Genomic DNA, 72,089 nt, shown 5'->3' with positions numbered 1-72,089 from the left:
AACTTGAACAGACTGACAACCAACTAAGAAATTGGATCCGTAATAGAAAATCTCCCATCAAACAAAAGCCCAGAGCCAGATAGCTTCACAGGGAAATTCTACCAAGCATTTAAAGAAGAGTTAATATGCCTGGGTGGCTCAGTTTAAGTGTCCAACTTCATCTCAGGTCATAATCTCATGGTTTGTGGGTTTGAGCCCTGAATTGGGCTCTGTGCTGACAGCTCAGAGTCTTAAGCCTGCTTCAGGTTCTTTGTCTCCCTCTTTCACTGTCCTCCCCCGCTCACACTCTGTCTCTCTCTGTCTCTCAAAAAACAAATAAAAATAAAATGCTAAAAAAAAAAATTAAAGAGTTAATACCTATTCTTCTCAAACTATTCCAAAAAATAGAAATGGATGGAAAACTTCCAAATTCATTCTATGAGGCCATCATTACTTTGATTCGAAAACCAGACAGACTCCACTGAAAAAGAGAATTACAGGCCAATATCCCTGATGAACATGAATGCAAAAATTCTCAGTAAAATACTAGCAAATTGTATCCAACAGTGTATTAATGGAGTTATTCACTATGATCAAGTGGGATTCATTCCTGGGCTGCAAGGGTGGTTCCATATTCACCAATCAATCAACATGATACACCACATTAATAAAAGAAAGGATAAGAACCATATGACCCTTTCAATAGATGCAGAAAGAGCATTTGACAAAATACAACATCCATTCATAATAAAAAACCCTCAACAAAGTAGGATTAGAGAGAACAAAACTCAACATAATAAAGACCATATATTAAAAACCCACAGCTAATATCCTCCTCAATGGGGAAAAACTGAGAGCTTTTCCCCTATGGTCAGGAACAAGATAGGGTTGTCCACTCTGACCATTGTTATTTAACACAGTACTGGAAGCAATCACACAGTAATCAGTCAACAGAAAAAAATAAAAAAGTATCCAAATTTGCAAGGAAGAAATCAAACTTCCACTATTTTCAGGTGACATGATACTGTATATAGTAAATCCAAGAGACTCCACCAAAAAAATTGCTAGAAGTGATACATGAATTCAGTAAAGTCGCAAGATACACAATCAATGTACAGAAATCTGTTACATTTCTATACACCAATAATAAATCAGCAGGAAGAGAAATTAAGGAATCAATCTCATTTATAACTACACCAAAAACCATAAGATTACTAGGAATAAACCTAACTAAAGAAGCAAAAGAACTGTACTCTGAAAACCATAAAACACTGATGAAAGAAATTGAAGATAACACAAGCAAATGGAAGAATGCTCCATGATCATGCACTGGGAAAAACAATGTTGTTAAAATGTCCATATTACCCAAAACAATCTACACATTTAATGCAATACCTATCAAAATATCAACAGCATTTTTCCAGAGGAAGAACAAACAATCCTAAAATTTGTATGGAGTCACAAAAGACCCTGAATAGTCAAAGTAGTCTTGAAAAAAAGAAGCAAAGCTGTAAGCATCACAATTCCAGACTTCAAGTTATAATACAAAGCTATGGTGATGAAGGCAGTATGGTACTGGCAGAAAAAACAGACACATAGATCAATGGAACAGAATAGAAAACCCAGAAATGGACCCACAAATATATGGTCAACTCATCTTTGACAAAGCAGCCATAATAATGTCTTACTAGATATATCTCCTGGGGCTAGGGAAACAAAAGCCAAAGTAAACCATTGGGACTTCACCAAAATAAAAGGCAAAGGAAACAATCAATAAAACTAAAAGACAAACTACTGAATGGGAGAAGATATTTGAAAATGGCATATCTGATAAGGGGTAATTATCCAAAATATATAATGAAGTTATAAATCTCAACACCCTAAAAACAAATAATCCAGTTCAAAAATTGCCAGAAGACATGAACAGACATTTTTCCAAAGAATACATACAGATGGCTAACAGATACATGAAAGATGCTCAACATCACTCATCATCAGGGAAATACAAATCAAAACTACAATATGATATCATCTCACACTAGTCAGATGGCTAGAAACAGCAACACAGGGATAAAAAGGTGTTGCCAAGGATTAAAAAAAAATGGTAATCTTTCTTACACTATTGGTTGCAATGGAAACTGGATAGCCACAATGGAAAAAGTATCAAGGTTCCTCAATATGTTAAATATAGAACAGCCTTATGATCCAGCAATTGCACTGCTATGTATTTACCCAAAGAATACAAAAATACTAATTTGAAGGGATACATGCACCCTGATGTTTATAGCAGCATTATCAACAATAGCCAAATTATGGAAAGACCCCAAATGTCCACCAACTGACGAATGGATAGAGAGTATGTGGTGTAACAGCTCTAGAAGTGGAAGGGGTGGCAGCAGCCAGGCAGCTCAGCTTTAGGAAGGCTCTAAGCATGCTGAGGTCTGCAGGCCCCTGGCACAAGCCTGCCCCACCACCACTATGCCCAAGAGGAAGGTTAGCTCTGCAATAGGGGCATTGAAAGAAAAGCCCAAGAGGAATTCAGCAAAAGTGCTCCTGCAAAAGTGTAAAGGAAGCCAAAAAGGACAGCAGAAAATGATAAAGGGAAGCAAAAGGAAAGGGAAGCAAAGGGAAAACAGGCTGCAGTGGCTAACCAAGAAAGATTTACTTGCAGAAAATGGAGACCCTAAAAATGAGGAGCCTCAGTCTCTGATGAAGCAGGAGAGAAAGAAGCCAAGTCTGATTAATATCATATGCCATTTCTTATCAGTGGTCTTTTGCCCCCTTCTTCTATAATCCAAAGGAGTATTTTTATCAACTATTTTGTAAATTCAAGTTTTTTAGTAGCTCTAGAACACTTTTAAGAAGGAAGGAATCCCATAACATCTCATTTTTAAAGTGTAAATGCTTTAAGAGGTGAAATCAGAGGAGTTAATATGGTGGAGAAGTAGGGGGACCCTGGGCTTTTCTCGCCCCTCAAACACAGCTTTATTGAGGTCAGATCACTTGGAACACCCAAGAAATCAAGCTGAAGACTGGTAGAAGGATATCTACAGTTGGAGGAAGACAGCGTGGCAGGTGCAAGGTGCACTGAAGTGAATTGGGGGAGAGAAAAACTGCGCTGCAGCAGAAGGGAGGGAACCATTTCCAAAGAGAGACAAGGGAGAGAAAGAGAGAGGTGTTGCGAGAGTGCAGCATCAGGTTAGCACAAGAGGAAAACCTCTCTGGATCAAGGACTGGGGAGTGAGAAATACTGAATGTCACAGGTTTTTTTTGCAAACAGCATTTGGAGATCAAACTCAGGTTTTGAAAGTGCGCTCCTGGCAAGAAAGAGGGAGCTGGCACTGGAGTGCATAGCGTGGTGTAGGAATCTCCAGGGAACACTGGGAAAGAACATTCCTTTTCCTGGAGTACTTTTGGAAAAGGGTATATTGCGTCTCCAAGGACAAGAGACCCTGTAGGTGCCAGCGAAAAGCCTTTCATCATCAGGGGACAGAGGTGCATACAGCCAGAGAGCATATAAACTTTTTGCTGCTTTTAGAGGTGCTACATCATAGATGCCCTGCATGGCACAGGCATAGGACTATTTACTGGGGACAAAGGATATCAGAAATAGTGTGGAGAAGCTCTACCTTGGAGGAGGGGGGTGGGTCCATGTAGTGCCAAGTCCTTTAAGACTTTGAGTTTTGAATTCCAGCCATGCACCAAAGAAAAACCAAAAGAGAGCTGTGGCACAGGATGAGCTGACTGCCCTTGCTATTTTATGAGAGCTGCCTGGACAGCAGGGGTGTGAGATCCCCTTTCCAGGGACTAGAAAGAGGGGTGGCACCATTTTACCCCAAACACCAACACAGAGGGACTTAGAGAGCAACACAGCAGCCCCCAGTGGAGGTGGGAACGGCTTACACCAAAATCTACCCCCCTGTTCCTGCAACTGTTTATATACTGGAGCAAGACTGACTCTAAGCCAACGCAACAGGACTATCCACCAGAAGACCAGCAGAGGAAGCACCCCACATGCTATACTGAAAATCGAGTGTTTCAAAACAACATCTGCAGTTCTGGTGGAAATACAAGCAAGTTTCCTTTTTTCTTTTTTGTTTCTTCTTTTTCCTTCTTTTCTTCTTTTGGAATCGGGCTCATAGTTTTTTCTTCGTTTGTTTCCTTTTCTCTCTCTTTTTTTAAAAAATCAGTCTTCTTTTTTTTCTTTTATTTTTCTTTCTTTTTTCCCATTTTTTGTGTGTGTCTTTTTCTTTAGAATCAACCTGATAGTATTTTGATTCTTTGTTTTGTTTCTTTCCCTTTCTTTTTTTCTCTTTGGGGATCAAGATTTTTTGTTTGTCCTTTTTTCCAGAGTTATTTTACAAGCAAACCAAACCACACCTAGTTAAAGGTCCAGACACTCCCAACCTCAAGCAAAGAGGAGTTCTGCAGAGGATTAACCAATGGGGAAGAGCAGCCAAAATGCAACAACAGAGTGCACAGAGCATTCCCCGGAAACACTTCCTGAATTGCCAGGCCTTGGACAGTATATGACCCCTTTTTAATATAGCATTACTCTCAGGTGCAGGAAAGATAATAAACTTTTAAAACACCCAAAAGATAGAAACATAGACAAAATGACAAGACATAGGAATTCTCCCCAAAAGAAAGGTCAAGAATAAATCACAGCCAGGGACTTTCTCAAAACAGATATAAGCAATATATCTGAGCAGGAATTTAGACCAACAGTCATAAGACTAATACCTTTGTTTGAAAAAAAATATAAGCCTTTGCTGCAGAGATCAAACACAAAAACTAGGCAAGCTGAAATAAAAAATGCTATAACTGAAATGCAAAACAGACTGGATTCAGTGACAATGAGGATTGAAGAAGCATAGTAGAGAATAGGTGATGTAGAAGACAAAACTATAGAAAATAATGAAGGTGAAAAGAAGAGGGGAAAATAAACTACTATATCATGAGAAGAGACTTAGGGAACTTGGTGATTCCATAAAACAAACAATACCCATATCATAGGAGTCCTAGAAGAAGAAGAGCAGGAAAAGGGTGCAGAAGGTTTATATAGCTGAGAACTTCCCTAATCTAGGGAAGGAAACAGGCATTTGAGCCAAGAAGCAAAGAAAACTCCCCTCAAAATCAACAAAAACAGGTCAATAGCACAACATATCATAGTGAAACTTGCAAAACAAAGATAAAGAGAGAATTCCGAAAACAGCTAGGGACAAAAGGTCCTTAATCTACAAGGGTAGACAGATAAGATTATCAGCCGGCCTCCACTGAAACTTGGCTGGCTAGAAGGGAGTGGCAGAAAATATTCAACGTGATGAATGGGGAAAATATGCAACCAAGTATTATTTATCTAGCAAGACTGTCATTCAGAATAGAAGAGATAGACTTTCCCAGACAAACAAAAACTAAAGGAGTTCATGACCAATAAACCAGCCCTGAAAGAAACTTTAAGGGGGACACTGAGTGTAGAAAAAAAGACCAAAGCAACAAAGACTACAAAAGATCATACAACATCACCAGAAACAACTCTAAAGGTAACACAATGGCACTAAATTCATATCTTTCAATAATCACTCTGAATGTAGATGGACTAAATGCTCCAATCAAAAGACATAGGGTATCAGAATGGATAAAAAAAAAAACAAGATCTATCGGTATGCTTCCTACAAGAGACTCATTTTAGACTGGAAGACACCTGCAGACCGAAAGTGAGGGGATAGAGAACCATCTATCCTGCTAATGGAGGTCAAAAAGAAAGCCAGAGTAGCCACATTTATATGTCAAACTAGATTTTAAAACAAAGACTGTAACAAGAGATGAAGAGGGTATTATATCTTAATTAAAATGTCTATCCATCAAGAAGGCCTAACAATTGTAAATATTTATGATCCCAACTTGAGAGAACCCAAGTATATAAAACAATAATAACAAACATAAAGAAACTCTTTGATAATAATACAATAATAGTAGGGGATTTACTACCCACTTATAGTAATGGACAGATAATCTAAGCAAAAGCCACAAGGAAATAATGGCTTTGAATGACACACTGGACCAATAACTGAACAGATATATTCAGAACATTTAATCCTAAAGCAGAAGAATATACATTCTTTTCAAGTGCACATAGAACATTCTCCAGAATAGATCACATAACTGGGTCACAAATCAGCCCTCAACAGATACAAAAAGATCGAGATCGTACCATGCATATTTTCAGATCACAACACTATAAAACTTGAAGTCAACCACAAGAAAAAATTTAGAAAGCTTTCAAATACATGGAGGTTAAATACCATCCTACTAAAGAATGACTGGATTAACCAGGAAATTAAAGAAGAAATAAAAAAAACATGGAAGTCAATGAAAATAAAAACACTACAGTCCAGAGCCTTTGGGATGCAGCAAAGGCAGTCCTAAGAGGAAAGTATGTTGCAATTCAGGCCTATTTCAAGAAGCAAGAAATGTCCCAAATACACAATCCAACCTTATACCTAAGGAGCTAGAAAAGGAACATCAAATAAAGCCTAAATCCAGCAGAATGAGGGAAATAATAAAGATTAGAGCAGAAATAATCAATATAGAAACACCACCACCACCACCACCAACAACAACAACAAGAAAACAATAGATCGACAAAACTAGGAATTGGTTCTTTGAAAGAATTAACAAAATTGATAAACCTCTGGCCAGAATGCTGAAAAAGAAAAGAGAGAGAGCACAAGTAGATAAACACACACACATACACACACACACACACACACACAGAGAGAGAGAGAGAGAGAGAGAGAGAGAGAGAGATTATAATGAACACCACAGAAACACAAACACTTAGAATACTATGAAAAATTATATGCCAACAAAATAGGAAATGTGGAAGAAATGGACAATTTCCAGGGTTCCTGGGTGGCTCAGGTGGTTAAGCCTCCAACTCTAGATTTCAGCTCAGGTCATGGTCTCATGGTTCTTGAGTTCAAGCCCCACATCAGGTTCCTCCATGACACTTGGAGCCTGCTGAGGATTCTCTCTCTATGCCCCTCCCTGACTCATGCTTTCTCTCTCAAAAATAAACTTCAAAAAATGAACAAATTCCGAGAAATTCACAAAATTCTACCAGACATTTAAAAAGAGTTAATACATAGTCTTCTCAAACTGTTCCAGAAAATAGAAATGGAAGGAAAGCTTTCAAACTTATTCTGTGAATCCAGCGTTACCTTGATTCCAAAAGCAGACAAAGACTAAAAAGGAGAATTACAGGTCAATATCTCTGATGAAACTGGATGAAAAAATCCTCAATTAGATACTAGCAAATTGAATTCAACAGTACGTTAAAATAATTATTCATCAGGGGCACCTGGCTCAGTCAGTTGAGTATCATACTCTTGGTTTTGGCACAGGTCATGATCCCAGGGTGGTGGGGTCAAGTCCCATGTCAGGCTCTGCACCAAGAATTGAGCCAGCTTAAGATTCTCTCTCTCTCTCTCTCTCTCTCTCTCTCTCTGTCTGTCTCTGTCTCTCTGTCTATGAAAGAAAAGAAAAGAAAAAAGAGGGAAAAAAAAACAATTATTCACCACAATCAAGTGGGATTTATTACTGGGCTGCAGGGCTGGCTCAATATTTGCAAATCAATCAGTGTGATATACCACATTAATAAAAGAAAGGATAAGAACCACATAATCCTGTCAATGGACACAAAAATCATTTTACAAAATAAAGCATCCATTTTTCATAAAAACTCTCAACAAAGTAGGGATAGAAGGAACATACCTCAACATCATAAAGCCCATACACAAAAGACCCACAGATAATAGAATCCTCAATGGGGAAAAACTGAAAGTCTTTCCCCTGTGTCAAGAAGAAGACAAGGATGTCCACTATTATTTAACATAGTACTAGAAAACTTAGCCTCAGCAGTCAGACAACAAAAAATAATAATAATAAAGCGCATACAAATCAGCAAGAAGCAAGTCAAATTTTCACTATTTGCAGATGACATAATACTCTATGTAGAAAACACAAAGGACTCCACCAAAAAATTACTAGAACTAAAACATGAATTCAGTACAGTTGCAGGATGTAAAATCAACATGGAGAAATCTGTTGCATTTCTATACACCAATAATGAAGCAGCAGAAAAAGAAATCAAAGAACCAGTCCTATTTGCAATTGGAACAATAACAGTAAGATACATAGGAATAAACCAAACTAAAGAGGTAAAAGATCTATACTCTGAAAACTGTGAAACACTGATGAAAGAAATTGAAGAGGACACATAAATAAAAAAGAATTCCATGCTCATGGATTGGGAGAACAAACATGATTAAAATGTCTATACTACCCAAAGCTATCTACACATTTAATGCAATCCCTAACAAAATACCACCAGCATTCTTCACAGGGCTAGATCAAACAATCCCAAAATTTGTATGGAACCAAAACACCCCAAATAGCCAAAGCAATCCTGAGAAAGAAAAACAAAACTGGAGGCATCACAATTCTAGATTTCAAGCTATATTACAAAGCTGTAGTCATCAAGACGGCATGGTACTGGCACAAAAACAGACACATAGATCAATGGAACACAATAGAAAACCCAGATAGACCCACAACTATATGATCAACTCGTCTTTGGCAAAACAGGAAAAAATGTCCAATGAAAAAAGACAGTATCTTCAACAAATGGTGTTGGGAAAACTGGATTGTAATGTGCAGAAGACGAAACTAGGCCACTTTCTTTCACCATACACAAAAATAAGTTCAAAATGGATGAAAGACCTAAATATGATACAGGAAACCATCAAGATCCTAGAGGAGAACATAAGCAGCAACCTCTTTGACCTTGGCCAGAACAACATTGTACTAGACACATCACTGAAGACAAGGGAGACAAAAGTGAACAGACTTATTGGTACTTCACAAAAATAAAAAGCTTCTGCAGAGTGAAGGAAACAATCAACAAAACTAAATAACAGCCTACCCAATGGGAGAAGATATTTGTAAATGACATATCTGATAAAGGGTTAGTATCCAAAATCTACAAAGAACTTATCAAACTCAATACCAAAAAACAAACAACCCAGTTAAGAAATAGGTAGAAGACATGAATAAACACTTAAAGAAAACATCCAGATGGCTAACAAACACATGAAAAGAAGGGTGCCTGGGTGGCTCATCTGGTTTAATGTATGACTTTGGCTTGGGTCATAAAAGGAAAATAACTTTTTTATGTACAGAAGAACCCCCACAAGGCTATGAGTGGATTTTTTAGGAGAAACACGGCAGGCCAGAAGGGAATAGCAAGATATATTTAAAACGCTGAAAGAAAAAAAAAATTCCAACCAATAATACTTTACTTCTCCAAGTTATCATTCAGAATTGAAAGATAGAGTTTTCCAGACAAGAAAAAGCTGAAGGAGTTCATCACTATTAAACAAGCTTTACAAGAAATGTTAAAAGGATTTATTTATTTTGTAATGTTTATTTATTTTTGAGAGAGAGAGACATAGTGTGAGCAGGGGAGGGGCAGAGAGAAAGAGAGACACAGAATCCAAGGCAGGCTATTGTTGATAATGCTGCTATAAACATTGGGGTGCATATACCCTTCCAAATCTGTATTTTTGTGTTTTTTGGGTAAATACATAATAGTGCAATTGCTGGATTGTATGGTAGTTTTACTTTTAGTTTCTTCAGGAACCTACATACTCTTCTCCAGAGTGGCTGCACCAGTTTGCATTCCCACCAACAATGCAGGAAGGTTCCCCTTTCTCCACATCCTCGCCAACACATGCTTTTTCTTGTGTTGTTAATTTTAGCCATTCTGACAGGTGTGAGGTGGTATCTCATTGTGGTTTTTATTTGTATTTCTCTAATAAAGAGTAATGTTGAACATCTTTTCAGGTGTTTTTTAAATTTGTTTAACGTTTATTTTTGAAAGAGAGAGAGAGAGAGACAGAGCCTGAGTGGGGGAGGGGCAGAGAGAGAGGGAGACACCGAATCCAAAGCAGGCTCCAGGCTCTGAGCCATCAGCACAGAGCCCGATGCGAGGCTCGAACCCATGAACTGTGAAATCATGACCTGGTCTGAAGTCAGACGCTTAACTGACTGAGCCACCCAGGCGCCCCTGAAATTTTTTGTAATGTTTATTTATTTTTGAGAGAGAGAGAGAGAGCGAGCACGCACAAGCAGGGGAGGAGCAGTGAGAGACGGAGACAGAGGATCCAAAGCAGGGTCTGTGCTGACAGCAAAGAGTCTGATGAGGGGCTCAAACTCATGAACCATGATAGTCTTGTGGGAGTTCTGTACATAAAAAGTTATTTTTCTTTTATTGCTTTTAAATTTCTCTCCTTGTCTTTAATTTTTGACATTTTAATTATAATGTGTTTTGATGAGGAACTCTATAAGTTTCCCTCATTTGGATTCTCTGAGCTTCCTGTATGTGGATGTCTGTTTTCTAGTCCCAGATTAGGGACGTTTTCAGCCATTATTTCCTCAAATATATTTTTCAATTCAGTTACTGTATTCTTCAGCTTCATGACTTTTGTTTGATATGTTCTTATGTTTTCTTTCTCTTTGTTTATATTCTCGACTGTGTTCATTGTTTCTTCTCCCAAGTTGGTGAGCATCTTTGTGACCATTACTATGAGCTTTTTATCAAGTAAATTACCTATTTTCACTTTATTAAGGGTTTTTCTGTCACTTTATCTTGTTCTTTCATTTGGAACATTTTCCTCTGTTTCCTCATTTTTCTTGACTCCCTGTTTCCATGCATTAGATGAAATAGCCACTTCTCCCCCTCTTGAAAAAGTGGTCTCATGTAGGATATGAACCTTATCATTCAATCTTGCCCTAGCTTATGGTCGTCTTGCAAACTTTTGTGATAGTTCTGGGAGCCTATTTAATTTTTAATAGCTCCCAGTAGCTGAGGGTGTTATCTAAAAGGGGAAGTTCTCAGTCAGCACTCAGAATCAGACTGATTGGAAGCCATACTCTTAGGCAGCAGCATTTTTAAAATGCAAATATATACAGTCCTGTGATCTGCAAGTGTAAGCCCTGATGGCCACCATAGACCATGTTAAAGTTTCCTCTGAGTGTCACCAGAAAAAAAAAAATGGACTGTAGATTACTGTATATGTTCTTTTCTTGGATATACTAGCAAGCTGTAGCAAGACAGAGGGAGATTACAAATGTGGTATTTCCCAGCCTATGTACCCTGAAAGGATCATAGATTTCTTGTGTGCCAAACCTGAAGCCTGCCCCTCAGACTAAAGCTCGAGGACAAGAAAATAGGCCTTTTTCACAGAACAACTTGGGGTATGCTTCAGTCTGCTGTCTGTGAAGTGCCCTAAGAGTAGTTGCCTACTAAAATCTGTCTCTTCAACTGTTACAGTCCTATGGGTCCCAGAAACATGAGTTCTTCCCACAAGAGCCAGGTGATCAAGGGGCATCCCTTGGGTAGCAGCCACAAAACCCAGGACATCAGATGTAAAAGCCAGGTAATCAGTCATAAGAAAGAGCTCCCTTTCTAGAGATAGTGGCACTCTGGTGTGTGGCAGAGGAAGAATGCAAGGATAGTGCCTGTCTTTCAAGGCCTCTGGAAAGATTTACTGTCAGCCCTTATATGTGTACCCAATTAGAAACCTACTCCTCAGTCTACAGCTATGATGATAAGCTTATAGACCTCTTTCACAGAAATTCTGAGCTTGTAGGTCTGTTTCCTCTTGCTGTGCCTGAGGTTTGTAGCTATTTAAGAACACTTTTTTCCATTAGTTACAGTCTTGTGGGATCCACAAGTGAAAGCCCCACTGGCCTCCAGGGTCAAGAAATATAATAGTGCCCCCTGGAACCAGCTTCAAAAATCAGGGCACCAGAAAAGGGTATAAGCTCCTTTCTGTTCAGCTGCAGTGAAACAAAGGGAGAGTGCAAAAATAGTGTCCACCAACTTCTGTTTTCCCAGAGTACCTTCATAGACATATAGAAGAGTGACAGACCAGAAGCCTGCCTCTTAGTCCAAAGCTTCTAAACAAGCATAAGACCTCTTCCTCAGGAAGACTAGAAGTGTGTTTTAGTCTTCCTTTGGGAAGTCTGCCATGAACTGTATCTCTAGTTGTTATAGTCCCATGGGACCCAAGAACACAAGATACCCTAACCTCAAGAGGTAAGTGGTAAAGTGGTGTTCCCTGGGCAGCAACCTCAAAAACAGTGACACCAGACATAAAGTCAGGGGCACAAGATGTGTGTAAAATCTCCCTTCAGGAAGATACTGGTGCTCTGAAGCACAGCAGAAGAAGAGAATGAAGATGGTGGCTGCTGATTAAAAAAGAAGAAGGTCCAGAGTAAAAAAAAAAAAAAAAAAAAAAGAGAGAGAGAGAGAGAGAAAGAGAGAGAGAGAGATGGTGGCCACAGGTTTCAGAAAGGTAGAGGGAGAGTGTGAAAATGACACCCTCCATACTCCATCCCTGGAGAGTATCCAAGTAGGCTCCTGCCCTTTCAGCCAATACTTTAGCAAATAAATCTCTTTCACATAAAGTCTGGGCACTTTTCAAACTGCTGCTTATGCACCAGGCCCTGGGGTGAGTGTGTCTGCTCACAAGCCTTTTAAGAGCCAGCTCTCAAATTGCTACAGAACTTTGGGTATTATGGTCACAAGCCTGTCGGTTTTCAAAGGCAGATGATTGGGAGGCTTATCTCTTAGGAGCAAACGTTAAAAGTTGGGATGGCTGATGTAAGCTATAAACCTTATGTTCCTCACAAAGAAGCTCCAGGTTTATGAGTTTCCTTTCTTTTTTTTTTTAATTTTTAAATGTTTATTTTTATTTTTTGAGAGAGAGAGAGACAGAGTATGAGCGGGGGAGGGGCAGAAAGAGAGAGGGAGACACAGAATCCAATGCAGACTCCAGGCTCTGAGCTGTCCGCACAGAGCCTGACGTGGCTTGACCCCACAAGCTGTGAGATCATGACCTAAGCTGAAGTCAGATGCTCAACTGACTGAGCCACCCAGGCACCCCTGTGAGTTTCCTTTCTAATAAAGGGTCACCACACCAAGAGTGGGGTTTATGGTGAGATGGGGTCTCAGCCTCTTCTACCCACTTTGATGTGATATTTTTCTCATTTGCCTACTATGAAAGAAAGAGTTGTTAAGCTAGTTTTCAGGTATTTTAAAAAGTAAACCATTTTATATGTAGCTGTAGATTTGCTGTGTCCATGGGAGCAGGCGAATTCAGGATCTTCTTACATCACCAACTTAAACCACTTCTAATTTTAGTTATTTGTATTTTCTTTGTTTTGTTCTTTGTCAGTCTAGCCAAAAATTTGTCAATATTATTGATACCTTCAAAAAATCAATTTTTGCTTTCTATGATTTCTGTTTTTATATATATTTTTTAAATTTTGTTTATCTGTGTTCTAATCATTTCCTTTCTTCTGCTAGCTTTAATTTTGTTCTCTTCTTTTTAAATTTAGCAATTTATAGCCATAAATTTCACTCTTAAAACTGGTCTTGTTGCATCTCATAAGTTTGGGTATGTTATGTTTTCATAATCATTTGTCTTTATGTACATATTTTCTAATTTCCTTTGGGATTTCTTCTTTGACCATTGTTTTTTCCAAGACTGCTTTATTTGATTTCCACATATTTGAATTTGCAAATTTTCCTTCTGTTATTGGTTTTTAACTTCATCTTGCTCTGTTGATTAACAGTCTTTCCTTCAATGTATTTCTTTCTTTCATTTTACTATGAGTAGCTAGAAGAAACCATACCACACCTTCAATACTTTACTTGTAAATATCATAAGATAAAATCCAAATCATCATTTAGAAATTCTCCTTTTTATAGAACATAATAGCTTCAGAACACAGTTCAGCTGAGTTTCTGTCACTATATAATAAACTCCAGTCTCCATAACATGTTTTTCATCTCCATTTGAATGCTCACCAGCAGTGCCTTTAACATCTATATTTCTAGTAAGTATCTTTATGATGATTTAGGTATACTCTAAGATTATACGTTTTTCCCTACCATGTTCCCACTTCTTTCTGAGATCTCACTAATAATATCATTAAAATCCATATTTCTAACAGTTTATTTAAGGCAATTAAGACTTTTTCTAACATACTTCTTAAAATTCTTCCAGACTCTAATTCCAAAGTTACTTCTACATTTTTAATGATTCACTACAATAGCAACCCATTTTCAGATACCGAAATCTTATCAATTTGTATTAAAACCAAATACCATTACTTTATTTTTAGAAACATATTACTTTTTGTGAAACTAATACCATTAAATCACTTTAGTTTTCTATTGCTATTATAGCAAATTACCACAAATTTGGTGACCTAAAACAATGCAAAATTATTTATCTTACTATTATTACAATCATCAGAAATCTAAAATGGGTTTCACTGGACTAAAATTAAGCTGTCAGGATTGCGTTACTTCAGGATACTTCTAAGGAGATTCTGTTTTTTTGTCTTTTTTATCTTTTACATGCTGCCTGCATTCCTTGGCTCATGGTCTCTTTCTCTAACTTCAAATCCAGGAACTGCATCATTCTGACTTCTACTTCCCTTTTCTGAGACTGATGCTCTTCCTTTATCTTAAAAGTACTTTTATTTTTATATTTGACTTGCTTGCATAATACAAATTTGTCTCACTACCTCAAGATCTTTAACGTAATAACATTTGCAAAGCTTTCTTTCTCCTGTAGATAATATTTTTCAGGATCCAGAAAGTAAGATATGAACATTTTTAATAGGAGCATTTTCCTGCCTACCATATAAACTCTCATCTCAGAAGCTAGAAAACAAATAGCAAAGCAAGCCAGTCATTTAGAATTTAAAAAAATATTAAAGAATAAAAATAAATAAAATAGAAATGGACCCATAATAGAGACAATAAGCAAAGCCATTTTGTTTATGTGAAGAGATTAATTAAAAGTAAGTAAAATACAACTTACAAAAATCATGAATTAAAAAGTGGGTTGTGGCGCCTGGGTGGCTCAGTCGGTTAAGGGTCCGACTTTGGATCAGGTCATGATCTCACAGTTCGTGAGTTTGAGCCCTGCGTCGGGGTCTGTGCTGATGGCTCAGAGCCTGAAGCCTACCTCAGATTCTGTGTCTCCCTCTCTCTCTGCCTTTCCCCCACTAATGCTCTGTCTCTCTCTCTCTTAAAAATAAAGAAACATTAAAATAATATTTTTTAAAAATGTGGACAACACTACATATTCTACACCTTATTAAAAATAGAATATTATGAATAGCTGTATGCAACTAAATAAAACTAAAATAGGGGCACCTGGGTGGCTCAGTCAGTTGAGTGTCCAACTTTGGCTCATGTCATGATCTCACTGTTCTTGAGTTTGAGCCCCACATTGGGCTCTGTGCTGACAGCTTGGAGCCTGGAGCCTGCTTCAGATTCTGTGTCTCCCTCTGTCTCTGCCCCTCCCCCACTTATGCTCTGTCTCTTCCAAAAATAAATTAACATTAAAAATTAAAAAAAAAAGTAAAATAAACAGATGAATTTATTTTAAAAATAACAAAAGAAAAAATGGTAATCAGCTAATTTTTGAATAAATTGAATTCAGTGTTGCATTTATCCCATAAAATTTATTTTATTTTATTTTATTTTATTTTATTTTATTTTATTTTTATATTTAAATTTTAGTTAGTTAACTTACAGTGCAATATTGGTTTCAAGTGCTTATCACAAGTGTCCTCCTTAATAACCATCACCCATCTAGCCCATTTCGCACCTACCTCCCTCCATCAACCTATAGCTTGTTCTCTATCATTAAGAGTCTTTTGTGGTTTGTTTCCCTCTCTTTTCTTTCCCGCCATTCCCATATGTTCATCTGTTTCTTAAATTCCACATATGATTGAAATCTTATGATACTTGTCCTTCTCTGATTGACTTATTTTGTTTGGCATAATACATTCTAGCTCCATTCACATCACTGAAGATGGCAAGATTTCAAGCTTTTTAATGGTTGAGAAATATTCCATTATATATATACATATATATATTCCATTATATATATTATATTCCATTATATATATAATATTCATACACACACACACACACATATATATATATACCACATCTTCTTTATCCATTCATCAGTTGATAGACATTTGGGCTCTCTCCACAGTTTAGCTATTGTTGATAATGCTGCTATAAACATGCAGGTGCATGGACCCCTTCAAATCTGTATTCTTATAACATTTGTGTAAATACATAATAGTGTAATTGCTGGATTGTAAGGTAGTTTTATTTTTAGTTTCTTGAAGAATCTCCATACTGTTCTCCACAGTGGCTGTGCCAGTTTGCATTCCCACTAACAGTGCAAAATGGCTCCCCTTTCTCTGCATTTTTACCAACACCTGTTGTTTCCTACGTTGTTAATGTTAGCCATTCTGACAAGTGTGAGGTGGTATCTCATCATGGTTTTGATTTGTATTTCCCTGATGATGAGTGATGTTGAACATTTTTTCATGTGTCAGTTGGCCATCTGGATGTCTTCTTTAGAAAAGTGTCTATTCATGTCTTTTGCCCATTTCTTCACTGGGTTATTTGTTTTTGGGGTGTTGAGTTTGATAGGTTCTTTACAGATTTTGGGTACTATCCCTTTATCAGATATGTCATTTACAAATATCTTCTCCCAATCCATAGGCTGCTTTTAGTTTTGTTGATTGTTTCCTTCACTCTACAGAAGCTTTTTATCTTGATGAAGTCCCAATCATTTGTGTTTGCTTTTGTCTCCCTTGCCTTCAGTGATGTGTCTAGTACAAAGTTGCTCTTGCCAAGGTCAAAGAGGTTGCTGCCTGTATTCTCCTCTAGGATTTTGATGGTTTCCTATCTCACGTTTAGGTCTTTCATCCATTTTGAACTTATTTTTGTGTATGGTGAAAGAAAGTGGCCTAGTGTCAGTCTTCTGCACTTCACAATCCAGTTTTTCCAACACCATTTGTTGAAGGGACTGTCTTTTTTCATTGGACATTCTTTCCTGCTTTGTCAAAGATCTAGGTCTATCTGGGTTTTCTATTGTGTTCCACTGACCTATGTTTTTGTGCCAGTACCATACTGTCTTGACGACTACAGCTTTGCAATATAGCTCAAAAGCCAGAATTGTGATGCCTCCAGTTTTGTTTTTCTTTCTTAGGATTGTTTTAGCTATTTGGGGTGTTTTGCTTTCATATAAATTTTAGGACTGTTTAATCTAGCCCTGTGAAGAATGCTGGTGGTATTTTGTTAGGGTTTGCATTAAATGTGTAGATAGCTTTGGGTAGTATAAACATTTTAAAAATGTTTGTTCTTTCAATCCATGTGCATGGAATTCTTTTTTATTTCTTTATGTGTCCTCTTCAATTTCTTTCATAAGTCTTCTATAGTTTCCAGAGTATAGACATTTTACCTCTTCAGTTAGGTTTATTCCTATGTATCTTACTGGTTTTGGTGCAATTGTAAATGGGATTGATTCCTTACTTTCTTTCTTTTTTTCCTTTTTTTTTTGCTGCTTTGCTATTGGTGTATAGAAATTCAACAGATTTCTGCACATTGGTTTCATACAAATTGCTAAATTTATGTATTAGTTCCAGCAATTTTTTGGTGGAGTCTTTCAGGTTTTCTGCATGGAGTATTATGTCATCTGAAAATAATGAAAATTTGACATCTTCCTTGCTTATTTGGATGACTTTTATTTCTTTTCCTTATCTGCTTTCTGAGGCTAGGACTTCTGGTATTATGTTGAACAACAGTGATGAGAGTGGACATGCCTGTCATGTTTCTGATCTTAGGGGGGAAGTTCTCAGTTTTTCCCCACTGAGGATGATATTAGCTGTGGGTCTTTCAAATATGGCCTTTATGATGTTGAAGTATGTTCCTTCTATCCCTACTTTTTTGAGTTTTTTTTTTTTATCAAATATGTTGTATTTTGTCAAATGCGTCTTCTGAATCTATTGACAGGATCATATGGTTCTTAACCTTTCTTTTATTATTGTGGAATATCACATTGATTGATTTGCAAATTTTGAACAAGGCCTGCAACTCAGGAATAAATCCCACTTGATCATGGAGAATAATTCTTTTAATGTACTGTTGAATTTAATTTGCTAGTATCTTGTAGAGAATTTCTGCATCCAGTCTCATCAGGGATATAGTATAGTATAGTATTCTATACTATATGAGGGATATAGTAAATATCAGGGATATTTGTCTGCAATTCTCCTTTTTGTGGGGTCTTGGTCTGGTTTTAGAATCAAGGTAATGCTGGCCTCATGGAATGAGATTGGAAGCATTCCTTCCATTATTATATTTTGGAACAGTTTGAGAAGAATAGGTATTAACTCTTCTTTAAGTGTCTGGTAGAATTCCCATGGGAAGCCATCTGGCCAAGACTGTTATTTGTTGGGAGATTTTTGATAACTGATTCAATTTCTTTGCTAGTTATGGGCCTGTACAAAATCTATTTTTTCCTTTTTCAGTTTTGGTAGTATGTGAGATTCTAGGAATTTGTTCATGTCTTTAAGATTGTCCAGTTTCTTGACATATAATTTTTTATAGTATTATCTTATAATTCTATAATTTTGAATTATTTTCCATAATTTTATCTTCTGTATTGCTATTCACTCCTTTGTCTCATCCATCCTCATTTTTATGGCCTCCATTTGGGTTTGCATCTCAGTTTTGCATTTTTTAATTTGGCCTGATCAGATTTTAGTTATTATATTTCTGCATAAAGGGATTCTCTTGTGTCTTCTATGCTTCTTTCAAGCCAGCTAGTATTCTTATAATTGGTGTTTTAAATTCTAGTCCAGACATCTTACTTATATCTGCATTGACAAAATCCCTGTTTGTAATTTCTTCCTGTTCTATCTTATAAGGTCAATTCCTCTGTCTTGTCATTTTGGAGGAAGAAAAAAAATAATAATAGAATGAAATAAATTTAAAAATTAAACAAATCAAATAAAGGAAGTTAGATCCTAGGTGTGTTTTGGTTTATGTATTAAGAGAAGTTTGGTAGAAAAAAGGAGAAAAGAGAAAAGGAGGAAAAAATAAAACTAAATAATAAATAACAAAGTAAAATAAAAATAAATCAAGATAAATATTTTTGCTCCTTCTCTAGCTAAGAAACAAAAGAAGAGAAAAATAACAACAATAAAAACAGAAGCAACAACAACAAAATGAACACATGAACAAACAAAAAACCCAAATGAAGTTAGATTCAGTTTCCCCTACAGCTGAAACTTTGCAGCAGTGTATGGTCAGTAGACTAAGCTCTTGAAAGAGATTTGTGTTGGTCTTTTGGGGGAGGAGCCTGCTGTTCTGATTCTCAGGCTGACTGCCCTAGTGGAGATGTGCCTGGAGGGCACTGTCCCATGCCCCCACCCCCCTCAGGGCTTGGTGTAATGGCTCCGTTTTCCACTTGGTGGCACTGTTTATCTCACTTGGGTGGGTCCCTGTTGGGTGGCTAATAGTGAAAATGGCTCCACCTCGCTCTCTAGTCTCCAGAGCTGGAAGTTCATGCCCTCACAGTCACCTGATTGATCCATCACCGCTCCCCCCCCCCCCGCCTTGTGTCCCCGACTTCTGTCAGCTTCCTGCCTTCCCCCTTTCTTTGTCCAAACTGTCCACCTACCAGGCGGTGCCTCTCTTCAGAGTTTTATCTCAGGTGCAGCTGTGTTTCAAAACCTCACAATTCAGAGACCCCCCCCCACACACACACACACTCATATGGTCTTGGGGATGGTCTCAGGTCACTGTGGCTGGCTTGTCCCAGGAAATAGTCATGGCACCTTGCAGCAGCAGCGGCTCAGAGCCCATGATAAATCACAACAAACAGCCGGCACAAGGGTTTGCTACCTTCAGCCAGTGTCGTTGTCCCTACATGGGTGGACATGTTGGTCTGATGGCACCCACTGGTCTTTTGCTCAGGGAGAGGCCATATCAGCTCTACCAAATGTACTCCAAGCAGGGGAACTGCTTCTCCCTGTATGACCCAGAGGATCTTCAGATAGCGCTGCCCTCTCCTGGGGCTCCTCCCTGCTTCCTTTCCTGAGCACCCCCAGTGGCTTACCTCTGAAACTTCAGACTCTGCTCCATTGTTTATGGAACACTGGTAGTATTGAGACTCTCTTCTTCTCCCCCTATCACTTGTATTGGAGACTCTTATGCAGTCGTCTGTGCAAGTTTTCACTCTTTCTCTCCAGTTGCTTTCAAGGGGACTGCTTTATTGCACAAACCCAGTGTGCTGCTTTTTCTTCTCCTCTGTCTTTCACCTCTCAGCAAAAATGGCTCCCTCCCCTCTGTGGCACTGCAGCTCTTCTCTCCCCCAGTTCACCTCTCCACACCATGTACCTGCTGCATTCTCTCTCTCAAATTATGCAGATTGTTCTGTTAATTCTCAGATAAATTTCCTAGGTGTTCAAAATGGTTTGATGTTGATCTAGCTGTGTTCAAAGGATGAGACAAGCTCAGGGTCCTCTTACTTCTCTGCCATCTTATGTCCTCTCTTCCCCATAAAAATAAATTTAAATCCAGATGGCTTAACTAGTGAATTCTTTCAATTGTTTCAGGAAGAAATATATATATTTATTTAATAACTCTACACAAAATCTTTCAGAGAATATATAATATCAAACAATTCCCAACTTGTTTTATAAAACTCCTATAACTAATATGAAAACATGACTAAGTTATCATATGAAAAGAATATTACAAGGCTGTATAGATCTTGAACATAGCCAAAAAAAAAACCTAAACAAAATAAAAGCTAATTATATGCAAGGATACATGAAAAATACTATATTATACTATATAACCCAATGATATATTTAGTCCAGAAATACAAGATTGCTTTAACATTCAAAAAAATCAATGTAGGAGGGAAGATGGTGGCATAGGAGGACGCTGGGCTCACCGCGCGTCCTGATGATCAGTTAGATTCCACCTACACCTGCCTACATAACCCAGAAAACCGCCAGAGGATTAGCAGAACGGAGTCTCCGGAGCCAAGCGCAGACCAGAGGCCCACGGAAGAGGGTAGGAAGGGCGGCGAGGCGGTGCGCGCTCCATGGACTGGCGGGAGGGAGCCGGGACGGAGGGGCGGCTCGCCTGCCAAGCAGAGCCCCCGAGTCTGGCAGGCAAAAGCGGAGGGGCCGGAGGGACTGTGTTCCGACAGCAAGCGCGACTTAGCGTCTGGGAGGTCATAAGTTAACAGCTCTGCTCAGAAAGCAGGAAGGCTGGAGGACAAAGGGAGGGAGAGTTGCTGAGGCCCCGGACGGCAGAGCTCAGCGTGGCGGGGAACAAAGGCGCTCGCCAGCGCCATCTCCCCCGCCCATCCCCCAGCCAAAATCCCAAAGGGAACCAGTTCCTGCCAGGGAACTTGCTCGCTCCGCGCAAACACCCAACTCTGTGCTTCTGCGGAGCCAAACCTCCGGCAGCGGATCTGACTCCCTCCCGCTGCCACAGGGCCCCTCCTGAAGTGGATCACCTAAGGAGAAGCGAGCTAAGCCTGCCCCTCCTGCCCCCGTGCACCTTGCCTACCCACCCCAGCTAATACGCCAGATCCCCAGCACCACAAGCCTGGCAGTGTGCAAGTAGCCCAGACGGGCCATGCCACCCCACAGTGAATCCCGCCCCTAGGAGAGGGGAAGAGAAGGCACACACCAGTCTGACTGTGGCCCCAGCGGGTGGGCTGGGGGCAGACATCAGGTCGGACTGCGGCCCCGCCCACCAACTCCAGTTATACACCGCAGCACAGGGGAAGTGCCCTGCAGGTCCCCACCACTCCAGGGACTATCCAAAATGACCAAACGGAAGAATTCCCCTCAGAAGAATCGCCAGGAAATAACAACAGCTAATGAACTGACCAAAAAGGATTTAAATAATATAACAGAAAGTGAATTCAGAATAATAGTCATAAAATTAATCGCTGGGCTTGAAAACAGTATAGAGGACAGCAGAGAATCTCTTGCCACAGAGATCAAGGGACTAAGGAACAGTCACGAGGAGCTGAAAAGCGCTTTAAACGAAGTTCAAAACAAAATGGAAACGACGACAGCTCGGATTGAAGAGGCAGAGGAGAGAATAGGTGAACTAGAAGATAAAGTTATGGAAAAAGAGGAAGCTGAGAGAAAGAGAGATAAAAAAAATCCAGGAGTATGAGGGAAAAATTAGAGAACTAAGTGATACACTAAAAAGAAATAATATACGCATAATTGGTATCCCAGAGGAGGAAGAGAGAGGGAAAGGTGCTGAAGGGGTACTTGAAGAAATTATAGCTGAGAACTTCCCTGAACTGGGGAAGGAAAAAGGCATTGAAATCCAAGAGGCACAGAGAATTCCCTTCAGACGTAACTTGAATCGATCTTCTGCACGACATATCATAGTGAAACTGGCAAAATACAAGGATAAAGAGAAAATTCTGAAAGCAGCAAGGGATAAACGTGCCCTCACATATAAAGGGAGACCTATAAGACTCGTGACTGATCTCTCCTTTGAAACTTGGCAGGCCAGAAAGGATTGGCACGATATCTTCAGTGTGCTAAACAGAAAAAATATGCAGCCAAGAATCCTTTATCCAGCAAGTCTGTCATTTAGAATAGAAGGAGAGATAAAGGTCTTCCCAAACAAACAAAAACTGAAGGAATTCGTCACCACTAAACCAGCCCTACAAGAGATCCTAAGGGGGATCCTGTGAGACAAAGTACCGGAGACATCACTACAAGCATAAAACATACAGACATCACAATGACTCTAAACCCATATCTTTCTATAATAACACTGAATGTAAATGGATTAAATGCACCTACCAAAAGACATAGGGTATCAGAATGGATAAAAAAACAAGACCCATCTATTTGCTGTCTACAAGAGACTCATTTTAGATCTGAGGACACCTTTAGATTGAGAGTGAGGGGATGGAGAACTATTTATCATGCTACTGGAAGCCAAAAGAAAGCTGGAGTAGCCATACTTATATCAGACAAACTAGACTTTAAATTAAAGGCTGGAACAAGAGATGAAGAAGGGCATTATATAATAATCACAGGGTCTATCCATCAGGAAGAGCTAACAATTATAAATGTCTATGCGTCGAATACCAGAGCCCCCAAATATATAAAACAATTACTCATAAACATAAGCAACCTTATTGATAAGAATGTGGTCATTGCAGGGGACTTTAACACCCCACTTACAGAAATGGATAGATCCTCTAGACACACGGTCAATAAAGAAACAAGGGCCCTGAATGATACATTGGATCAGATGGACTTGACAGATATATTTAGAACTCTGCATCCCAAAGCAACAGAATATACTTTCTTCTCGAGTGCACATGGGACATTCTCCAAGATAGATCATATACTGGGTCACAAAACAGCCCTTCATAAGTTTACAAGAATTGAAATTATACCATGCATACTTTCAGACCACAATGCTATGAAGCTTGAAATCAACCACAGGAAAAAGTCTGGAAAACCTCCAAAAGCATGGAGGTTAAAGAACACCCTACTAACGAATGAGCGGGTCAACCAGGCAATTAGAGAAGAAATTAAAAAATATATGCAAACAAACGAAAATGAAAACACTACAATCCAAACGCTTTGGGATGCAGCGAAGGCAGTCCTGAGAGGAAAATACATTGCAATCCAGGCCTATCTTAAGAAACAAGAAAAATCCCAAATACAAAATCTAGCAGCACACCTAAAGGAAATAGAAGCAGAACAGCAAAGGCAGCCGAAACCCAGCAGAAGAAGAGAAATAATAAAGATCAGAGCAGAAATAAACAATATAGAATCTAAAAAAACGGTAGAGCAGATCAACGAAACCAAGAGTTGGTTTTTTGAAAAAATAAACAACATTGACAAACCTCTAGCCAGGCTTCTCAAAAAGAAAAGGGAGATGACCCAAATAGATAAAATCATGAATGAAAATGGAATGATTACAACCAATCCCTCAGAGATACAAGCAATTATCAGGGAATACTATGAAAAATTAGATGCCAACAAATTGGACAACCTGGAAGAAATGGACAAATTCCTAAACACCCACACTCTTCCAAAACTCAATCAGGAGGAAATAGAAAGCTTGAACAGACCCATAACCAGCGAAGAAATTGAATCAGTCATCAAAAATCACCCAACAAATAAGAGTCCAGGACCAGATGGCTTCCCAGGGGAGTTCTACCAGACGTTTAAAGCAGAGATAATACCTATCCTTCTCAAGCTATTCCAAGAAATAGAAAGGGAAGGAAAACTTCCAGACTCATTCTATGAAGCCAGTATTCCTTTGATTCCTAAACCAGACAGAGACCCAGTAAAAAAAGAGAACTACAGGCCAATATCCCTGATGAATATGGATGCAAAAATTCTCAGTAAGATACTAGCAAATCGAATTCAACAGGATATAAAAAGAATTATTCACCATGATCAAGTGGGATTCATTCCTGGGATGCAGGGCTGGTTCAACATTCGCAAATCGATCAACGTGATACATCACATTAACAAAAAAAAAGGGAAGAACCATATGATCCTGTCAATCGATGCAGAAAAGGCCTTTGACAAAATCCAGCATCCTTTCTTAATAAAAACCCTTGAGAAAGTCGGGATAGAAGGAACATACTTAAAGATCATAAAAGCCATTTATGAAAAGCCCACAGCTAACATCATCCTCAACGGGGAAAAACTGAGAGCTTTTTCCCTGAGATCAGGAACACGACAGGGATGCCCACTCTCACCGCTGTTGTTTAACATAGTGCTGGAAGTTCTAGCATCAGCAATCAGACAACAAAAGGCATCAAAATTGGCAAAGATGAAGTCAAGCTTTCGCTTTTTGCAGATGACATGATATTATACATGGAAAATCCGATAGACTCCACCAAAAGTCTGCTAGAACTGATACATGAATTCAGCGAAGTTGCAGGATACAAAATCAATGTACAGAAATCAGTTGCATTCTTATACACTAACAATGAAGCAACAGAAAGACAAATAATGAAACTGATTCCATTCATAATTGCACCAAGAAGCATAAAATACCTAGGAATAAATCTAACCAAAGATGTAAAAGATCTGTATGCTGAAAACTATAGAAAGCTTATGAAGGTAATTGAAGAAGATTTAAAGAAATGGAAAGACATTCCCTGCTCATGGATTGGAAGAATAAATATTGTCAAAATGTCAATACTACCCAAAGTTATCTACACATTCAATGCAATCCCAATCAAAATCGCACCAGCATTCTTCTCGAAACTAGAACAAGCAATCCTAAAATTCATACGGAACCACAAAAGGCCCCGAATAGCCAAAGTAATTTTGAAGAAGAAAACCAAAGCAGGAGGCATCACAATCGCAGACTTTAGCCTCTACTACAAAGCTGTAATCATCAAGACAGCATGGTATTGGCATAAAAACAGACACATAGACCAATGGACTAGAATAGAAACCCCAGAACTAGACCCACAAACGTATGGCCAACTCATCTTTGACAAAGCAGGAAAGAACATCCAATGGAAAAAAGACAGTCTCTTTAACAAATGGTGCTGGGAGAACTGGACAGCAACATGCAGAAGGTTGAAACTAGACCACTTTCTCACACCATTCACAAAAATAAACTCAAAATGGATAAAGGACCTGAATGTGAGACAGGAAACCATCAAAACCCTAGAGGAGAAAGCAGGAAAAGACCTCCCTGACCTCAGCCGTAGCAATCTCTTACTCGGCACATCCCCAAAGGCAAGGGAATTAAAAGCAAAAATGAATTACTGGGACCTTATGAAGATAAAAAGCTTCTGCACAGCAAAGGAAACAACCAACAAAACTAAAAGGCAACCAACGGAATGGGAAAAGATATTTGCAAATGACATATCGGACAAAGGGCTAGTATCCAAAATCTATAAAGAGCTCACCAAACTCCACGCCCGAAAAACAAATAACCCAGTGAAGAAATGGGCAGAAAACATGAATAGACACTTCTCTAAAGAAGACATCCGGATGGCCAAGAGGCACATGAAAAGATGTTCAACGTCGCTCCTTATCAGGGAAATACAAATCAAAACCACACTCAGATATCACCTCATGCCAGTCAGAGTGGCCAAAATGAACAAATCAGGAGACTATAGATGCTGGAGAGGATGTGCAGAAACGGGAACCCTCTTGCACTGTTGGTGGGAATGCAAATTGGTGCAGCCGCTCTGGAGAGCAGTGTGGAGGTTCCTCAGAAAATTAAAAATAGACCTACCCTATGACCCAGCAATAGCACTGCTAGGAATTTATCCAAGGGATACAGGAGTACTGATGCATAGGGGCACTTGTACCCCAATGTTTATAGCAGCACTCTCAACAATAGCCAAATTATGGAAAGAGCCTAAATGTCCATCAACGGATGAATGGATAAAGAAATTGTGGTTTATATACACAATGGAATACTACGTGGCAATGAGAAAAAATGAAATATGGCCTTTTGTAGCAACGTGGATGGAAGTGGAGAGTGTGATGCTAAGTGAAATAAGCCATACAGAGAAAGACAGATACCATATGGTTTCACTCTTATGTGGATCCTGAGAAATGTAACAGAAACCCATGGGGGAGGGGAAGGAAAAAAAAAAAAAAGAGGTTAGAGTGGGAGAGAGCCAAAGCATAAGAGACTGTTAAAAACTGAGAACAAACTGAGGGTTGATGGGGGGTGGGAGGTAGGGGAGGGTGGGTGATGGGTATTGAGGAGGGCACCTTTTGGGATGAGCACTGGGTGTTGTATGGAAACCAATTTGACAGTAAATTTCATATATTAAAAAAATAAATAAATAAATAAATAAGTAAATAAATAAATGTAAATCATATAAGAAAGGGAAAAAGAGACAGAGAAAATGTATTTTATAAAATTAAATACAGACATATAATGTGTTTTTTATCTCAAAAAGTTTGGAATAGAGGGGAGCTCTACTAATAGAAGCATATATTCAAAAACCCGATAAATAACATACACTTAATGAGGAAATATTGAATAAAGTCCTATTTGATTTCAGCATAAGAAAGGGATGCCCATGATCCCCACATTAATTCATTATTGCAATGGAGATCTTAAGTAATGCAATAAGCAGTAAAAACTAATAAAAGGTACAATTATTATAAAGGAAAACAAAAAAGTTGTTTTTATTTACAGGTGACAAAACTATACATGTAAGTCCAGAAGAATCTATGAACAAATTATGCAAATTTATATAAAGTTAGTAAGAACCTGGGACCACAATCAGTGTACAAAAAAACTTCATCTTCATATTCTAATAGTAAGAAGTAAACTATAATTAAAAACATACTACTGGGTTCTAGTGAGGATAGAGTAGCACCTATATTTTCTAGTCCTCTATGTTACAACTCAAAAATATGAATATTACAAAGCATAAAACAACTCTGAAAGTGGAAGGAAAGTGGTGGACTGTTTAGGTACCTTGAAACTTTAGGAACTTGGTCAGTTTCCTGCACTTTCATTTTGCCTTCCATTTACTGAATGGGATACTGGGGAAAAAATAAATCCTACAACTCAGAAATACCCACAGGCACAGAAAAAAATGATGTTAATGAGTCTCAACAAGGAACTGACCTTCCACTCCCTGCTTGGTGATAATAGAGGGTGTTTTGATTCACCCTCCTGGGTGGTGTCAGTGGGGCCAAGCAAGGAGCTGGGTTTCTATGCCCATTCAGCATCAATAAGGCTGAATAAACAAAGAAAGGCAGGACTGCTTAGTTTTCTTTCCATACTAGTATAGTTTCAGTTAATCCCAGTGGGGAGCTACACTTCCAGTTCCACCAGACAACAATAAGGTGTTACTAGTCAATCCACTGCTTTCCAACCCCTGGTGTCAGCAGGACCCAGTGAGAAGCTAAAGTGTTGCTGCCACCCAGAAGCAACAGGTGGTGTGAATTAGAACTCTGCTATTGCAGAGGTAGTGTCAGTGGGTCCCAGATAAGAGCTGGATTTACATCCCTACGAACAGTAAACAGGCAGCACTAGTTGGTACACTGTTTTCCAAATGCCTGGTTTCAGCAGGGCACAGTGAAAAGCTAAACTGCTACTTCCAACATAGAACAACAGGTGGTATGAGATGGCAGTTCACATTCCCCCCTTAATGTCAGTGGGCCTAGTGAGAAACAGACCATCCACCCTGACCTAGTAGTAATGAGTGGCAAAGAGGCAGAAATTATCTAGTGCAAAGCAGTGTAAGTTGGTGTTCTGTTTTTGCAGTGGTGGTGTCAGTTTGGCCCAGTAGGATGCTCACCTTCCGTGCTCACATGGAAGCAATGAGGTAGTGTGATGTGGGACTGACTACTTGGGACTTTGTTTTTCCACAACCCTGGTGTCAGTAGGGACTAGCAGGAAAATGAGGTTCACCAAAACCCACCCACAAAGAGGTGGAATGAGGCAGTGCAAGGTGATGCTAAACTGTACACTGCTTTCCCCTTCCCTGATGTCAGTAGAAGCAGCAAGATGTTGATCTTGCACTTCCACATAGCAGCACAAAGGCAGAAGGTGATGGTGTGAGGCTGTACTAGTTGCCACTATGTCAGCAAAGACCAGTGGAGATACATTTCTACCTCCAGGCAGCAATAATTGATGAAACAAGACAGTAAGCAGCTGTGGTAGTCAACATTGACTGTGATTTCCCACAATTCTAGTGTCAGTTATGCCTAGCAGAGCATTAAACTTCCAGTCTTGTGAAGCATCAATAAGGCAGTTCCAGTCAGTGATTTGTTGTCTCCAAGGAGGAGTAAGTAAGGCTGAGAAGAAAGCTAAAATTCCATCCCTACTAACCAGCAAAAAGGTGGTGTGAGTCAGTGCTTTGCATTTGCAAAAGTGGTGTCAGTAGGACACAACGTGGAGTTGAACATTTATTCACCTTTTGACATGCATACTACACCTAAAACAGAGTGATTTCATGGTTAAAAATAAATAGAGACCAGAGTCACACAAAATAAAATGGAAACTATCTAAGATACAATTTTTAAAAAGTCACTAAGCATACTAAAAACCAAAAAATAAAATAAAAGCACAGTTTAAACTAGCAAAGAATAAACAGACACCAAGACTGGATAATTCAGGTAAAGGAATTTTCTGACAAGGATGTTAAATCAGCCATAATATAACTGCTTCAAAAAGCAATTACAAATATTTTTCAAACAAATGAAAAAAATAGAAAATCCCAGCAAAAAAATAGAAGATATAAAAAGAACAAAAGGGTGCACCCGGATGGCTCAGTTGGTTAAGCGTCTGACTTTTAATTTCAGCCTACGTCATGATCTCATGGTCATGAAATTGCGCCCCAAGTCAGGCTCTGCTCTGGGCATGGAGCTTGCTTAAGGTTGTCTTTTCCTCTGCCCCTCCCCCCAACTAGCGTGTGCTTGCCTCTCTCTTTCTCTACGAAAGAAAGAAAGAAAGAAAGAAAGAAAGAAAGAAAGAAAGAAAACAAAAGGATATTATAGAAATGAAAAATACACTAACTTAAATTAAAAATCACTGAAAGGTGTAAAAATACATTGAAAACCATAGTTGAAAGAATCAGTGGGCTCAAAGAAAAATCAACAGATTACCCAATCTAAACAACATGCAGAAAATAAACTAAAAATAAACAGAGACACAGGAATCATGGAAGAATAACAAAATACATAATATTCATATATTGAGAATACCATAAAGAGAAAATGAAATTATAAGGCTAAAAAATATTTGAAAAAAGTATTTGAATGGCTAAAAATTTCCCAAATTTGATGACAAGCCTATACCCACATTACAGATTTAGTAATGTGAGAGAATCCAAACTAAGATAAATAAACTTTAAAAAACACCAAGGCACATAATAATCAAACTTACAGAAAGTAAAGACAGCCTTTTTTTTTTTTTCTTTTTGCAATTGAGGAATTGAATTTTTAAAATTTTTTGTTTGTTGTTTCGGGAGAGAGAGAGAGAGAGAAGGAAAGCACATGAGCAGGGGAGAGATACAGAAGGAGGGAGAGAGAGAGAATCGCAAGCAGACTCTCGCTGCAGGGCTCAAACACATGAACACATGATGACCTGAGCTGAAATCAAGAGTCGGACACTTAACCAACTGAGCTACCCTGGCACCCCAGAGGAATGGAATGTTTAACATAGTTTAAATAGCCACATGTGGCTAGTGGTTGCCAATTGAATGGCACAGTTTTAATGCCTGGTCAAAATCAGTGGTTTATTTGGGGGAGTTCTCTAATCACTGCTAACGGGTGTCCAGGGCTGAGGGTGGAAAGAGAGGGAAGCTCTTAACAGATCTATTTATCTACTTAAACAAATGCTCCACAGCTTTCGGAGGCTGGATGGAGAAATGACCCTGGGGGAGACCTGTGTACACCTTTGAACTCCTGGCTAATGCCAACAGGAGTAAAAGGCCTAGGATTTGGCTTACTCATGTAGGAAGAAAAACATGGTTCCACACACAGAATCTGAGGCTTGGGACATCTGTGCATGGAAATTATTGCTGTGGGGCTGGTGGGGAGGTGGTGATGCTCATTTCTGGATGGGGTTTCCAGAGCTAGAAGAGTATTTAGAGGTGGAGGGAGGACCTGAGGGCCCTTTCTGGCCACGTGTAGGCTATACAGGAGCTTTCTTGTTGGAGATTAAGGTCTTGCTCTTGCTCTTGAACATTTTGCTGGGATCCAGCTTGTTCATGAAGGAGTAGGTCTCTTCCGTGAGCAGGTTTGTGTTGTAGGTAATGGGTTTATACGTGTTGAACAATTGCTTGGCCTGTGGGCTAATGCCATAGCTGGTGAAGGCATACTGCCACTCCGGCAGGCCCAGGTGCATGATGAGCAGGCAATAGTAACCAGTACAAGTATCTGTGATCAAATGCCAGTGTGATGCTCTGGCCAGGAACCAGAAGTCAATGTCTTATGCTACTGCTGCTTTCCCTCTTTTGTAGACAAGGTAAACCTTCCCATTCCCATTTCCAAGGATCCAGCTCAAACATCACACTGCAAGAATCAAAGTGAGGCTTCTCTGGCTGGTTCTCACTGGCTTCAAGCGCATCATCTTCCAGGTCTTCCAGGGTTGGTGCATTAGGGAGTGAATACATGGAAGACTGGTTGAGTTGAGTCAGTTTTGAGATTCTATTAATTGCCATGCTGCCCAATGGAATGGTGTTCTCATCCAGCTTCACACTCCATGTCATGTGGAAGCCACTGTTAATCAGATAAAAATTCTTCACATCCTCTGATAGCAAGCAGTTACTTTTTTGTTCCCCTGAAGAAATCATATGGCGTTCAGCAGGCAGCTTTTCTATGATAGCCACCTTTGTTACACCTGGAGAAGATTTTAGGATGTGCATGATCCCCAGGGTCAGCTACTCCAGGTGCAGCTGGCTGCAGCCTCAGGGTGAAGCCTCCTCCATGGTTCATACATGGGCTCTTTGTGCAGTGGGGGTGGAGGTGGCGACTGGTGGGAGAGCAGGTTGGGCAGGAGGGCTGGACATCGCCCCAGAGGCTCCGTGGCCGAGTTCACTGCATGCAGGGAGTTGCAGTGCTTGGCATCTGAGAGCGCAGTGGGGCAGAGAAGGGGGGCCTGGGCTGCTCTGGGAGTGATAGTGACATGGGTGCTTGTTCTCCTGGCCCTGACAGCCACTCCACACCACACTGCCAGGACATCTTCAGAGAAAATCTTTGAACACAGCTAGAGAGAAATGATGGATTACCTCTAGGGAAACAACAATTAGAAAGGTAGCAGATGTCTCACTTGAAACTACGGAGGCCAGAAGGAGGTGGCAAAGTATTTTGTATGTGGAAAAATAACTATAGGCCTCATTGGTCCACAAAAGTAACTTCAACAAATTTAAAAGAATTGAAACCATACTTAGTATGTTTGCTGACAATAATAGAATCAATATACAAATAAATAACATAAATATAGCAGTAAACCCTCAAAAGCTTTTGAAATAAACACTGCAACTCTAAATAATCACAGGTAAAAAGGAAACTAAAAATAATGTGCAACTAAAAGAAAAATGAATACAAATATCAACTTTTGTGCAATAAAGTAATGCTGAAGGTAAATTTATAGCACTAGATTCTTATATTAGAAAAGGGTGGAAGAAAAGGGGAATAAAGGAACAAGAAAACTATAAAAAAGCCAGAAAACAATTTATAAGTTGACATTATGAAGTTCATAACTAACAGTAATTACTCTAAATGCAAGTGTATTGAATTCTCCAAAGGACTTTAAGAAAATGCTGACTATAAGAGAGTCCCTTCAGCTTTACAGATACATACAAACTCAAAGTCAAGGAATTGCGAAAATAGCCCATGCCAGTGGAAACAACAAGCAAGCAGGAGTAGCTTTAGTTAAATCACACAAAACAGACTTTAAGTTAAAACTAGGAAAACAGTCAATGAAGGTAATTATGTAACAATAAAGGGGTCAGTTTATCAAAAGATATAACAATCTTCAATAACAACTTAGCAGGGATGCCTGGGTGGCTCAGTCAGTTGAGCGTTCGACTTCAGCTCAAGTCATGATCTCGTGGTTTATGGGTTCAAGGTCCTCATTGGGCTCTGTGCTGACAGCTCAGAGCCTGGAGCCTGATTTGGATTCTGTGTGTGTGTGTCTCTCTCTGCTCCTGCTCATGCTCTGTCTTTCTCTCTCTCTCAAAAATAAATAAAGATTTTTAAAAATTTAAAAAAGAACAATTTAGCAAACCAAATTCGACAGCAGATCAAAAGGATCATATACCATGATCAAGCAGTATTTATCCTTGGGATGCAAGGATGATTTAACAAACACAAATTAATAAATGATCCATGACATTAGCAAAATGAAGGATAAAAATCATATGATCATCTCAATACATTCATAGAAAACATTTGACAAAATTCAACATATTTTTCATGTTAAAAACTCTCAGAAAACTAGGTTTAGAAGGAAGGTATAAAGACCACATCTAACATAAAGACCATATATAACAATCCCACAGCTAACATCATGTTTAATGGTGAAAAGCTGAAAGCTTTTCCTCTAACATAAGGAATAAGACAAGGTTGCCAACTTTTACCACTTTGGTTTTACATAGTATTGGAAGTCCTTGCTGGAGTAATTAGACAAGAAAAAGACATAAAAGCCATCCAAATCAGAAAAGAAGATATAAAATTGTCTCTTTACAGAGGATATAATATTATATATAGAAAACCTTAAAGGCTCCACCAAGAAACTGTTAGGACTAATGAAGGAATTCAGGAAGGTCACCAGATAAAAAATCAATACATAAAAATCCATTGTATCCCTACACATTAACAATGAATAATATGAAAGAGAAATTAAGAGTGTTGCATTTACATGGGGCACCTGGGTGGCTCAGTCAGTTAAGTGATGACTCTTGGTTTTGGCTCAGGTTCATGGATTCATACGTTCAAGCCTGCCCCTCCCCCCTCTCAAAATAAATAAATAAACTTAAAAAAAGGAAAATTGCATTTACAATAGTATCAGAAAGAACTAAGATCAAGAAGATGAAAGATCTATACACTGAAATCTATAAAATGCTGATGAAAGAAATTAAAGAAAACACAAATAAATAAAAGATATCCTGTGTTCATGTATTCAAAGAATTAATATTCAAATGTCCATACTACCCAAAGCAATCTACAGATTCAATGCAATCTCTATCAAAATTCAATCACATTTTTCTTTTTACCGAAATAGACAAAATAATCTGAAAATTCATATGGAACCACACAAGGCACTGAATAGCTAAAGCAATCTTGAGCAAAAAGAGCAAAGCAGGGGGCATGACAGTTCTGGATTTAAACTATTACAAAGTTAGGGGCGCCTGGGTGGCTCAGTCGGTTAAGCGACCGATTTCGGCTCAGGTCATGATCTCATGGTCCGTGAGTTCGAGCCCCGCGTCGGGCTCTGTGCTGACCGCTCAGAGCCTGGAGCCTGTTTCAGATTCTGTGTCTCCCTCTCTCTCTGCCCCTCCCGTGTTCATGCTCTGTCTCTCTCTGTCTCAAAAATAAATAAGTGTTAAAAAAATTTAAAAAAAATAAAATAAACTATTACAAAGTTATAGTAATCAAAACAGTGGTATTAGCATAAAAAACAGGCAATTAGATTAATGGAAAAAACGAGAAATCAGATATACCCAGGTACATGTAGTTAATTAATTTTTGATAAAGGTACAAAGAATACACAATGGGGAAAGAATAATTTCTTCAATAAATGGTATTGGGGAAATAGGATCTCCAAAACCAAAAGAATGAATTCAGACTCGTATCTTACAGCACACACAAAGATCAACTCAAAATGGATTATAGACTTAAACATAAGACCTAAAGCATAAAACTACTAGAAGAAAATATTGGGGAAAGCTCCTTGATGTTAGTCTTGGCAATGATTTTTTGATTTGACACCAAAAACAAATACAATAAAAGCAAAAATAACAAATGGGATTACATCAAACAAAATAGTTGCTGCACAGCACAAGAAACCATCAACAAAGTGAAAAGCCAACCTATGAAATGGAAGAAAATATTTGCAAACCACATATCCAATAAGGAGTTAATATCCAAAATATATAAGGAATTAATACAACTCAGTAGTAAAACAACAAGTAAACCAATGAAAGAATGGTCAAAGAATGTGATTAGACATTTTCTCAAAGAAGACATACAAATGGCCAATAGGTACATGAAAAGATATTCAACATCAGTACTCATCAAGGAAATGCACATCAAAACCATTATGAGATACAACCTCACAACTGTTAAGATGTCTATTATCAAAAGATAAGAGATAAATAATGCTGGTGAGGATGTGGAGAAAAGGAAACTTTTGTACATTGCTGTTTGGAAAGTTAATTGGTGCAGCTCTTATGGAAAACAATATGGAGGTGCCTCAAGAAAATAGAATTACTATATGATCCAATAATCTCACCTTTTTTTTGTTTGTTTAAAATTCTAAAATTTTTATAAATTTTAGAAATAATTTTAGCTATAAACATAACAAATCTATCTAATAATATTTATATTTCAATTAGGAGCAAGAATAAAACCTATAGTGTGCAAGACAGTTTATTCACTTTGTCAGGGTCAATAAGCACAGTGGCATAGTCAGGATTTGACAGACTTAACTTAAGAGAAAAGGCCTGCAGAATAGACAGGTAAGCAAATGAAATGAAAGTATTTTATGCATTTGTAAATGGCATGGTAGGGGAAGAGTGGACTTGGTAGAGGTTTCAGAGAAATAAGGAAACTTGGGGAGATGCAAAAGGACTTTGAAAAAGCTTGGCATTTTCCAAAGGGTAAAATTAAGAATATTTGTTGCAACAATTTTGTCCCTAATTCTAGGAATTTCTGATTTACTTTTAATAGCTAATGTGAAGAACAGAAATCACTTCAGAATAATTGGAAATATTTAGTATACCTCCATCACAGCACCCTCCATCACATGCACCCTCCATCTCATGATCATATACAGAATGCATTTGTATGTAGTAATCACTTCAATGTGTGAATATTTATTTATGTAGAACTTTCCTGGTTCTAGAGCTTAGTTTATTACTTTCCACCATTGGGGTCAAAGGCCTATAAATTTCTCCAGTTTTTGTATCATCAGTATCTCTCCTGCAATAACAAAGAGCATTATTGACAAAGCAATCCTGAACTCCAAACTGTTTCAGGTGTAGTCCTAGTAGCAACAGTTTAAGTATTACTAGAGAATTTATCAGTTACAATTACCAGTTACAATGACAACTGTACAGTTGTACAATTACAGTTACAATTTATCAGTTACTCTACCTCTAGACCTTCCCAATCAGAAACTTTAGGGTTAAGACCAATCTGTTTTAATAAGCCTTTCAGTGACTTCTGATGCATACTCAAGTTTAAAAACCACTGCTATAGGAGAAATGTACAGTAGAACAGTCAAGTTAGTAGGCACTAATATTTAAATTCTAAAAAAAAAAAAACACAAAAAAAACAAAAAACAAAAAAACAAAAAAAACACTTCACTAACTTTCATCATACACTTTGATAAGTTAAGCACCATTCCAATAAAACACTAAAACCATTCCTATGCTAGCTCTCTGATATTTTTACACTAACAAGCTTCCAGGGAAATTGAGATTGTCAAGCAAGAATTCATTATCAAAGGAGAATTTACCCTGATTTTGCTGATTTGGGGAATCTATTGTTCCTCTCTGGTTATCTAAAGAAATATGCCATGAAAACAAATCTATATTCAGCCTGAGTGCTTCCAAGGCTACCTTTCTGAAATTTCCTTACTCTGTTTTTAAAGCCAATTACCCACTAAATTCTCCACTTCTCAATGGGCTCCAAACATGTACACTGCTCGCTTTTACAACACTGCCTTAATACGTGAAAGGAAACAAAACCTTTTACATTAGAGTCCAATCTAAGCTACAAAGCCGGTGCCATCTTCCTACTAAGTAAGAAATGGAGAATCCCAGTTACAACAGACTAAGAAATTGATGTGGTGATAATTGAGAGTAGACTACAAACAAGGCATGTGAAGCATAAAAAGAAAGAAATGTTCATCTCTGGGCTTAACAGTAGAGAAAGAAATTAGTTTCTTCTCCATCATGGGTACACATAGCTACTCAGTACACAGAGCCCGACGCGGGGCTCGAACTCACGGACCATGAGATCATGACCTGAGCCGAAATCGGTCGCTTAACCGACTGAGCCACCCAGGCGCCCCTAACTTTGTAATAGTTTAAATCCAGAACTGTCATGCCCCCTGCTTTGCTCTTTTTGCTCAAGATTGCTTTAGCTATTCAGTGCCTTGTGTGGTTCCATATGAATTTTCAGATTATTTTGTCTATTTCGGTAAAAAGAAAAATGTGATTGAATTTTGATAGAGATTGCATTGAATCTGTAGATTGCTTTGGGTAGTATGGACATTTGAATATTAATTCTTTGAATACATGAACACAGGATATCTTTTATTTATTTGTGTTTTCTTTAATTTCTTTCATCAGCATTTTATAGATTTCAGTGTATAGATCTTTCATCTTCTTGATCTTAGTTCTTTCTGATACTATTGTAAATGCAATTTTCCTTTTTTTAAGTTTATTTATTTATTTTGAGAGGGGGGAGGGGCAGGCTTGAACGTATGAATCCATGAACCTGAGCCAAAACCAAGAGTCATCACTTAACTGACTGAGCCACCCAGGTGCCCCATGTAAATGCAACACTCTTAATTTCTCTTTCATATTATTCATTGTTAATGTGTAGGGATACAATGGATTTTTATGTATTGATTTTTTATCTGGTGACCTTCCTGAATTCCTTCATTAGTCCTAACAGTTTCTTGGTGGAGCCTTTAAGGTTTTCTATATATAATATTATATCCTCTGTAAAGAGACAATTTTATATCTTCTTTTCTGATTTGGATGGCTTTTATGTCTTTTTCTTGTCTAATTACTCCAGCAAGGACTTCCAATACTATGTAAAACCAAAGTGGTAAAAGTTGGCAACCTTGTCTTATTCCTTATGTTAGAGGAAAAGCTTTCAGCTTTTCACCATTAAACATGATGTTAGCTGTGGGATTGTTATATATGGTCTTTATGTTAGATGTGGTCTTTATACCTTCCTTCTAAACCTAGTTTTCTGAGAGTTTTTAACATGAAAAATATGTTGAATTTTGTCAAATGTTTTCTATGAATGTATTGAGATGATCATATGATTTTTATCCTTCATTTTGCTAATGTCATGGATCATTTATTAATTTGTGTTTGTTAAATCATCCTTGCATCCCAAGGATAAATACTGCTTGATCATGGTATATGATCCTTTTGATCTGCTGTCGAATTTGGTTTGCTAAATTGTTCTTTTTTAAATTTTTAAAAATCTTTATTTATTTTTGAGAGAGAGAGAAAGACAGAGCATGAGCAGGAGCAGAGAGAGACACACACACACAGAATCCAAATCAGGCTCCAGGCTCTGAGCTGTCAGCACAGAGCCCAATGAGGACCTTGAACCCATAAACCACGAGATCATGACTTGAGCTGAAGTCGAACGCTCAACTGACTGAGCCACCCAGGCATCCCTGCTAAGTTGTTATTGAAGATTGTTATATCTTTTGATAAACTGACCCCTTTATTGTTACATAATTACCTTCATTGACTGTTTTCCTAGTTTTAACTTAAAGTCTGTTTTGTGTGATTTAACTAAAGCTACTCCTGCTTGCTTGTTGTTTCCACTGGCATGGGCTATTTTCGCAATTCCTTGACTTTGAGTTTGTATGTATCTGTAAAGCTGAAGGGACTCTCTTATAGTCAGCATTTTCTTAAAGTCCTTTGGAGAATTCAATACACTTGCATTTAGAGTAATTACTGTTAGTTATGAACTTCATAATGTCAACTTATAAATTGTTTTCTGGCTTTTTTATAGTTTTCTTGTTCCTTTATTCCCCTTTTCTTCCACCCTTTTCTAATATAAGAATCTAGTGCTATAAATTTACCTTCAGCATTACTTTATTGCACAAAAGTTGATATTTGTATTCATTTTTCTTTTAGTTGCACATTATTTTTAGTTTCCTTTTTACCTGTGATTATTTAGAGTTGCAGTGTTTATTTCAAAAGCTTTTGAGGGTTTACTGCTATATTTATGTTATTTATTTGTATATTGATTCTATTATTGTCAGCAAACATACTAAGTATGGTTTCAATTCTTTTAAATTTGTTGAAGTTACTTTTGTGGACCAATGAGGCCTATAGTTATTTTTCCACATACAAAATACTTTGCCACCTCCTTCTGGCCTCCGTAGTTTCAAGTGAGACATCTGCTACCTTTCTAATTGTTGTTTCCCTAGAGGTAATCCATCATTTCTCTCTAGCTGTGTTCAAAGATTTTCTCTGAAGATGTCCTGGCAGTGTGGTGTGGAGTGGCTGTCAGGGCCAGGAGAACAAGCACCCATGTCACTATCACTCCCAGAGCAGCCCAGGCCCCCCTTCTCTGCCCCACTGCGCTCTCAGATGCCAAGCACTGCAACTCCCTGCATGCAGTGAACTCGGCCACGGAGCCTCTGGGGCGATGTCCAGCCCTCCTGCCCAACCTGCTCTCCCACCAGTCGCCACCTCCACCCCCACTGCACAAAGAGCCCATGTATGAACCATGGAGGAGGCTTCACCCTGAGGCTGCAGCCAGCTGCACCTGGAGTAGCTGACCCTGGGGATCATGCACATCCTAAAATCTTCTCCAGGTGTAACAAAGGTGGCTATCATAGAAAAGCTGCCTGCTGAACGCCATATGATTTCTTCAGGGGAACAAAAAAGTAACTGCTTGCTATCAGAGGATGTGAAGAATTTTTATCTGATTAACAGTGGCTTCCACATGACATGGAGTGTGAAGCTGGATGAGAACACCATTCCATTGGGCAGCATGGCAATTAATAGAATCTCAAAACTGACTCAACTCAACCAGTCTTCCATGTATTCACTCCCTAATGCACCAACCCTGGAAGACCTGGAAGATGATGCGCTTGAAGCCAGTGAGAACCAGCCAGAGAAGCCTCACTTTGATTCTTGCAGTGTGATGTTTGAGCTGGATCCTTGGAAATGGGAATGGGAAGGTTTACCTTGTCTACAAAAGAGGGAAAGCAGCAGTAGCATAAGACATTGACTTCTGGTTCCTGGCCAGAGCATCACACTGGCATTTGATCACAGATACTTGTACTGGTTACTATTGCCTGCTCATCATGCACCTGGGCCTGCCGGAGTGGCAGTATGCCTTCACCAGCTATGGCATTAGCCCACAGGCCAAGCAATTGTTCAACACGTATAAACCCATTACCTACAACACAAACCTGCTCACGGAAGAGACCTACTCCTTCATGAACAAGCTGGATCCCAGCAAAATGTTCAAGAGCAAGAGCAAGACCTTAATCTCCAACAAGAAAGCTCCTGTATAGCCTACACGTGGCCAGAAAGGGCCCTCAGGTCCTCCCTCCACCTCTAAATACTCTTCTAGCTCTGGAAACCCCATCCAGAAATGAGCATCACCACCTCCCCACCAGCCCCACAGCAATAATTTCCATGCACAGATGTCCCAAGCCTCAGATTCTGTGTGTGGAACCATGTTTTTCTTCCTACATGAGTAAGCCAAATCCTAGGCCTTTTACTCCTGTTGGCATTAGCCAGGAGTTCAAAGGTGTACACAGGTCTCCCCCAGGGTCATTTCTCCATCCAGCCTCCGAAAGCTGTGGAGCATTTGTTTAAGTAGATAAATAGATCTGTTAAGAGCTTCCCTCTCTTTCCACCCTCAGCCCTGGACACCCGTTAGCAGTGATTAGAGAACTCCCCCAAATAAACCACTGATTTTGACCAGGCATTAAAACTGTGCCATTCAATTGGCAACCACTAGCCACATGTGGCTATTTAAACTATGTTAAACATTCCATTCCTCTGGGGTGCCAGGGTAGCTCAGTTGGTTAAGTGTCCGACTCTTGATTTCAGCTCAGGTCATCATGTGTTCATGTGTTTGAGCCCTGCAGCGAGAGTCTGCTTGCGATTCTCTCTCTCTCCCTCCTTCTGTATCTCTCCCCTGCTCATGTGCTTTCCTTCTCTCTCTCTCTCTCTCCCGAAACAACAAACAAAAAATTTTAAAAATTCAATTCCTCAATTGCAAAAAGAAAAAAAAAAAAAAGGCTGTCTTTACTTTCTGTAAGTTTGATTATTATGTGCCTTGGTGTTTTTTAAAGTTTATTTATCTTAGTTTGGATTCTCTCACATTACTAAATCTGTAATGTGGGTATAGGCTTGTCATCAAATTTGGGAAATTTTTAGCCATTCAAATACTTTTTTCAAATATTTTTTAGCCTTATAATTTCATTTTCTCTTTATGGTATTCTCAATATATGAATATTATGTATTTTGTTATTCTTCCATGATTCCTGTGTCTCTGTTTATTTTTAGTTTATTTTCTGCATGTTGTTTAGATTGGGTAATCTGTTGATTTTTCTTTGAGCCCACTGATTCTTTCAACTATGGTTTTCAATGTATTTTTACACCTTTCAGTGATTTTTAATTTAAGTTAGTGTATTTTTCATTTCTATAATATCCTTTTGTTTTCTTTCTTTCTTTCTTTCTTTCTTTCTTTCTTTCTTTCTTTCGTAGAGAAAGAGAGAGGCAAGCACACGCTAGTTGGGGGGAGGGGCAGAGGAAAAGACAACCTTAAGCAAGCTCCATGCCCAGAGCAGAGCCTGACTTGGGGCGCAATTTCATGACCATGAGATCATGACGTAGGCTGAAATTAAAAGTCAGACGCTTAACCAACTGAGCCATCCGGGTGCACCCTTTTGTTCTTTTTATATCTTCTATTTTTTTGCTGGGATTTTCTATTTTTTTCATTTGTTTGAAAAATATTTGTAATTGCTTTTTGAAGCAGTTATATTATGGCTGATTTAACATCCTTGTCAGAAAATTCCTTTACCTGAATTATCCAGTCTTGGTGTCTGTTTATTCTTTGCTAGTTTAAACTGTGCTTTTATTTTATTTTTTGGTTTTTAGTATGCTTAGTGACTTTTTAAAAATTGTATCTTAGATAGTTTCCATTTTATTTTGTGTGACTCTGGTCTCTATTTATTTTTAACCATGAAATCACTCTGTTTTAGGTGTAGTATGCATGTCAAAAGGTGAATAAATGTTCAACTCCACGTTGTGTCCTACTGACACCACTTTTGCAAATGCAAAGCACTGACTCACACCACCTTTTTGCTGGTTAGTAGGGATGGAATTTTAGCTTTCTTCTCAGCCTTACTTACTCCTCCTTGGAGACAACAAATCACTGACTGGAACTGCCTTATTGATGCTTCACAAGACTGGAAGTTTAATGCTCTGCTAGGCATAACTGACACTAGAATTGTGGGAAATCACAGTCAATGTTGACTACCACAGCTGCTTACTGTCTTGTTTCATCAATTATTGCTGCCTGGAGGTAGAAATGTATCTCCACTGGTCTTTGCTGACATAGTGGCAACTAGTACAGCCTCACACCATCACCTTCTGCCTTTGTGCTGCTATGTGGAAGTGCAAGATCAACATCTTGCTGCTTCTACTGACATCAGGGAAGGGGAAAGCAGTGTACAGTTTAGCATCACCTTGCACTGCCTCATTCCACCTCTTTGTGGGTGGGTTTTGGTGAACCTCATTTTCCTGCTAGTCCCTACTGACACCAGGGTTGTGGAAAAACAAAGTCCCAAGTAGTCAGTCCCACATCACACTACCTCATTGCTTCCATGTGAGCACGGAAGGTGAGCATCCTACTGGGCCAAACTGACACCACCACTGCAAAAACAGAACACCAACTTACACTGCTTTGCACTAGATAATTTCTGCCTCTTTGCCACTCATTACTACTAGGTCAGGGTGGATGGTCTGTTTCTCACTAGGCCCACTGACATTAAGGGGGGAATGTGAACTGCCATCTCATACCACCTGTTGTTCTATGTTGGAAGTAGCAGTTTAGCTTTTCACTGTGCCCTGCTGAAACCAGGCATTTGGAAAACAGTGTACCAACTAGTGCTGCCTGTTTACTGTTCGTAGGGATGTAAATCCAGCTCTTATCTGGGACCCACTGACACTACCTCTGCAATAGCAGAGTTCTAATTCACACCACCTGTTGCTTCTGGGTGGCAGCAACACTTTAGCTTCTCACTGGGTCCTGCTGACACCAGGGGTTGGAAAGCAGTGGATTGACTAGTAACACCTTATTGTTGTCTGGTGGAACTGGAAGTGTAGCTCCCCACTGGGATTAACTGAAACTATACTAGTATGGAAAGAAAACTAAGCAGTCCTGCCTTTCTTTGTTTATTCAGCCTTATTGATGCTGAATGGGCATAGAAACCCAGCTCCTTGCTTGGCCCCACTGACACCACCCAGGAGGGTGAATCAAAACACCCTCTATTATCACCAAGCAGGGAGTGGAAGGTCAGTTCCTTGTTGAGACTCATTAACATCATTTTTTTCTGTGCCTGTGGGTATTTCTGAGTTGTAGGATTTATTTTTTCCCCAGTATCCCATTCAGTAAATGGAAGGCAAAATGAAAGTGCAGGAAACTGACCAAGTTCCTAAAGTTTCAAGGTACCTAAACAGTCCACCACTTTCCTTCCACTTTCAGAGTTGTTTTATGCTTTGTAATATTCATATTTTTGAGTTGTAACATAGAGGACTAGAAAATATAGGTGCTACTCTATCCTCACTAGAACCCAGTAGTATGTTTTTAATTATAGTTTACTTCTTACTATTAGAATATGAAGATGAAGTTTTTTTGTACACTGATTGTGGTCCCAGGTTCTTACTAACTTTATATAAATTTGCATAATTTGTTCATAGATTCTTCTGGACTTACATGTATAGTTTTGTCACCTGTAAATAAAAACAACTTTTTTGTTTTCCTTTATAATAATTGTACCTTTTATTAGTTTTTACTGCTTATTGCATTACTTAAGATCTCCATTGCAATAATGAATTAATGTGGGGATCATGGGCATCCCTTTCTTATGCTGAAATCAAATAGGACTTTATTCAATATTTCCTCATTAAGTGTATGTTATTTATCGGGTTTTTGAATATATGCTTCTATTAGTAGAGCTCCCCTCTATTCCAAACTTTTTGAGATAAAAAACACATTATATGTCTGTATTTAATTTTATAAAATACATTTTCTCTGTCTCTTTTTCCCTTTCTTATATGATTTACATTTATTTATTTACTTATTTATTTATTTATTTATTTTTTTAATATATGAAATTTACTGTCAAATTGGTTTCCATACAACACCCAGTGCTCATCCCAAAAGGTGCCCTCCTCAATACCCATCACCCACCCTCCCCTACCTCCCACCCCCCATCAACCCTCAGTTTGTTCTCAGTTTTTAACAGTCTCTTATGCTTTGGCTCTCTCCCACTCTAACCTCTTTTTTTTTTTTTTCCTTCCCCTCCCCCATGGGTTTCTGTTACATTTCTCAGGATCCACATAAGAGTGAAACCATATGGTATCTGTCTTTCTCTGTATGGCTTATTTCACTTAGCATCACACTCTCCACTTCCATCCACGTTGCTACAAAAGGCCATATTTCATTTTTTCTCATTGCCACGTAGTATTCCATTGTGTATATAAACCACAATTTCTTTATCCATTCATCCGTTGATGGACATTTAGGCTCTTTCCATAATTTGGCTATTGTTGAGAGTGCTGCTATAAACATTGGGGTACAAGTGCCCCTATGCATCAGTACTCCTGTATCCCTTGGATAAATTCCTAGCAGTGCTATTGCTGGGTCATAGGGTAGGTCTATTTTTAATTTTCTGAGGAACCTCCACACTGCTCTCCAGAGCGGCTGCACCAATTTGCATTCCCACCAACAGTGCAAGAGGGTTCCCGTTTCTGCACATCCTCTCCAGCATCTATAGTCTCCTGATTTGTTCATTTTGGCCACTCTGACTGGCATGAGGTGATATCTGAGTGTGGTTTTGATTTGTATTTCCCTGATAAGGAGCGACGTTGAACATCTTTTCATGTGCCTCTTGGCCATCCGGATGTCTTCTTTAGAGAAGTGTCTATTCATGTTTTCTGCCCATTTCTTCACTGGGTTATTTGTTTTTCGGGCGTGGAGTTTGGTGAGCTCTTTATAGATTTTGGATACTAGCCCTTTGTCCGATATGTCATTTGCAAATATCTTTTCCCATTCCGTTGGTTGCCTTTTAGTTTTGTTGGTTGTTTCCTTTGCTGTGCAGAAGCTTTTTATCTTCATAAGGTCCCAGTAATTCATTTTTGCTTTTAATTCCCTTGCCTTTGGGGATGTGCCGAGTAAGAGATTGCTACGGCTGAGGTCAGGGAGGTCTTTTCCTGCTTTCTCCTCTAGGGTTTTGATGGTTTCCTGTCTCACATTCAGGTCCTTTATCCATTTTGAGTTTATTTTTGTGAATGGTGTGAGAAAGTGGTCTAGTTTCAACCTTCTGCATGTTGCTGTCCAGTTCTCCCAGCACCATTTGTTAAAGAGACTGTCTTTTTTCCATTGGATGTTCTTTCCTGCTTTGTCAAAGATGAGTTGGCCATACGTTTGTGGGTCTAGTTCTGGGGTTTCTATTCTAGTCCATTGGTCTATGTGTCTGTTTTTATGCCAATACCATGCTGTCTTGATGATTACAGCTTTGTAGTAGAGGCTAAAGTCTGCGATTGTGATGCCTCCTGCTTTGGTTTTCTTCTTCAAAATTACTTTGGCTATTCGGGGCCTTTTGTGGTTCCGTATGAATTTTAGGATTGCTTGTTCTAGTTTCGAGAAGAATGCTGGTGCGATTTTGATTGGGATTGCATTGAATGTGTAGATAACTTTGGGTAGTATTGACATTTTGACAATATTTATTCTTCCAATCCATGAGCAGGGAATGTCTTTCCATTTCTTTAAATCTTCTTCAATTACCTTCATAAGCTTTCTATAGTTTTCAGCATACAGATCTTTTACATCTTTGGTTAGATTTATTCCTAGGTATTTTATGCTTCTTGGTGCAATTATGAATGGAATCAGTTTCATTATTTGTCTTTCTGTTGCTTCATTGTTAGTGTATAAGAATGCAACTGATTTCTGTACATTGATTTTGTATCCTGCAACTTCGCTGAATTCATGTATCAGTTCTAGCAGACTTTTGGTGGAGTCTATCGGATTTTCCATGTATAATATCATGTCATCTGCAAAAAGCGAAAGCTTGACTTCATCTTTGCCAATTTTGATGCCTTTTGTTGTCTGATTGCTGATGCTAGAACTTCCAGCACTATGTTAAACAACAGCGGTGAGAGTGGGCATCCCTGTCGTGTTCCTGATCTCAGGGAAAAAGCTCTCAGTTTTTCCCCGTTGAGGATGATGTTAGCTGTGGGCTTTTCATAAATGGCTTTTATGATCTTTAAGTATGTTCCTTCTATCCCGACTTTCTCAAGGGTTTTTATTAAGAAAGGATGCTGGATTTTGTCAAAGGCCTTTTCTGCATCGATTGACAGGATCATATGGTTCTTCCCTTTTTTTTTGTTAATGTGATGTATCACGTTGATCGATTTGCGAATGTTGAACCAGCCCTGCATCCCAGGAATGAATCCCACTTGATCATGGTGAATAATTCTTTTTATATCCTGTTGAATTCGATTTGCTAGTATCTTACTGAGAATTTTTGCATCCATATTCATCAGGGATATTGGCCTGTAGTTCTCTTTTTTTACTGGGTCTCTGTCTGGTTTAGGAATCAAAGGAATACTGGCTTCATAGAATGAGTCTGGAAGTTTTCCTTCCCTTTCTATTTCTTGGAATAGCTTGAGAAGGATAGGTATTATCTCTGCTTTAAACGTCTGGTAGAACTCCCCTGGGAAGCCATCTGGTCCTGGACTCTTATTTGTTGGGTGATTTTTGATGACTGATTCAATTTCTTCGCTGGTTATGGGTCTGTTCAAGCTTTCTATTTCCTCCTGATTGAGTTTTGGAAGAGTGTGGGTGTTTAGGAATTTGTCCATTTCTTCCAGGTTGTCCAATTTGTTGGCATCTAATTTTTCATAGTATTCCCTGATAATTGCTTGTATCTCTGAGGGATTGGTTGTAATCATTCCATTTTCATTCATGATTTTATCTATTTGGGTCATCTCCCTTTTCTTTTTGAGAAGCCTGGCTAGAGGTTTGTCAATGTTGTTTATTTTTTCAAAAAACCAACTCTTGGTTTCGTTGATCTGCTCTACCGTTTTTTTAGATTCTATATTGTTTATTTCTGCTCTGATCTTTATTATTTCTCTTCTTCTGCTGGGTTTCGGCTGCCTTTGCTGTTCTGCTTCTATTTCCTTTAGGTGTGCTGCTAGATTTTGTATTTGGGATTTTTCTTGTTTCTTAAGATAGGCCTGGATTGCAATGTATTTTCCTCTCAGGACTGCCTTCGCTGCATCCCAAAGCGTTTGGATTGTAGTGTTTTCATTTTCGTTTGTTTGCATATATTTTTTAATTTCTTCTCTAATTGCCTGGTTGACCCGCTCATTCGTTAGTAGGGTGTTCTTTAACCTCCATGCTTTTGGAGGTTTTCCAGACTTTTTCCTGTGGTTGATTTCAAGCTTCATAGCATTGTGGTCTGAAAGTATGCATGGTATAATTTCAATTCTTGTAAACTTATGAAGGGCTGTTTTGTGACCCAGTATATGATCTATCTTGGAGAATGTCCCATGTGCACTCGAGAAGAAAGTATATTCTGTTGCTTTGGGATGCAGAGTTCTAAATATATCTGTCAAGTCCATCTGATCCAATGTATCATTCAGGGCCCTTGTTTCTTTATTGACCGTGTGTCTAGAGGATCTATCCATTTCTGTAAGTGGGGTGTTAAAGTCCCCTGCAATGACCACATTCTTATCAATAAGGTTGCTTATGTTTATGAGTAATTGTTTTATATATTTGGGGGCTCTGGTATTCGACGCATAGACATTTATAATTGTTAGCTCTTCCTGATGGATAGACCCTGTGATTATTATATAATGCCCTTCTTCATCTCTTGTTCCAGCCTTTAATTTAAAGTCTAGTTTGTCTGATATAAGTATGGCTACTCCAGCTTTCTTTTGGCTTCCAGTAGCATGATAAATAGTTCTCCATCCCCTCACTCTCAATCTAAAGGTGTCCTCAGATCTAAAATGAGTCTCTTGTAGACAGCAAATAGATGGGTCTTGTTTTTTTATCCATTCTGATACCCTATGTCTTTTGGTAGGTGCATTTAATCCATTTACATTCAGTGTTATTATAGAAAGATATGGGTTTAGAGTCATTGTGATGTCTGTATGTTTTATGCTTGTAGTGATGTCTCCGGTACTTTGTCTCACAGGATCCCCCTTAGGATCTCTTGTAGGGCTGGTTTAGTGGTGACGAATTCCTTCAGTTTTTGTTTGTTTGGGAAGACCTTTATCTCTCCTTCTATTCTAAATGACAGACTTGCTGGATAAAGGATTCTTGGCTGCATATTTTTTCTGTTTAGCACACTGAAGATATCGTGCCAATCCTTTCTGGCCTGCCAAGTTTCAAAGGAGAGATCAGTCACGAGTCTTATAGGTCTCCCTTTATATGTGAGGGCACGTTTATCCCTTGCTGCTTTCAGAATTTTCTCTTTATCCTTGTATTTTGCCAGTTTCACTATGATATGTCGTGCAGAAGATCGATTCAAGTTACGTCTGAAGGGAATTCTCTGTGCCTCTTGGATTTCAATGCCTTTTTCCTTCCCCAGTTCAGGGAAGTTCTCAGCTATAATTTCTTCAAGTACCCCTTCAGCACCTTTCCCTCTCTCTTCCTCCTCTGGGATACCAATTATGCGTATATTATTTCTTTTTAGTGTATCACTTAGTTCTCTAATTTTTCCCTCATACTCCTGGATTTTTTTTATCTCTCTTTCTCTCAGCTTCCTCTTTTTCCATAACTTTATCTTCTAGTTCACCTATTCTCTCCTCTGCCTCTTCAATCCGAGCTGTCGTCGTTTCCATTTTGTTTTGAACTTCGTTTAAAGCGCTTTTCAGCTCCTCGTGACTGTTCCTTAGTCCCTTGATCTCTGTGGCAAGAGATTCTCTGCTGTCCTCTATACTGTTTTCAAGCCCAGCGATTAATTTTATGACTATTATTCTGAATTCACTTTCTGTTATATTATTTAAATCCTTTTTGGTCAGTTCATTAGCTGTTGTTATTTCCTGGCGATTCTTCTGAGGGGAATTCTTCCGTTTGGTCATTTTGGATAGTCCCTGGAGTGGTGGGGACCTGCAGGGCACTTCCCCTGTGCTGCGGTGTATAACTGGAGTTGGTGGGCGGGGCCGCAGTCCGACCTGATGTCTGCCCCCAGCCCACCCGCTGGGGCCACAGTCAGACTGGTGTGTGCCTTCTCTTCCCCTCTCCTAGGGGCGGGATTCACTGTGGGGTGGCATGGCCCGTCTGGGCTACTTGCACACTGCCAGGCTTGTGGTGCTGGGGATCTGGCGTATTAGCTGGGGTGGGTAGGCAAGGTGCACGGGGGCAGGAGGGGCAGGCTTAGCTCGCTTCTCCTTAGGTGATCCACTTCAGGAGGGGCCCTGTGGCAGCGGGAGGGAGTCAGATCCGCTGCCGGAGGTTTGGCTCCGCAGAAGCACAGAGTTGGGTGTTTGCGCGGAGCGAGCAAGTTCCCTGGCAGGAACTGGTTCCCTTTGGGATTTTGGCTGGGGGATGGGCGGGGGAGATGGCGCTGGCGAGCGCCTTTGTTCCCCGCCACGCTGAGCTCTGCCGTCCGGGGCCTCAGCAACTCTCCCTCCCTTTGTCCTCCAGCCTTCCTGCTTTCTGAGCAGAGCTGTTAACTTATGACCTCCCAGACGCTAAGTCGCGCTTGCTGTCGGAACACAGTCCCTCCGGCCCCTCCGCTTTTGCCTGCCAGACTCGGGGGCTCTGCTTGGCAGGCGAGCCGCCCCTCCGTCCCGGCTCCCTCCCGCCAGTCCATGGAGCGCGCACCGCCTCGCCGCCCTTCCTACCCTCTTCCGTGGGCCTCTGGTCTGCGCTTGGCTCCGGAGACTCCGTTCTGCTAATCCTCTGGCGGTTTTCTGGGTTATGTAGGCAGGTGTAGGTGGAATCTAACTGATCATCAGGACGCGCGGTGAGCCCAGCGTCCTCCTATGCCACCATCTTCCCTCCTACATTGATTTTTTTGAATGTTAAAGCAATCTTGTATTTCTGGACTAAATATATCATTGGGTTATATAGTATAATATAGTATTTTTCATGTATCCTTGCATATAATTAGCTTTTATTTTGTTTAGGTTTTTTTTTTGGCTATGTTCAAGATCTATACAGCCTTGTAATATTCTTTTCATATGATAACTTAGTCATGTTTTCATATTAGTTATAGGAGTTTTATAAAACAAGTTGGGAATTGTTTGATATTATATATTCTCTGAAAGATTTTGTGTAGAGTTATTAAATAAATATATATATTTCTTCCTGAAACAATTGAAAGAATTCACTAGTTAAGCCATCTGGATTTAAATTTATTTTTATGGGGAAGAGAGGACATAAGATGGCAGAGAAGTAAGAGGACCCTGAGCTTGTCTCATCCTTTGAACACAGCTAGATCAACATCAAACCATTTTGAACACCTAGGAAATTTATCTGAGAATTAACAGAACAATCTGCATAATTTGAGAGAGAGAATGCAGCAGGTACATGGTGTGGAGAGGTGAACTGGGGGAGAGAAGAGCTGCAGTGCCACAGAGGGGAGGGAGCCATTTTTGCTGAGAGGTGAAAGACAGAGGAGAAGAAAAAGCAGCACACTGGGTTTGTGCAATAAAGCAGTCCCCTTGAAAGCAACTGGAGAGAAAGAGTGAAAACTTGCACAGACGACTGCATAAGAGTCTCCAATACAAGTGATAGGGGGAGAAGAAGAGAGTCTCAATACTACCAGTGTTCCATAAACAATGGAGCAGAGTCTGAAGTTTCAGAGGTAAGCCACTGGGGGTGCTCAGGAAAGGAAGCAGGGAGGAGCCCCAGGAGAGGGCAGCGCTATCTGAAGATCCTCTGGGTCATACAGGGAGAAGCAGTTCCCCTGCTTGGAGTACATTTGGTAGAGCTGATATGGCCTCTCCCTGAGCAAAAGACCAGTGGGTGCCATCAGACCAACATGTCCACCCATGTAGGGACAACGACACTGGCTGAAGGTAGCAAACCCTTGTGCCGGCTGTTTGTTGTGATTTATCATGGGCTCTGAGCCGCTGCTGCTGCAAGGTGCCATGACTATTTCCTGGGACAAGCCAGCCACAGTGACCTGAGACCATCCCCAAGACCATATGAGTGTGTGTGTGTGTGGGGGGGGGGTCTCTGAATTGTGAGGTTTTGAAACACAGCTGCACCTGAGATAAAACTCTGAAGAGAGGCACCGCCTGGTAGGTGGACAGTTTGGACAAAGAAAGGGGGAAGGCAGGAAGCTGACAGAAGTCGGGGACACAAGGCGGGGGGGGGGGAGCGGTGATGGATCAATCAGGTGACTGTGAGGGCATGAACTTCCAGCTCTGGAGACTAGAGAGCGAGGTGGAGCCATTTTCACTATTAGCCACCCAACAGGGACCCACCCAAGTGAGATAAACAGTGCCACCAAGTGGAAAACGGAGCCATTACACCAAGCCCTGAGGGGGGTGGGGGCATGGGACAGTGCCCTCCAGGCACATCTCCACTAGGGCAGTCAGCCTGAGAATCAGAACAGCAGGCTCCTCCCCCAAAAGACCAACACAAATCTCTTTCAAGAGCTTAGTCTACTGACCATACACTGCTGCAAAGTTTCAGCTGTAGGGGAAACTGAATCTAACTTCATTTGGGTTTTTTGTTTGTTCATGTGTTCATTTTGTTGTTGTTGCTTCTGTTTTTATTGTTGTTATTTTTCTCTTCTTTTGTTTCTTAGCTAGAGAAGGAGCAAAAATATTTATCTTGATTTATTTTTATTTTACTTTGTTATTTATTATTTAGTTTTATTTTTTCCTCCTTTTCTCTTTTCTCCTTTTTTCTACCAAACTTCTCTTAATACATAAACCAAAACACACCTAGGATCTAACTTCCTTTATTTGATTTGTTTAATTTTTAAATTTATTTCATTCTATTATTATTTTTTTTCTTCCTCCAAAATGACAAGACAGAGGAATTGACCTTATAAGATAGAACAGGAAGAAATTACAAACAGGGATTTTGTCAATGCAGATATAAGTAAGATGTCTGGACTAGAATTTAAAACACCAATTATAAGAATACTAGCTGGCTTGAAAGAAGCATAGAAGACACAAGAGAATCCCTTTATGCAGAAATATAATAACTAAAATCTGATCAGGCCAAATTAAAAAATGCAAAACTGAGATGCAAACCCAAATGGAGGCCATAAAAATGAGGATGGATGAGATAAAGGAGTGAATAGCAATACAGAAGATAAAATTATGGAAAATAATGAAGCTGAAAGGAAGAGAGAAATAAAGGTCAGGGATCACGAAGGCAGACTTATGGAACTCAGTGATTTATTAAAACATAATAACATTTATATCATATCATAGGAATTTCAGAAGATGAAGAAAGAGAAGAAACAGGCAGAAGGTTTATGTGAAGAAATTATAGATGAAAAGTTCCCTAATCTGGGGAAGAACACAGACATCAAAATCCAAGAAGAATAGATAAATCCCATTAAATTCAACAAAGGTGGCCACTACCAAGACATATCATACTCAAATTCACAAAATACAGACAAGGAAAGAATCATGAAAGCAGCAAGGGAAAAAAGTCCTTAACCTACAAGATTAGACAGATCAGGTTCGCAGCAGATCTGTCCACAGAAACTTGGCCAGCCAGAAAGGAGTGGCAAGATATATTTAACATGCTGAAAGGAAAAATATGAAGCCAAGGGTACTGTATCCAGCTAGGCTGTCATTCAAAATAGAGGGGGATATAGTTTCTCACAAACAAAAACTAAAGGAGTTTGTGACCACTAAGACACTCCTACAGAAAATTTTAAGGTGGTCCCTTTGAGTGGAGGAAAAAAAGAAAAAAAAGCAACAAAGACTAGAAAGGACCAGAGAGCATCACCAGAGACACCAACTCAACAGTTAAAAAAATGGAACTAAATTCACTCTGAATGTAAATGGACTAAATGCTCCAACAGAAAGATACAGGGTATCATAATGGATAAAGGCAGATATGCTGTCTATAACAGACTCATTTTAGACCTAAAGACACCTGCAGATTGAAAGTGAGGGGATGTAGAACCATATATCATGTTAATGGACATCAAAAGAAAGCCAGGGTAGCCATACTTATATCAGACAAATGAGATTTTAAAAATTGTTTTAAATTTATTAATTTATTTTCAATTTATTTTTTACTTTTTATTTTTTGCTACTTTTATTTTTTAATTTACATCCAAGTTACTTAGCATATAGTGCTATGATAATTTCAGGAGGAGATTCCAGTGATTTATCCCCTATGTATAGCACCCAGTGCTCATCCCAACAAGTGTCCTCCCTAATGACCCTTGCCTATTTAACCCATTCCCCCAATCACAACCCCTCCAGCAACCCTCAGTTTATGCTCTGTATTTAAGAGTCTCTTATGTTTTGTCCCCCTCCTTGTTTTTATATTATTTTTATTTCCCTTCTCTCATGATCATCTCTTTTGTATCTTAAATTCCTTACATGAGTTAAGCCATATGATATTTGTCTTTTTCTGACTTGCCCATTTCACTTAGCATAATACCCTCTAGTTCCATCTACGTAGTTGCAAATGGCAAGATTTCATTCTTTTTGATTGCCAAGTAGTACTCCATTGTATATATATACCACATCTTCTTTATCCATTCATCCATCGAGGGACATTTGGGCTCTTTCCATACTTTGGCTATTGTTGATAGCACTGCTATAAACATGGGGGTGCATGTGTCCCTTCGAAACAGCATGCCTGTATCCCTTGGATAAATACCTAGTGGTTCAATTGCTGGGTCGTAGGGTAGTTCTAGTTTTAATTTTTTGAGGAACCTCCATACTGTTTTCCAGAGGGGCTGCACCAGTTTGCACTCCCACTCTCAGTGCAAAAGAGATCCTCTTTCTCCGCATCCTCACCAACATCTGTTGTTGCCTGAGTTGTTAATGTTAGCCATTCTGACTGGTGTGATGTGGCATCTCATTGTGGTTTTGATTTGTATTTCCCTGATGATGAATGATGTTCAGCATTTTTTCAAGTGTCGGTTGGCCATCTGGATGTCTTCTCTGGAGAAGTGTCTATTCATGTCTTTTGCCCATTTCTTCACTGGATTATTTGTTTTTTGGGTGTTGAGTTTGATAAGTTCTTTATAGATTTTGGATACTAACCCTTTATCTTATATGTCATTTGCAAATATCTTCTCCCATTCCATCAGTTGTATTTTAGTTTTGCTGATTGTTTCCTTCGCTGTGCAGAAACTTTTTATCTTGATGAGGTCCCAATAGTTCATTTTTGCTTTTGTTTCCCTTGCCTCTGCAAGCGTGTTGAGTAAGAAGTTGCTGCAGCTGAGGTGAGAGAGGTTTTTGCCTGCTTTCTCCTCTAGGATTTATTTTATCCATTTTGAGTTTGCTTTTGTGTATGGTGTAAGAAAGTGGTCCAGGTTCATTATTCTGCATGTCACTGTCCAGTTTGCCCAACACCATTTGCTGAAGCGAGTGTCTTTATTCCATTGGATATTCTTTCCTGCTTTGTCAAAGATTAGTTGTCCATACATTGGTGGGTCCATTTCTGGGCTCTCTATTCTTTTCCATTGATCTGAGTGTCTGTTTTTGTGCCAATACCATACTGTCTTGATGATTACAGCTTTGTAATACATCTTGAAGCCCAAGATTGTGATGCCTCCAGCTTTGGTTTTCTTTTTCAGGATTTCTTTGGCTATTCAGGGTCTTTTCTGGTTCCATACAAATTTTAGGATTGTCTGTTCTAGTTCTGTGAAGATTGCTGGTGTTATTTTGATAGGGATTGCATGGGATATGTAAATTGCTTTAGGTAGTATTGACATTTTAACAATATTTGTTCTTCTAATCCGTGAGCATGGACTACTTTTCCTTTGTGTGTGTGTGTGTCTTCTTCAATTGCTTTCATAAGCTTTCTATAGTTTTCAGTGTGTACAGTTTTCACCTCTTTGGTTAGGTTTATACCTAGGTATTTTATGGGTTTTGGTGAAATTGTGAATGGGATCAATTCCCGGTTTCTTTTTCTGTTGCTTCATTGCTGGTGTATACGAATGCAATGGATTTCTGTGCATTGATCTTACATCCTGAGACTTTACTGAATTCATGGATCAGTTCTAGCAGGTTTTGGTGGAATCTTCCTTCCTACTGATTTGGGTGCCTTTTATTCCTTTGTGTTGTCTGACTGCTGAGGTTACGACTTCCAATACTATATTGAATAACAGTGGTGAGAGTGGATATCCCTGTCATGTTCCTGACCTTAGGGGAAAGTTGTAAGTTTTTCTCAACTGAGTATCGTATTAGCCTGGGGTCTTTCATATATGGCTTTTATGATCTAGAAGTACGATCCTTCTATCCCTACATTCTTGAAGGTTTTTATCAGGAAAGGATGCTGAATTTTGTCAAATGCTTTCTCTGCATCTATTGAGAGGATCATGTGGTTCTTGACCTTTCCTTTATTGACGTGCTGTATCACATTGATTGCTTTGCAGATATTGAACCAGCCCTGCATCCCAGGTGTAAATCCCACTTGATTGTGGTGAATAATCCTTTTAATGTATTGTTGGATCTGATTGGCTAGTAACTTGTTGAGAATTTTTGCATCCATGTTGATCAGGGAAATTGGTCTGTAGTTCTCCTTTTTAGTGGGGCCTTTGTCTGGTTCTGAAATCAAGGTAATACTGGCTTCATAGAATGAGTTTGGAAGTTTTCCTTCCATTTTTATTTTTTGAAACAGCTTCAAAAGAATAGGTGTTAATTCTTTAAATGTTTTATAGAATTCCCATAGAAAGCTATCTGACACTGGACTCTTGTTTTTGGGGAGATTTTTGATGACTATTTTGATTTCTTTACTGGTTATGGGTCTGTTAAAATTTTCTATTTCTTTTTGTTTCAGATTTGGTAGTTTATATGTTTCTAGGAATTTGTTCATTTATTCCAGATTGCCCATCTTTTTGGTGTATAATTGTTCATAATATTCTCTTATTATTTGTATAACTGCTGTGTTGGTTGTGATCTCTCCTCTTTCATTCTTGATTTTATTTATTTGTGTCCTTTCCTTTTCCTTTTTGATCAAATTGGCTAGGGGTTTATCAATTTTGTTACTTCTTTCAAAGAGCCAACTACTGAATTCAGTGACCTGTCCTACTATTTTCTTTCTTTATTTCAATAGCATTGATTTCTGCTCTAATCTTTATTATTTCCCATCTTCTGTTGGTTTTGGGGTTTTATTTGCTGTTCTTTTTCCAGCTCTTTAAGGTGTAAGGTTAGGTTGTGTACCTGAGACCTTTCTTCCTTCTTTAGGTAGGAAGGCCTGGATTGCTATATACTTCCCTCTTATATCCACCTTTGTTGCATCTCAGAAATTTGGGGCCGTGGTGGTACCATTTTCATTGGCTTCCATGTACTTTTCAATTTCTTCTTTAACTTCTTGGTTGCCCATTCATTCATTTGTAGGATGTTCTTTAGTCTCCAATTATTTGTTATCTTTCCAAATGTTTTCTTGTGGGTGATTTCAAGTTTCATAGCTTCATGGTCTGAAAATATGCATGGTATGATCTTCATTTTTTTGTACTTGTTGAGAGCTGATTTGTGTCCCAGTATGTGATCTATTCTGGAGCATGTTCCATGTGCACTCGAGAAGAATGTGTATTCTGTTTCTTTGGGATGAAATGTTCTGAATATATCTGTTAAGTTCATCTGGTCCAGTGTGTCATAGAAAGCCATTGTTCCCTTGTTGATTTTCTGTTTAGATGATCTGTCCATTGTTGTAAGTGGGGTATTGAAGTCCCCTACTGTTACAGTAGTATTATCAATGAGATACTTTATGTTTGTGATTAATTGATTTATATATTTGGGTCTCTCATGTTGGGGGCATATATATTTGCAATTGTTAGGTCTTCTTGGTGAATAGACCCCTGAATTATTATATTATGCCCTTCTTCATCTCTTGCTACAGTCTTTATTTTAAAGTCTAGATTGTCTGATATAAGTATGGCTACTCCAGCTTCTTTTAGTGACTATTAGCATGATAAATAGTTCTCCATCCCCTTACTTTCAATCTGAAGGTAGGTGTCTTTAGGTCTAAAGTGGGTCGCTAGTAAAAACATATAGATGGATCTTATTTTCTTATCCATGCTGTTACCCTATGTCTTTTGACTAGAGCGTTTAGTCCATAGATGTTCAGAGTGAGTACTGAAAATATGAATTTATTGCCATTATGTTCCCTGTAGAGTTGCAGTTTCTGGTGGTACTTTCTGGTCCTTTCTAGTCTTTGTTGCTTTTGGTCTTTTGTTTGTTTGTTTGTTTCATCTTTTCTCCCCTCAGTGAGTTCCCCATAAAATTTCTTGCAGTGCTGGTGAAGTGGTCACGAAATACTTTAGTTTTTGTTTTTCTGAGAAATTGTTTATCTCTTCTTCTGTTTTGAATGACAGCCTTGCTGGATAAAGAATTCTTGGCTGCATATTTTTCCAATTCAGCACATTGAATGCATCCTGCCACTCCTTTTTGGCCTGCCATGTTTCTGTGACTAGGTCTGCTGTGAACCTGATCTGTCTTCTGTTGTGTTTTAAGGACTTTTTTTCCTTTGCTGCTTTCATGATTCTTTCCTTGACTGAGTATTTTGTGAATTTGACTATCATATGCATTGTTGATGGTCGGTTTTTGTTCAATCTAACGGGAGTTCTCTGTGCTTCATGGATTTTGATGTCTGTGTCTTTCTCCAGGTTAGGAAAATTTCCCATGGTGATTTGCTCACATAAACCTTATACCCCTTTTTCTTTTCATTTTCGGGGACCCCTACGATTAGGATGTTATTTCTTTTTAATGAGTCACTGAGTTCTCTAATTCTTGTATCATGCTCTTTTGCCTTGTTTCCCTCTTTTTTTCTGCTTCATTATTCTCCAGAAGTTTGTCCTCTATATCACTGATTCGCTGCTCTGTTTCATCCATCCTTGCTGCGTGGCACACATTCGAGAATGCGTCTCAGTTACAGCATATAAATTTCGTACTGACTAGACTTCTTGTATCTCTGCAGAGAAGGATTCTATACTTTTTTCCATCCCCAGCTAGTATTCTTATTATCGTGATTCTAAATTCTGGTTCAGACATCTTGCTTGTTCCTGTGTTGATTAAGTCCCTGGCTGTCATTTTTTTCGGTTCTTTCTTATGCGGTGAATTCCTTAGTTTCATCATTTTGAAGGAATAAAAAGAATTAATAAAATAGAAAATTAAAAAATTAAAATTAAAAAATTAAAAACAACACCAAAAAGTCAAATAAAGGATGTTAGCTCCTAGATTTGTTTTGGTCTGGTTTTTGACAGAAGGTTGATAGAATAGAGAAAAAAACAGAAAGAAAAGAAAAGGAAAACGTTTGAAAATTTAAAAAATGAATACAATAACATAGCATAAAATGAAATTATTAAAGTAAAATAGAATTAAAATTTATAAAAAATAAAAAATGTTGTAGAAAAAATAAAGAAAAATCTTTTTTGTAAAAACAGAAAATAATAAATGTTCACCTTTCTGTGTTTTTTTTTTTAACATATGAAATTTACTGTCAAATTGGTTTCCATACAACACCCAGTGCTCATCCCAAAAGGTGCCCTCCTCAATACCCATCACCCACCCTGCCCTCCCTCCCACCCCCCATCAACCCTCAGTTTGTTCTCAGTTTTTAACAGTCTCTTATGCTTTGGCTCTCTCCCACTCTAACCTCTTTTTTTTTTTTTCCTTCCCCTCCCCCATGGGTTTCTGTTACGTTTCTCAGGATCCACATAAGAGTGAAACCATATGGTACCTGTCTTTCTCTGTTCACCTTTCTGTATTGAAGAATAAGAAAAGAAAAAGAAAAAATTTGAACAGATGGTCCAGTGACCAGAATGAAATATGATTGAGGTGACATCCAGTTTCCCTTTGAAGTCAAACTGTGAAGCACTTTATAGTTAGTAAACTAAGCAGGCCTAGGGACTTGTGGTGTTCCTCTGGAGTGTAATTGGACCTGTTGGGTGGGCTTGGTGTAGTAGCTCCATTCTCCACTGGATGGCACTGCTTAATTTACTGTGGTGGGTAGTTGTGGCACACATAGATATCTTTGTGCATGTGTGGGAGGGGTGAAAATATCGTCACCAGTTACCCATTCTCTAGTATGAGAACTCTTTGCAGACCAGGAATCAAGCACCTCTCCTTTTTTCTCCAGCTTCGATCCACTCCCTGCTTCTACACTGTTGGTGACAAAGCCATGAGCCTGCTAGGCAGAATCTCCCTTCCAAGTTTTATCTCACATGGGGCTGTGTTTCCAATCCCCTCACTTCTGAAGGCCTTGCAGCTTTGACTCAAACCCTCTCGGGGAGCGTCTTGCCGAGCAATGTCCAGGTGCCTGCCTGCCCCTTGGTACATTCGCACCACCGTGCTGCTGCAGATCTCAGAGTCTGCAGCTGCGTGCCAGCCCACCCCAGAAAAAGTTCAAGCGAACATGTAGCAGCAGCGTTTCAGGGATTATGGTAAATCACAATATCCATTGGATACCAGGCTCCTTGTTCCAACATCAGCAAATGTGACTGTTCTTTGGGGTCCACTGGGACCTTTGTCTGTGGGGAGGCCACACAGCCTCTACCAAATGTCCTCCCAGCAGGGAAACTGCCTCTTTTGGTGGCCTGATGACACCTCGGACCTCACTGTTCCCGGGGATTTAACCTTCCCACCAGAGCTCTGCCAGGTAAAGAGCTGCAGAGTTTCAGACTCTACACTCCCCTGTTCATAGCATCTTAATGGAATTTAAACCCTCTCCTTTCTCTTTTCTCCTTTCTCCTTTCTCCCTTTTTGTGTTCAGTCCCTTGCAGTCCCTTTCCCTTTTCTCCCTTTTTTGCTCAGTCCACTCTTTATCTTTCTCTCCAGCTGCTTTCAGGGGGAGTGTTTTTCCTGTACTGTCCCCACTGTCTTCATCCTTTCTCCACAAGCAAAAACAGCTCCCTACTCTCCATGGCTTCTCTCTCCCCCAGTTCACCTCTCTGTGCGGTATACCTGCTGAGTTCTGTGGTTCAAGCTGTACAGATTGTTGTGTTTTCTAGGTGTGCAAGATGGTTTGGTGTTGATCTACCTGTCTTTCAGGGATGAGAGAGGCAAAAAAATATTCCATGTTCCTCTGCCATCTTGGCCTCTCCCCAAACCAAATAAAAAATTTTTAAAAGGAATCCTAATCACATTGAAGGAAGTAAAATTTTTTGCTTGCATATAGTGTGTTTGTGTGTATACTTAATTGAATATCATAAATAAGTAAAAAAATCTGTTAAAACTAATAACTGAATTTGGTAAAGTTGTAAGACACAAAATTAACATTAAAAAAGCAAGCATTATTCTATATGCTAAAAGCATACTATCTGGAAAATGAATAAGGAAAAAAAATCCCATTCAGAATAGCATCAAAAACAGTAAAATGTTTAGGAGTAAATTTATCCAAGGCAGTGAATGATCTGTGCAATGAAACCTTTATCATATTGATAAAAGAAATTGAAGACGCAAAGAAATAGAAAAATAATCTGTGTTCATAGAACAAAATTAATATTGTTACAATGTCTGTACTATTCAACACCATCTATACATTCAACACAATCCATATCTAAATCCCAATGGTAGTTTTCACAGAAAGAAAAACAAAACCAAAGTTAAAATTTGTATGGAACCAGAAAAGACCTCAAATAGTCAAAGCACAAAGCTGGAGGCATCACACTTCCTGAATTACAATTATATTATAAAGCAACAGTAATCAAAACTGTATAGTACCAACATAAAAATAGTTACAGAGATCAACAGAGCAAAGTTGGGAAACCACAAACAAACCCATGCATAAACAATCAACATATTTGACAAGGAGGCCCATAGTACTCCTGGAGAAAGGGTAATCTTTTCAATAAATGGTGCTGGGAAAACTGGATATTCACATGCAAAAGAATGAAATTGGCCCCATCTTACACCACTCACAAAAATTAACTCAAAATGGATTAAAGGTTTTAAGACCTGAAACCATAAAACTCCTAGAAAATGTCAAGGAAACAATTTTTTCCGTTTTTCTCACCATGATAAGTGTATTCTTTAATCTTCTTCCCTTATTTCCCTCATGCCCCCACCGAACTCCCTTTTGGTAACCATCAGTTTGTTCTCAATAGTTAAGAGCTTTTTTTCTTGATTTCTCTCTTTTTTTTCACTCATTTGTTTTGTTATTTAAATTTCACATATGAGGGAAGTCTTGGAAAGATGGCGGCATAGGAGGACGCTGGGCTGACCGCGTCCTGCTGATCACTTAGATTCCACCTACACCTGCCTAAATAACCCAGAAAACTGCCAGAAGACTGGCAGAACGGAGTCTCCAGAGCCAAGCACAGACAAGAGGCCCACGGAAGAAGGTAGGAAGGGCGGAGAGGCCGTACGCGCTCCATGACTGGTAGGAGGGAGCCAGGGTGTAGGGGCGGCCCGCCAGCCAAGCAGAGCCCCCGAGTCTGGCTTGCAAAAGTGGAGGGGCCAGACGGAGTGTATTCTGACAGCAAGTGGGACTTGACATGTGGAAGGTTATAAGCTAACAGCTCTGCTAGGAGAACGGGAGGGCTGGAGGACAACAGGAGGGAGAGTTGTTGAGCCCTGGATGACAGAGCTCAGCCTGGCGGGGAACAAAGGCTCTCGTGAGAGCCATCTCCCTTGCCCAACCCCCAGCCAAAGTCCCAAAGGGAACCACTTCCTGCCAGGAAACTTGCTTGCACTGCGCAAACACCCGACACTGTGCTTCTGCGGAGCCACCCCTCCGGCGGCGGGTCTGACTCCCTCCGCTCCCACAGGGCCCTTCCCGAAGTGGATCACCAAAGGAGAAGTGAGATGAGCCTGCCCCTCCTGCCCCTGTGCACCTTGCCGATCCACCCCAGCTAATACGCCAGATCCCCAGCACCACAAGTCTGGCAGTGTGCAAGGACCCCAGATGGGCCAAACCACCCCACAGTGAATCCCACCCCTAGGTGAGGGGAAGAGAAGGCACACACCAGTCTGACTGTGGCCCCAGTGGTGGGCAGGTGGCAGATATCAGGTCTGACTGAGGCCCTGCCCACCAACTCGAGTTATATAACACAGCACAGGGGAAGTGCCCTGCAGGTCCTCACCACTCCAGGGACTATCCAAAATGACCAAACGGAAGAATTCCCCTCAGAAGAATCTCCAGGAAAAACCAACAGCTAATGAACTGATCAAAAAGGATTTAAATAACATAACAGAAAGTGAATTTAGAATAATAGTCATAAAATTAATCACTGGGCTTGAAAACAGTATAGAGGACAGCAGAGAATCTATTGCTACAGAGATCAAGGGACTAAGGAATAATCAGGAGGAGCTGAAAAACGCTATAAACGAGATGCAAAATAAAATGGAAATGACCACGGCTCGGATTGAAGAGGCGGAGGAGAGAATAGGTGAACTAGAAGATAAAAATATGGAAAACGAGGAAGCTGACAAAAAGAGAGATAGAAAAAATCCAGGAGTATGAGGGGAAAATTAGAGAACTAAGTGATGCACAAAAAAAGAAATAATATATGCATAATTGGTATTCCAGAGGAGGAAGAGAGAGGGAAAGGTGCTGAAGGTGTACTTGAAGAAATAATAGCTGAGAACTTCCCTGAACTGGGGAAGGAAAAAGACATTGAAATCCAAGAGGCACAGAGAGCCCCTTTCAGATGTAACTTGAATCGATCTTCTGCACGACATATCATAGTGAAACTGGCAAAATACAAGGATAAAGAGAAAATTCTGAAAGCAGCAAGGGATAAACGTGCCCTAACATATAAAGGGAGACCTATAAGACTCGTGATGGATCTCTCTTCTGAAACTTGGCAGGCCAGAAAGGATTGGCAGGAGATCTTCAATGTGATGAACAGAAAAAAAAATATGGAGCCGAGAATCCTTTATCCAGCAAGTCTGTCATTAAGAATAGAAGGAGAGATAAAGGTCTTCTCAAACAAACACTGAAGGAATTCGTCACCACTAAACCAGCCCTACAAGAGATCCTAAGGGGGATCCTGTGAGACAAAGTACCAGAGATATTGCTACAAGCATAAAACATACAGACATCACAATGACTCTAAACCCATATCTTTCTATAATAACCCTAAATGTAAATGGACTAAATGCGCCAACCAAAAGACATAGGGTATCAGAATTGATAAAGAAACAAGACCCATCTATTTGCTGTCTACAAGAGACTCATTTTAGACCTGAGCACACCTTCAGATTGAGAGTGAGGGGATGGAGAACTATTTATCATGCTACTGGAAGCCAAAAGAAAGCTGGAGTAGCCATACTTATATCAGACAAACTAGACTTTAAATTAAAGGCTGGAACAAGAGATGAAGAAGGGCATTATATAATAATTACAGGGTCTATCCATCAGGAAGAGCTAACAAGTATAAATGTCTATGCGCCGAATACCGGAGCCCCCAATTATATAAAACAATTACTCATAAACATAAGCAACCTTATTGATAAGAATGTGGTAATTGCAGGGGACTTTAACACTCCACTTACAGAAATGGATAGATCGTTTAGACACATGGTCAATAAAGAAAAAAGGGCCCTGAATGATACATTGGATCAGATGGACTTGACAGATATATTTAGAACTATGCATCCCAAAGCAACAGAATATACTTTCTTCTCGAGTGCACATGGAACATTCTCCAAGATAGATCATATACTGGGTCACAAAACAACCCTTCATAAGTATACAAGAATTGAAATCATACCATGCATACTTTCAGACCACAATGCTATGGAGCTTGAAATCAACCACAGGAAAAAGTCTGGAAAACCTCCAAAAGCATGGAGGTTAAAGAACACCCTACTAACGAATGAGCGGGTCAACCAGGCAATTAGAGAAGAAATTAAAAAATATATGCAAACAAACGAAAATGAAAACACTACAATCCAAAACCTTTGGGACGCAGAGAAGGCAGTCCTGAGAGGAAAATACATTGCAATCCAGGCCTATCTTAAGAAACAAGAAAAATCCCAAATACAAATCTAACAGCACACCTAAAGGAAAGAGAAGCAGAACAGCAAAGGCAGCCAAAACCCAGCAGAAGAAGAGAAATAATAAAGATCAGAGCAGAAATAAACAATATAGAATCTAAAAAAACTGTAGAGCAGATCAACGAAACCAAGAGTTGGTTTTTTGAAAAAATTAACAAAATTGACAAACCTCTAGCCAGGCTTCTCAAAAAGAAAAGGGAGATGACCCAAATAGATTAAATCATAAATGAAAATGGAATTATTACAACCAATCCCACAGAGATACAAACAATTATCAGGGAATACTATGAAAAATTAGATGCCAAAAAATTGGACAACCTGGAAGAAATGGACAAATTCCTAAACACCCACACTCTTCCAAAACTCAATCAGGAGGAAATAGAAAGCTTGAACAGACCCATAACCAGCGAAGAAATTGAATCGGTTATCAAAAATCTCCCAACAAATAAGAGTCCAGGACCAGATGGCTTCCCAGGGGAGTTCTACCAGACGTTTAAAGCAGAGATAATACCTATCCTTCTCAAGCTATTCCAAGAAATAGAAAGGGAAGGAAAACTTCCAGACTCATTCTATGAAGCCAGTATTCCTTTGATTCCTAAACCAGACAGAGACCCAGTAAAAAAAAGAGAACTACAGGCCAATATCTCTGATGAATATGGATGCAAAAATTTTCAATAAGATACTAGCAAATTGAATTCAACAGCATATAAGAAGAATTATTCACCATGATCAAGTGGGATTCATTCCTGTGCTGCAAGGCTGGTTCAACATTCACAATTCAATCAACGTGATACATCACATTAATAAAAGAAAAGATAAGAACCATATGATCTTGTCAATTGATGCAGAAAAGGCCTTTGACAAAATCCAGCACCCTTTCTTAATAAAAACCCTTGAGAAAGTTGGGATAGAAGGAACATACTTAAAGATCATCAAAGCCATTTATGAAAAGCCCACAGCTAACATCATCCTCAATGGGGAAAAACTGAGAGCTTTTTCCCTGAGATCAGGAACACGACAGGGATGCCCACTCTCACCGCTGTTGTTTAACATAGTGTTGGAAGTTCTGGCATCAGCAGTCACACAACAAAAGGAAATCAAAGGCATCAAAATTGGCAAAGATGAAGTCAAGCTTTCACTTTTTGCAGATGACATGATACTATACATGGAAAACCCAACAGACTCCACCAGAACTCTGCTAGAACTGATACATGAATTCAGCGAAGTTGCAGGATACAAAATCAATGTACAGAAATCAGTTGCATTCTTATACACTAACAATGAAGCAACAGAAAGACAAATAAAGAAACTGATCCCATTCACAATTGCACCAAGAAGCATAAAACACCTAGGAATACATCTAACCAAAGATGTAAAAGATCTGTATGCTGAAAACTATAGAAAGCTTATGAAGGTAATTGAAGAAGATTTAAAGAAATGGAAAGACATTCCCTGCTCATGGATTGGAAGAATAAATATTGTCAAAATGTCAATACTACTCAAAGCTATCTACACATTCACTGCAATCCCAATCAAAATTGCACCAGCATTCTTCTCGAAACTAGAACAAGCAATCCTAAAATTCTTATGGAACCACAAAAGGCCCCGAATAGCCAAAGTAATTTTGAAGAAGAAGACCAAAGCAGGAGGCATCACAGACTTAGCCTCTACTCCAAAGCTGTCATCATCAAGACAGCATGGTATTGGCATAAAAACAGACACATAGACCAATGGACTAGAATAGAAACCCCAGAACTAGACCCACAAACGTATGGCCAACTCATCTTTGACAAAGCAGGAAAGAACATTCAGTGGAAAAAAGACAGTCTCTTTAACAAATGGTGCTGGGAGAACTGGACAGCAACATGCAGAAGGTTGAAACTAGACCACTTTCTCACACCATTCACAAAAACAAACTCAAAATGGATAAAGGACCTGAATGTGAGACAGGAAACCATCCAAACCCTAGAGGAGAAAGCAGGAAAAGACCTCTCTGACCTCAGAGGTAGCAATCTCTTACTTGACACATCACCAAAGGCAAGGGAATTAAAGCCAAAAATGAACTACTGGGGCCTTATGAAGATAAAAAGCTTCTGCACAGCAAAGGAAACAATCAACAAAACTAAAAGGCAACCAACGGAATGGGAAAAGATATTTGCAAATGACATATCGGACAAAGGGCTAGTATCCAAAATCTATAAACAGCTTACCAACTCCACACCCGAAAAACAACCCAGTGAAGAAATGAGCAGAAAACATGAATAGACACTTCTCTAAAGACGACATCCAGATGGCCAACAGGCACATGAAAAGATGCTCAACGTCGCTCCTCATCAGGGAAATACAAATCAAAACCACACTCAGATATCACCTCATGCCATTCAGAGTGGCCAAAATGAACAAATCAGGAGACTATAGATGCTGGAGAGGATGTGCAGAAACGGGAACCCTCTTGCACTGTTGGTGGGAATGCAAATTGGTGCAGCCACTCTGGAAAGCAGTGTGGAGGTTCCTCAAAAAATTAGAAATAGACCTACCCTATGACCCAGCAATAGCACTGCTAGGAATTTACCCAAGGGATACAGGAGTACTGACGCATAGGGGCACTTGTACCCCAATGTTTATAGCGGCACTCTCAACAATAGCCAAATTATGGAAAGAGCCTAAATGCCCATCAACTGATGAATGGATAAAGAAATTGTGGTTTATATACACAATGGAGTACTACATGGCAATGAGAAAGAATGAAATATGGCCCTTTGTAGCAACATGGATGGAACTGGAGAGTGTGATGTTAAGTGAAATAAGCCATACAGAAAAAGATAGATACCATATGTTTTCACTCTTATGTGGATCCTGAGAAACTTAACAGAAACCCATGGGGGAGGGGAAGAAAAAAAAAAGAGGTTAGAGTGGGAGAGAGCCAAAGCATAAGAGACTCTTAAAAACTGAGAACAAACTGAGGGTTGATGGGGGGTGGGTGATGGGTATTGAGGAGAGCACATTTTGGGATTATCACTGGGTGTTGTATGGAAACCAATTTGACAATAAATTTCATATATTGAAGAAAAAAATAAAATAAAATAACATAAAATAAAATAAAATAAAAATAAATTTCACATATGAGTGAGATCATATGTTATTTGTCTTTTTCTCTTTGACTTATCTCACTTAGCATTATACTCTCTAGCTGTATCCATACTGTTGAGAATGGCAAGATTTCATTCTTTTTAATGACTGCATAATATTCCATTGTATAAATATACCACATCTTCTTTATCAACTCATCTATCAATGGACACTTGGGTTGCTTCCATAGTTTGGCTATTGTAAATAATACTGCAATGAACGTAGAGTTGCATGTATCCCTTTGAAGTAGTGTTTTTGTATTTTTTGTATAAATACCCATTAATACAAAAAGAAAAAAAATTCTTGACATTAAGTTGACAATGATTTATTGAGTATGACAACAAAAGCACAGACAACCAAAGCAAAAATCCACTGGGACTACATCAAAATCAAAAGCTTCAGTACAGCAAAAGAAAAAATCACCAAGATAAAAATGCAACCTACAGAATGGAAGAAAATATTGTAAACATATATAAGAGGTTTTATCAAAAGTATATTAAAACTCATACAACCCAATAAGAAAAAAAATGTGATTTAATAATGGCAGAGGAACTTAAGAGACATTGTCTCAAAGAAGACATACAAATGGTCAACAGGTACATGAATATGGTGCTCAATATCACTAATCATCAAGGAAATGCAAATCAAATACACAATGAGATAATACCTCACACCTGTCTGGATGGCTATTATCAAAAAGACAAGAGATAAGTGTTGGTGAGGATGTGGAGAAGAGGGAAACCTCGTGCACTGTTGGTGGGAATGTGAATTGGTGCATTCATTATGTAGAATAGTATGGTGGGTCCTCAAAAAATTAAAATGAAAACTACCATATGATCCAGCAATTCTGCATTTGGGTTTATATACAAAGGAAATGAAATCACAATTTTGAAAGATATCTGCATTCCCATGTTCATTGTAGCATTATTTCCAAAGGCCAAGACAGGGATACAATTGTTCCTTGATGAATAAATGGATAAAAAAAAAATAAGCAGAATACGTACATATGACAGAATATCATTCAGCCATAAAAAAGCAGAAAATCCTATTTGTGAAAACATGGATGAATCTCATGGGCGTTATGCTATATGAAATAAACCAAACAGAGAAAGACTAACGGTGTATGGTATCACTTATGTCTAGAATCAAAAACAAATTGTTTTCATAGAAACAGAGAATAGAATGGTGGTTGGCAGGGCTTGGGATGAAGGAAAAGTGAGGTAAGGTAGGTCAAAGGGCACACATCTTCAGTCTTAGGAAGAAAAATTTCTGAGGATCTAATGTACAGCATTGTGACCATTGTTAATACAATGTTGTATACTTAAAAGTTGCTGAGAGTATATCTTAAGCATTCTCACCACACACAAAAGAAAGTTAACTATGTTAACTATGTGAAGTGATATGTGCTTATCTTGAACTTGGTAATCATTCTATAATGTATATGTATAGCAAATCATCACATTGTGTACTTTAAATATAGGCAATTATATTTGTCAATTATTCTTCAATAAAGTTAGTAAAAACAAAAGAGGCAGAAAAATAAACGATAAAAATCAGAGCAGAAATGAAGGAAATTGAAAATAGGAAAACAATAAAGCAAATCAATGAAAGGAAGAGCTGGTTCTTTGAAAAGATCAATAAAATCAATAAGCTTCTAGCTAGGTTAAATAAAGAATAAAGAGAGAAAAACAAGTTCCTAATATCAAAAATGAAAGAAAGGATATAACTATAGATCCCATGGACATTAAAGGATAACAAAGAAATATTAAGAACAACTCAGTGCCCACATATTTGATAAAGAATAAATGGACCAATTCCTTGAAAGTTACAATCTGCCAACACTCACCCAGGAAGAAATAGACAATCTAAATAGGCCTATTTCTATTAAATAGGTTAAATCAATAATTAATAATATTTCAAAACAAAAAGCCCAGATATGTTCACTGATCAATTCTACCAAACATTTAAGGAAGAAACTATACCCATTCTCTTCCATTTCTTTCAGAAGATAAAGGCAGAGAAAATACTTCCTAATTCATTCTATGAAGCCAACATTACCCAAAAATCAACACCAAAGACATTACAAACAACTACAGACCAATATCTCTCATGAACATAGATGCAAAGATCTTCAACTAAATATTAGCAAATTGAATATAACTGTATATAAAAGAAATTATATACTGTACTGTATATATTTATACATTATTTATACTGTATTTATACTGTATATAAAAAGAGTTATAAACCATGACTGAGTGGGATTTATTCCACGTATGCAAGGCTGGTTCACTATTAGAAAATCAATTATTGTAATTCATTACATCAACAGGCTAAAGGAGGAAAATCACATGATTATGTCAATATATGTAAAAAAGGAATTTGACAAAATCTACCACCAATCCATGACAAAAACTCTCAGCAAACTAGGAACAGAGGGAAACATCTTCAAATTGATCCCAAAAAAATCTACAAAAACCTACAACTGACATCATAATGGTGAGAATCTAGGAGCTTCCCAAATAAAATCAAGAACAAGATATGGATATCCCTTTTCACCACTGGTTTTCAACATAGTACCATAAATCTTAGCTAATACAGTAAGACATGAAAAGGAAATAAAAGGTATACAAGTTGGGAGCAAAGAAATAGGAGATTTTTTGCAGATGAAGTAATCTTCTATGTAGAAAATCTGAAAGAATTATAATTTTAAAAACTCATGGAGCTAATAAGCAATTGTAGAAATATTGCAGGTTACAAGATAAATATACAAAAGTAAATCACTGTTGTATATGTCAGCAGTAAATAAGTGGAATTTGAAATTTAAAAATGCATTACCATTTGCATTATAATCCACACAATTTAAATACTGAGGTCTAAATCTGAAATAATACAATATCTCTATGAGAACTACAGAACTCTGATGAAGGATATCAAAAAACTAAATAAATGGAGATATATTCCATATTCATGTACAGGAAGACTCAGTATTGCCAAGTCACTTCTTAACTTGATCTATATATGATTTAATGCAATCCCAGTCAAAATCCCAGCAAGTTATCTTGTGGATATTAACAAACTGATTTAAAGTTTATATAAAGTTTAGACCCTGAATAACCAACACAATATTGAAGAAGATGAACAAAATTAGAGGACTGACACTACTGGACTTCAAAGCTTATTATAAAGCTATATAAATCAGGACAGTGTGGTCTTACTAAAAGAATAGAAAAATAGCTTAATGGAACAGAATAGAGAGCCCAGAAGTAGACCCACGTAAATATAATCAACTGATCTTTGATAGAGGAGGAAAAGCAATACAGGCATACTTTGGAGATATAGCAGATTCAGTTCCATACCACTGCAATAAGATGAATATCACAATAAAGTGAGTCAAATGAATTTTTTGGTTTCCCCATACATATAAAGGTTAGATTTACACTATACTGTAGTTTATTAAGTGTGCAATAGCATTATGTCCAAAAAAAAATCTACATACTTTAAAAATACTTTATTACTAAAAAATGCTAATCATCAGCTGAGCATTCAGCAAGTCATAACCAAGGCTCACAGATCACAAGAACAAATATAATAATAATAATAATAATAATAATAATAATAAATAATTGAAATATTGTGAGAATTACCAAAATATAACACAGAGACATGAAGGGAGGAGCAAACGCTGTTGGAAAAATGGCACTAATAGACTTGCTTGACTAGTGTAGCCAGAAACCTTCAATCTGTAAAAAAACACAGTATCTGTGAAGTGCAATAAACCTAACTTCAATAAAATAAGTTATGCTTGTATAGTCTTTTCAAAAAGTGATGCTGGAACAACTGGACATCCACATGCCAAAAAAAAAAAAAAAAGAAATAGACCTTAAAATCTTCACAAAAATTGGCTCAAAATGGGCCATAGACCTAAATTTAAAATACAAAACTCTAAAATTCCTAGAGGATAACATACAAGGTAACCTATATGACCTTAGGTATAAATAGGACCTTCTGGATATTACACCAAAGGCATAATCTATGAAAGAAAAATTTATGCTTTGTGAAAGACTATGTCAAGAGAATGAGGAGACAAGCCACATCTGGGAGAAAATATTTGCAAAAGACAGGTCTTATAAAGGACTTTTATCCAAAATGTACAAAGAGCTCAACAATAGGAAAATGAGCAGTAAGATTTTTTAAATGGGCAAAAGATTTAAACAGACATTTCAACAAAGAAGATATTCAGATTACACAGCCATAAAAAACAATGAAATATTGCCATTTGCAATGACATGGATGAAGCTAGAGAGTATTATGCTAAATAAAATAAGTCGTAGAAAGACAAATACCACATGATTTCACTCATATGTGTAATTTAAGAAATAAAACAAATAAGCAAAGGGGAAAAAAGAGAGAGACAGAAAAAGAGAGAGCCAAACCAAGAAACAGATTCTTTAAGTTTATTTATTTATTTTGAGAGAGACAGAGCACAAGTGGGGGAGGGGCAGAAAGCGAGGGAGAGAGAGAATACCAGGCAGGCTCCACACTGTCCGTGCAGAACACGACGACGCAGGGCTCAATCCCACAAAGCGGGAGATCATGACCTGAGCCAGGATCAAGAAGAGTCAGACGCTTAACTGACTGAGCCACTGAAGCGCCCCAAGAAACACGTTCTTAACTATAGAGAACAAACTAATGATTACGGGGGCGGAGGTGGGGAGGTAGGTGGAGGGATGTGTTAAATAGATGATAGGGATTAAAGGGTGCACTTGTGATGAGCACTCGGTGATGTATGGAAGTGTGGAATCACTATATTGTACACCTGAAACTAATATCACACTGTAGGTTAACTAACTGGAATTTAAGTAAAAATTTAAGAAAAGGAAATATTCAGTTGGCAAGTAAGCGTATAAAAATATGTTCAACATCATTTGTCATTAAGAAATTGCAAATTAAAGCAATGTACGTAGTTAGTACTACATACCTATTAGTTTGGCCAAAGTTCAAAACACTGACACAAAATGCTGGTAAAGATGTATAGCAACAGGAATTCTCATTCATTGCTAGTGGGAATACAAAATTGTACAGCCACTTTAGAAGACAGTTTGGCAATTTCTTTTAAAATTAAATATACCCTTATATGATTCAGCAGTCACATTCCTAAGTATTTACCCAAATGAATTGAAAACTTCTTTCCATACAAAACCT

At 38.7% G+C, this 72,089-nt stretch overlaps 3 pseudogenes; 2 read left to right on the top strand and 1 right to left on the bottom strand.

The window, feature by feature from the left end:
- Window positions 1-2,457: 2,457 nt before the first annotated feature.
- On the top strand, window positions 2,458-2,723 carry LOC145714461 (non-histone chromosomal protein HMG-14 pseudogene; annotated as a pseudogene).
- A 27,791-nt stretch (window positions 2,724-30,514) lies between these two features.
- On the bottom strand, window positions 30,515-31,394 carry LOC145713599 (tubulin polyglutamylase complex subunit 2 pseudogene; annotated as a pseudogene).
- Window positions 31,395-39,123: 7,729 nt separating this feature from the next.
- On the top strand, window positions 39,124-40,003 carry LOC145713595 (tubulin polyglutamylase complex subunit 2 pseudogene; annotated as a pseudogene).
- Window positions 40,004-72,089: the final 32,086 nt, after the last annotated feature.

The sequence above is a fragment of the Panthera onca genome, chromosome X, assembly GCF_046562875.1.
Source record: "Panthera onca isolate mPanOnc1 chromosome X, mPanOnc1 haplotype 2, whole genome shotgun sequence".
Classification (NCBI taxonomy): Eukaryota; Metazoa; Chordata; class Mammalia; order Carnivora; family Felidae; genus Panthera; species Panthera onca.
Note: the sequence above shows the minus strand (reverse complement) of the source record. Positions and strands in the feature narration are given on the sequence as shown.